The 72,089-nt window shown below is 39.6% G+C and overlaps 3 protein-coding genes across 3 annotated transcripts; 2 read left to right on the plus strand and 1 right to left on the minus strand.

Moving 5' to 3' along the window:
- Positions 1-30,341: 30,341 nt before the first annotated feature.
- On the minus strand, positions 30,342-34,590 carry LOC138878992 (uncharacterized). The gene is made up of 2 exons (XM_070158564.1): positions 34,230-34,590; positions 30,342-30,385 (listed from the first exon to the last, which is right to left on the minus strand). The coding sequence occupies exons 1-2, from the start codon at positions 34,588-34,590 to the stop codon at positions 30,342-30,344; spliced, it is 405 nt and encodes a 134-aa protein (XP_070014665.1).
- Positions 34,591-63,947: 29,357 nt separating this feature from the next.
- On the plus strand, positions 63,948-65,636 carry LOC104242831 (uncharacterized). The gene is made up of 4 exons (XM_009797934.2): positions 63,948-64,133; positions 64,243-64,326; positions 64,403-64,465; positions 64,546-65,636. Exons 3-4 carry the CDS (start codon positions 64,438-64,440, stop codon positions 65,634-65,636), a joined length of 1,119 nt encoding a protein of 372 aa, XP_009796236.1. The 5' UTR covers positions 63,948-64,133; positions 64,243-64,326; positions 64,403-64,437.
- A 423-nt stretch (positions 65,637-66,059) lies between these two features.
- LOC104242832 (uncharacterized) lies at positions 66,060-66,881 on the plus strand. The gene has a single exon (XM_009797935.2). It carries the CDS (start codon positions 66,060-66,062, stop codon positions 66,879-66,881), a length of 822 nt encoding a protein of 273 aa, XP_009796237.2.
- The last annotated feature ends 5,208 nt before the right edge of the window (positions 66,882-72,089 follow it).

Below are 72,089 nucleotides of genomic sequence, written 5' to 3' on the forward strand. Positions count from 1 at the left end.
GTTAAATGCACAAAACCCTAGTTTTAACACTGTTCTACCTCGTTTCTTGTGACAAAAGATCTCAAAATTCACTTTTAATATCTCCAATGGATTCCTTGTAAAATTCTAGTCAAGTAAGGCTCTTGAATCACTCCATTTGACCTTATATTGAAGGAGATATGTTGGTTTCAATATTTAAAAATAGTGCAGATTTTTAAATATGCAGCCAGTGGCAATTTCGTAATTAACCTGAAAAGTCTGACAACCCAATTCTTAGTAAAATGACCATAAAATCCTTATACGATGTACAAATTTGACGATTCTTTTTGCTGTGACTCCGTAATTACGATACAGATCTAATGTTTCAATCAAAACAGAAATCAGAGCTCATTTGTTCAATGTGGTACCATTTATTCTTGAAGAAACGACGTCGAAACATAAGGAAAACGAGCGCAACACAACCCAAACCTATCCGAAACTCACTTGAGCCCCTCGGGACCCCGTAGAAATGTGCCAACAAGTTCCATATCATAATACGGACCTACTCGAGGCCTCAAAACACACATAACAATATCAAAATGACGAAACACACCTCAAATCAAACTTAATAAACTTTCAAACTTTGGACTTCCAAAAACTCAAACCGAAACATATCAAATCAACTCGGAATGAACTCAAATTTTGCACACAAGTCCTAATACATCATAAGGAGCTACTCGTGCCTCCAAACTACCAAGCGAAGTGCAAATGCTCAAAACGACCGATCGGGTCGTTACATTCTCCCCCACTTAAACGTATGTTCATCCTCGAACGTGCCCATAGTTGTTCCAAAAGCCATCTAATCGCAGTGTAACCTCACTATGCACATACCCGGAGGTGATCCCACATCATCCTATTCCATAAAGGTCTGATAACACAACATGATTGAAATTTCTTAATCCATCCTAGCCCATAAGACTTAGAATCCAATTTCCATATCCGAAATTTTTTATAAGATCAGAATCTCGCATCTACACACTATATAAGTCTGAACAAGCTGTATCAAGCCATAATCATAACCCAAGATGAAATCACATGATATACCACATAACTCAAACACTCATAGCGATAATTTCTAATCACAGTAGCTGCTCAAAACAATCCAATGCCGGTACTGAACCTCTTATCAAACAATGCCTCGTTCTAACACCTTCATATACTGCCAATGATGAAAGAAATATGCAGAAACTCATAACCATTTGTTAGATCAATAAGTCATGGAGCTCCCTCTACTTCGACAAGGACTATAGCAATTTTCTAAGCCGACTTCCTATATTATTCTCCCAACCATGCTGTGATCAATTTTCGATAGTATTCATTCTAGGTCCAATGACCCCATCTCGTCCAACACGACCAGTCTAGTAATATGACACCTCAATACAATATAAAGCCGCAACTCGTGCAATCCGTGCACCCACAAGCAATATTCCAAATGTACTCAATCATGGAAAATGACTCAGACGAGAGCACTATCTCACAAGCTCAACAGGTACCGCCACAACGCAATGCAAGAACTTATCACACACCGTATAACCAAAACACACGAATATAACACAAAGGATCATCTCTCACCATAACTCCGCTATAATGCGTGACCCATCCAAACGTTGGTCCATATTATATACCTTAAGCCACCCTGTTCAAAGTCAATAACCTCGCAAAATTCGATATCAAGCACCCAAAGTGCATTACCATAACCACAGAGAGATAATAACACAATGCCACCATCCGGAAAGAACATAGCCAACGCACAATCATTCATGCAATACCTAAATACTCAGATTGCTCAAATTTTCACTATAAAGCCCAAAAAGAACCGCACCATGTGTGCATATAACCAACGAATCACAACTCCTCAGAGTATAGTAGAGTAACTCATAGATCATTGCAGAACACGAATAAGCTTAACAATAATTGAATGGCACATCCCTCAACAATAGCAGTTCGAAGTCAACAAATCCGACTCGGTGCAGAACACACATCCATATTGGGTATACCAATGAACCCCAAATCAACTCTTTTCATCCACAATAGATAAATAACCCTTCGAAAGTCCACAATGACTGAATCACAATGCATACTATCTTCTGACTAACCCTGGCTACATTTTCACAGTCCAGAATCACGAAATAAACTACTCATGGAAACTCCCAGTCTCCAAATCCATAAAACACACGAATCACCATATCTGATCTCATCTCACTACCTGAATGTCTAATAATTCTCCAATACATGATCATTCCACGAGGAATACTTCTATAACTCTTCTGTACCACAAAGAAAAACTTGAGCATCAGCAGTTGATCAAACAAGAGAGTGCCACAATACCAATAAAGTATCCATAAACCAAAACACATTGTCCCTTATGAAATGTATACTCTCATCAAGTCATACCAAATAGTAATGTCATTTACCTATCATCTGAAACTGTCTATGCTGCCTAAGGACTCATAACCTTCCATTCAAAATTGAACCGTGACCTTACACATGCAAATATCAATCCTATACAACACACCGCACATACCATGCTATCATACAAAAAATACGAGAGCTTCGTAATCCACTCTGAGTCACAAGCAACTGCATACTTAATTAGCCAAGAACTTTCCATTTGATCCCATCTAGGAGAAAATCACTTTACATCACATTCTCCTCACGCCAGTAGAAAATATACATCTCTATCCGTGGTAGAAACTATCAAGAACTCTCCGAATACCATTTGCACAAAACCAAACCGCCAGGAATGAACCCCTCTAACTCAACCAGGATACGCAGGCCGTCAAAACTCAAGAGTATCGCCACAAAACACATGTAGAAACTCGCCACATCATAAGCAATGTGAATACATAATTTTTGCTAGCTTCTAATTCTCCTGCAAGTACTAATATTTGGATGATTTTTAGTTATTTATGCATTTTTATTTGCATTCCTTTATTAGAAATACCAAAAATATTTTTTACCTTTTATTTGTATATTTTAGTTTGCATCTTTAAATTATATATACCAAAAAGATTTTTGTTCTACTTGTATGTTTTCTTTAGGACTAAAAAAGATAATTAGGGGGTTAAGGGATTGGGCTAGTGTAATTTAATTGAAATTGAGCCAACTTGGCCCAAAATTAGAAGCCCAAATAGCTCACAAATTCGGTCCACATGGGGCTGCCAGGGGCGGGTCCAAACGACTTAGTTTTGGATCAAAACTACGTCGTTTTGGTTAAGTGACTTCAACAATCAATCTCATCCGTTCAATTTCCTTGATCCAATAGCCCTTATTTGATTTCCCATATCAAATAAAACACCTTAAGAAATCAGATTTTTGTCATTCTCCTAACCCTAATCTTCCCTATCTCTCTCTCCCTTCTCTCACTTGCCATCTCTCCTCTCTCTTTAACCCCTCTCTTAAGTCGCCACCTCCTCAACTGCCACCACCGTGTGTCACCGCCAATGGTGCTCCAAATACCACCCCAACTTACACCATTCCCTTCATCTCACTACCCTATCTCCAAATCCAAGCCCTAAACCTTTGAAACCTTCCTTTAATTCCATGAAATCGAAACCCTAGTCCCTAGGTAGCTTCCCCTTTATTCCTCTCTTCGATTTCACAAAATCCAAACCACCCACCCCCACAAACTTCACATAGATGTGTAAATATTTAGGAGAATCTCCACTTTTCCTTTAATTTCACCTTCGAAACCCGACCACCGCACTGCCGCGACCGCCGCTATCGCTACCTCATCGTCGCTGAAACTCTGTTCCAGCATGAGCACGACCCTGTTGCCTCTTTTTCTCTTTGACAGAATGCTGGACTCAACTCTGGCTCGTCAAAGTTTGTGTGTTTTTCGGCATTTGTCATCGAGAAAAAGAGGCGTGGAGGTCAATTCGCCGTCTAGTTGTGTCGTACTACTGGTTTGAAGCTGAGTGTTTAGGTAAAATCCTAATCCCTTGTTCATCGGTTTTAGTTCCTCCTTTATGGACTGATTTTTAGATTTTTAGTTTAGTTTAAGTTTTATTGTTTCTTAATTAGTAATTAGTCGTCTTTTATTGATTTTAGAAATTCTGTTGTTGTTTATTCGTTTAGGCTATTGTTTCAATCCTTTCCCTCTTTTTATAACTTCTGTTTTCCCCCATTTGTGTTTAGGTTTAGTTTAACTTCCTGTTTCCAATTATTTGTTAATCCGTAATTGTTAGTTCGTGTTAGCTTCATTAACGATCATCGATATTAGTCATCACTCAATACTTTCGAATCATGTATTAGTTAGTCGTTTACTCTATCATTATGTTTTGTTTAGTCAATCAATTTTGTTAATCACTTGTGAAATCCGATTATTGCAATTGATTTTGGTATCTTGCTTTAGTTCGAAATCTGTTAGTAATCATTACTTCGTGTTTAGTCTCGTTTTTGATTTCGTGTTTCAGTCAACTCGATAGTTGTTTCATTATCAACATGTATTCTGTGTTTCCTTAGTTGTTAAGTTTCAATTTCATGTTTATTATTTTCAGTTTTGTCTATGTTTTTAAGGCCTTAACTGCATGTTTTGTTTGTTTGTAGTCATTAGGTTCTTTTATTAGTTTTATGGTTCAAGTCTAGTTATCTGATTTTGCACCTTCTAGTTTGAAGCAATAGTTTAGTTTGATATTGGTTTGTTAGGGTAGTAGAAGGTACTTGAGTGTATGGCCTTTGTTTGGTTGTCTTTACTGTTCAGGGACTGTTTGAAGTATAATACTCCAAAATCTGTCCCAGTTGGTAAAAGGAAGACTGTTTCTTAGACAAATTTTTGGTTTTGGACATATTTTCTATCAAGAAAGTTATCATTTGGGATAGATTTCTGGTAAAAAAAATTTGTCCCAAAGTCCTTTCTCCTACTATGTAAAGAGGAGTTCTTTCTTCATCTAGGAGGCCTTCTACACATTCTGGACACATCTTTACACACTTTATACAATTCTAAGAAAATTTCTTTAGCTAAAATATCAAAAGAAGTAAGCTGAAATTTGAGAGCTTTGTTTTTTTTTAACTTTGAAAGCCGCTGAGTTTCTGGGTCAATTTTCTGGATCGTTTCAGGTTTCTTGTTGCTGGTTTGTTGTTGCTTGGAGCTGCTGGTTCGAAAGTTTGTCTTGTTCATTTCTCTGTTGCTTCTTGGCACTTTCTGCACACTAGGTAACCTTCTAAACATTTGTAAGGCAGGTTCCTTTTCTTTAATAATAGATGATGAAAATTTGAGCATGTTTAGATTATATGAGCATTTTCAATATGGATGGATGTCGAAGCTTAACCTTGAAATCGAATCTGGTGGTTGAAGTATTAAATCCATGACTTTGTTTAATTCCTTTGTTTATTTTTCTTTAGCTTAAGAATTTTCCCCTATGTTAGTTTTCAAGTAGTGTTTCCTGGGTAACGGTAGTATTTCACTTAAGAATGCAAAAGTTATATAAAGACCTTGGAGTAGGCTAATTGACAAAAAAATTTGTTTGGTTTAAGTTTTTGTCGTTCTTCTCACTATAAAGTTTAGAAGATTGCATAAAGGTTTATGTGACGATCCGACCCGTCGTCTCGTGAGTTACTGTCCCGTTTTCCCTATTTCCTATTTCTTTATGCTTCATTATCAGTGTTGGGTGTGAACGAGTTGATTTGGATTGGTTTTAGTAGGAAATGAGACACTTAGTCTCTTTAAGGAAGGTTTGTTTTGGAAAAGTCAACCGGATGTTAACTTATGTGTTAGAGGGCTCGGATTTGAATCCTGATGATTCGGTTAGCTTCGGGTGATGATTTGTGACTTTGGAGTGTGATCGGAAGTAAATTTGGAGGTCCAGTGTAGAATTAGGCTTGAATTGGCGAAGTAGTATTTTGGCGAATTCCGGTTGATAGGTGAGATTTTGAACCGAGAGTCGGAATGGAATTTCGAGAGTTGTTGTAGCTTCGTTAGGTGATTTGGGATATGTGTGCAAAATTTCAGGTCATTCGGACGTGGTTTGGTCGGGTTTTTGATCGAAAGTGTATTTCGGAAGTTGTTAGAAAATTAGGCATAAATTCGATGAGTTTTGGGTAATTTAATATTGTTTGAGGTGTTTTTATTATTGGAATAGGTTTGAATAATGTTATAAATTATGTTGGCATGTTTGGTCGGGATCCCATGAGGCTCAGATAAGTTTTGGAAGAGTTTTTGGAAGATTTTTGCCGTTTGAGCATAAGCATGTAATGATCCAAAGGTCCATTTTTAGTTCTAGAGATCAAAATTTTATTTCGAGATTTTCAGAATTTAAATAATGAATTATAGGAGTGATCTGGAAAGTTTGGTCTAAATTCATCAAGTCGCGATTGGGTTTTTGACACGAAATATGAGTTAATTGTTTAACGAGCGAAATGGATATTGTACTGAGCAAACGAGCTCCGAATTAAGTTTCGATTGAAGGACTATGTTCGTATAATTATTTGTGACTCATAGGAATAAGAATCATCGAATTCGGAGTTCGTATGATGGAGTTAGAGCCATTTTTAGCGAAAAGCAAAGTGCTGCAATTTTTTTAGAAGCGTGAACAGTAACCGTGCGTGAATAGTAACCGCACGGGTGAACAGTACTTCCGAAATAAATCTGGGCAGTGAATTTATAAAACACTTCATCCGCGATTTTGGGTCATTTTTCCTCCATGGTTGGTCATTTTGAGAGCTTCTTGGTGGAGATTAAAGAGGGATTCAAGGGGGAACGACTTGAGGTAAGTTTCTTGGACTTAGAACTCATTTTTATTGTGAATTCCACCTAGAGATTCATAAAATATAAGCCTACAAATCAAGAACTAGGGCATGAATTTTGAAACCAAACAATTAGGATTTGATGGGTCATTTGAACTCGGATTTGAGAGTTCTTGGTATGTATAGACTCGTGGCGAGACAAGGAATCCGGTGATGTTAATTTTCTGATTTTTCGAGACGTGGGTCCGGGGCTCGGGGTTTGTCAAATTCGTGAATTTTGATATTTTTTGATTGCTTTCGATTGGGTATTATCTCTTTAGCATAATGCGACATATTCGTTGTGATTTTGGCCAGATTCGTCGCATTAGGAGGGTAATTTGAGAGGCAAGGGCATAGCGAGCTAGACTTTGACCGTCTTGAGGTGAGTAATTGATGTAAATGATGTCCTGGGGGTTTGAAACCCCGGAATTTCATATCGTAACGCTTTATTGAGGTAACTTGCACGCCGGATAACGGGCTTGGGGTAGAGCACCATTGGGGATTGTGACTTGGTCCGTCCCGAGAGATGTTTTTACCGTGTTTTCTATTTGAACTAAATTGAGAATCATCCTTACTTGGATTTAATTATTACATTTGGGCTTCTTGCCAATTATTTGAATCCTTTAGGGATTGACATCACTATTTTCGCATACATGCATATCATTTGATCTCAGTCCAAGGTTTTAAATACTGTTTTGCAAACTCAGCCATCTTTCTAAGATTTGAAAACTTAAATGATATTTCTAAATGATATTTCGGGTTGAGAACTACTATTTTACAAATGCCCAAGGGGCTTATCATGATTTCTGGACTGAGCATGGATCAGGCTGCGCGCCGCAGCAATGTTATATTGATATTGAGGCTGAGAGCCTGGTTGATTATATTGATATTGAGGCTGAGGGCCTGGTTGATTACATTGATATTGAGGCCGAGAGCCTGGGTGATTATACTGATATTGATATGAGGCTGAGGGCCTAGATTTGATGCCACGAGATGGTTTTATATTGCGCTTGGACTGTAGAAGCCCCTCCGGAGTCTGTACACACCCCTAATGAGTGTCGTCGATGATAAATAAAATGGATGGCTCGGGCTGCACGCTGCAGTGGGTACTAGAGAGTACCATCATATGCATTGCATTGCACTCATGCATAAAGTGTACCATCATATGCATTGCATTGCACTCATGCATTTGTTTTTATCTGTTATATCTGTCTCAGTAATTGGTACTCTGATTTAATTGACTTGTTGCTTCACTAATTGTTGTTCTAAACTGCCCAGTCATAGTTTACTTTGTATTTTTCCACGATTTCTTATTCTAAGCCTTTATTTATGTTTATTACTTACTGGGTCAGAGTACTCACATTACTCCCTATACCTTACGTGCAGATCTAGGTACACCACAGGCTGAGTGAGGATTTGTTAGCTGAGCAGTAGTATCCGGGAGTATTGAGGTAGCTGCATGGCGTTCGCAGCCTTGATATCTCCCCTCTATCTCTATCTTTTATTCCGCATTTTACCTAGACGGACTTGTAATAGGTGGATATTCTGTATTAGAGGCTCATATTCGTGACACAGGATTCTATTGGGCTATGGTGTGGTATTTTAATTGACTTTCCGCAGATTTTATTATTAATTATACACTTGAATGTAATGACTTAGTAAATTCTTTGTGATATTTATCTATAATCTGAATAAGAATTTGAGATAATGTTGCTGAATGGTCGAGCTTGCCTAGCAGTGTGTTGGGCGCCATCATGACCAGGGTTGGGGTCGTGACAGTTTATTTCTCATTACTTTAATTTTTAGTCATAAAGTTTCTGTTTTGGTTGGGTTTTTTCCGTTATTTGAATGTTTGTTGTTCCTAATTCTAGTATTTCTTTACTTAATTACTCTTTAAATGTTGTTCTTGATTTTAGTATTTTTTTTAGTTTAGTTTAGTTTTGTTTTATGGAAAAGTAAAAATTCTCTCATAAGTTATGTGACAACAGTGTGTGATGCATAATGGGCTTTTTAGTTTTTTTATTAATTTGTCGCGACCCAAAAATCGATCCGGTTGTGATGGCGCCTATCGTGAAATTAGGCCAGCCGACACAATTCCCGAATCAACCATTATTCAATAACATTTATTTTATACATTTTATAAATCAATAATCTCGATGTAAGTTTAAATAAAAGTGCAGAATAAATAAACAAGTCCGACATCGGGGTGTCGCTAATCACGAGCATCTACTAAGGTCTGAATACAACAAGAGTCTAAAAATGTACTAAATACAGTCTAATAAAAACAAGAGGAAGGAAAGTAGTGCTGCGAACGTCGTGCAGTCACCTTGCTAACTCCGATGACTTTGCCTCTGAGCAATCAACATCCGCTATCGGGTTTCGGAATACCTGAATCTGCACACAAGGTGTAGGGAGTAATGTGATACTCCAACTCAGTAAGTAATAAAAGTAAATAAAGTCTGAGCAGTAATAAATCACGTAAACCACATCATGGCATCAGGAGGATACCGCATGTTTCCAAAACAGGATACAAACCAAATCATCTCGTTCAACTCCCATTTCAGGAAAATCCTTTGAAAATGCCTTTCTAACAGTTTTCTCTAGAAGTTCAGTGAAATTTATAGTGAAAGTGATGAAAATTATAATCGGCCCCTCGGGCAAAATATAGTTCGTATACAACCCCTCGGCAAAACAGAAATTCATAACCATTTCATAACTTAAAATCTTCAATTTAAATGAAAGTGGTTTAAAGCATTTGTTCAACATTTTCAATAGAGGCTCGGTTTAAAGATGAGTGAAAGCAGTAATTAAATCAATATATTCAATAGAAACTCACTTTAAAGAGAAACCAGAAAGTTCATAAATAGGCCCCTCAAGCAAAGCATCACTCGTATACATGTATATATAGCCCCTCGGGAAAGCCTCTCAGTCACTCATGACTCAACTCTTATTTCAGCACTCACGCTCAATAGATACCATATAATAACCGATGCGGCGTGCAGCCCGATCCATATATCGCTGCGGCGTGCAACCCGATCCATATATAAAGTCGACTGCGCTCACTGGGGGTGTGCAGACTCCGGAGGGCCTCCTACAACCCAAGCACTATATTGCTGCGGTGCGCATACCGATCCAACATATCGCTGCGGCGTGCAGCCCGATCCACATATATATATATATGTATGTATATGCGTGTGTGTGTGTGTGTATTTGGGCCCTTATGGGACTTTTACTACTATTCCTTATTGTTTTGACTTAATAATTGTACTCAGTCATGCTGCATTTTTGAAATTTCCTAACTCAAACTTATTTACTAAATTTTGGCACTATAAATGATATTTGGGCAGAACGCCCTGTTTTTCTGATAATCCGAGTGACTTGTGAGGTTGATGGCTGAGAGAGGCCTAAGGCCTGATTGTGAGATTAATGAGTGAGATAGACCAAGAGTCTGATTGTGAGATAAATGACCGAGAGAGGCCAAGGGCCTGGTTTTAAGGATTATATATATATTGTTGCGGCGTGCAGCCCGATCCATAAATATATAATCCTTACAACCAGGCCCTCGACCTCTCTCAGTCATTTATCTCACAATCAGACCCTTGGTCTATCTCACTCATTAATCTCACAATCAGGCCTTAGGCCTCTCTCAGCCATCAACCTCACAAGTCACTCGGACTATCAGAAAAACAGGGCGTTCAGCTCAAATATCATTTATAGTGCCAAAATTTAGTAAATAAGGTTGAGTTAGGAAATTTCAAAAAATGCAGCATGACTGAGTACAATTATTAAGTCAAAACGGTAAGGAATAGTAGTAAAAGTCCCATAAGGGTCCAAAACAGTCGGCACGAGGCCTAAAAATAGCATTTAGCCCGAGACATGATAATAACAAACAGTTTTCAACCAAATACGCAGTTAAACAGTCATACGGGACGGACTAAGTCACAATCCTCAACGGTGCACGACCCCACGCTCATCATCTAGTGTGTGCGTCACCTCAAAATAGCACAACGATGTGAAATCCGGGATTTCAAACCCTTAGGACAGCATTTACAATCATCACTTACCTCTATCCGGTCCAAACTCTAGCCCGCGATGCCTTTGTCTCTCAAATTAATCTCCAATTGCTTCGAATCTCCAAGTGTTCCCCCTTTGATTCCCTCTTTAATCTATCTCAAAAGCTTCAAATCCATCCAAAAATGGTGGAAAAAGGGCTAAAAGTCGTGAAGGTGGCTTTTTAAACTTTCTGCTCAGGTGCCCGTTAACCTCAGTGCGTTCGCGTGAAGCACCACGCATTCGCAAAGCACTGACCAAACTCCCTCTACGCGATCGCATCTTTGCCCCACGCGTTCGCATAGAACCACCACGCAGCCCTCTCACGCGCCTCATACACCTACGCAATCGCGACCACTCTAAGGCGATCGCAAGAACAAAATTATGCTGCCCCCAAATAGCCCTATGCGATCGCATTCATACCCACGTGACGTCATAGAAGGACACCAGAACTGAACACCAACAGCAATTTCTGCAATCTTTCCAAGTCCGAAAAGATTTGTTTACCTCGCGAAACTCACTCGAGGCCCTCGAGACCTCAACCAAACATGCCAACATATCCCATATCATCATTCAAACTTGTTCCAACCTTCGGAATGCTCAAAACAACATCAAAACACCAAATCATCACCTAATTCAAGCCTAAGAATTCCAAAAACTTTCAAATTTTGCTTTCGATCAAAAAGTCTATCAAACCTCGTCCGAATGACCTGAAATTTTGCACGCACGTCACAAATGACACAGTGGACCTATGTAAACTTCCGGAATTCCATTCCGACACCTATATCAAAATCTCACCTATAAACCGAAAAACGCCAAAATTCCAATTTCGCCAATTCAAGCCTAAACCTTCCATGGACCTCCAAAATACATTCTGATCACGCTCCTAAGTTCCAAATCACCTAACCGAACTAACCAAATCATAAAAATTCCAATCCGAGATCATATACTAACAAGTCAAAACTTGGTCAAACCTTTCAGATTTTAAGATTCAAACTGAGAATTGTTCTTCCAAATTCATTCCGATTGCCCTAAAAACCAAAACCAACAATTTACATAAGTCATAATACACTACACGGGGCTCGTCATGCCCGAGAACTGGCGAACGAAGTGCAAAAACTCAAAACAATCGGTCAGGTCGTTACATTAAGCTATTGAGTCACAGTGTTAATTGAAATTAATAGGATTGGGCTAAATGGGTTAACTTGCTAGTCTATTCTTGTTCTGAAAACAAGCTGGTCCATTTTTCTTTAACAACAAAGCTGTCCATTTTCTTTATATAGTTAATTGGGCCAAATGGATTCCTTTCTGCCGGCCCATTTGGTATACTAAATTGCAGCAGCCCAATACCAATAAAATTCAAGAGTTTGCCCATTTTCTTTTAGGGATTTTTTCATTCCTATACACTATTGGAAACTTTATTACCCTAAATGTTCATGTTTAGTAAATTACCCTACCTACACAAGTTTTATTTACAAAATATATACATTCCACCATAAAAGGCAATTCATTATTAGTGCCTTCAATTAAGGGATTTAGTTACACCATTTTCCTTTTTTTTCTCCACTTCTCCTTCCATATGTTTCCTCTGCCTTAAAATACAGTAATCTTTCTATATGACCCAGTTATATACATTACTTATTAGCTCACAGTTTACTCATTTCTTCGAAAATGGATGAGGATCATGTTTTTTACTCATCAGAAATCTGATTATTCAATAATTTGGCATTTATTTAAGATGAGATATACTAGTGGGGTCTTCAAACTTAGTTTCCTGGGATGCTTCTTTTCCAGGCCGTTAAAGTAGTTCTGTTCTGTCTGCACTTTCTTTATTCACTCATTTCGAAAGAACTCAATACTTAATCCAATATTTGTTGTGTGAAGCTACAGTTTAATATTCACGTTCAATCATTAGCACTTTCTGTTTTGGTGGTGGTAGTTGGGTGGGGATCGTGCTACGATGTAGCTGAATCATTTTAAGCAAACGGCGTCATGCTTCTATTTTCTTTTCAAAATGCTGAAGATAAGGTGTTTCCTTTTTTTAGTTTATCCTGATAAATATAATTTTTATACAAATTTTATACAATATATCTTTTGTATATTTTGTATCTAATTTATACATAGTAAAGATAAATTTTATACAACTAATTATATATTATACAATTTATATACAACTTATCTATAACTTTCATATATTATTTTTACTCAGTTATAAACAACTATAATATCATACAACTTAAATATAATTTTTATACAATGTTGTTCAACTTTCATACAATAGTTAAATAAATAAAAGAAAAATATATAAACAACAAGATACAATTTTTCTATAATTTTACTACAATTTCTGCAGTATAATGTATGTCATGTCTTCTTCTTCTTCTTCTTCTTCGAATTTCAATATGAAATCCAGCCAAAATCAAGTCTAATCTTCACCAAAACCTCTCAAAATTGAGATATAAACTCCAAACCATATTCCCAATTATTTGCAACAACACCTAATCCAAACAAATAATAATTTTTAAAACCCAAATTCGAATTCAAAAGCTTTAAAGCTTTTTAATGGCTGTCAATGGTGGAATTGATGCTCTCTTTTCCTTTGCTTAACATTACTGAAATTTGGGATTGAGAGATAGAGAGAGACGTAGAGAGAATTTTCAATTCTTTGCAACAACATCCAATCCAAACAAAAAATATTTTTTGAAAACCAAAATTCGAATTCAAAGTTTCAAAGCTTTTTAATAGTTGTCAATGGTGGAATTATTGCTCTCTTGTGCAAGATACATAGGGAGGGGGATAGGATGTGGAGAGAGAAACATGGGGGAGTGGAAAATATGTTAGAGTAATTTTAAGACACTAATAATTATCATTAATTCCCTTAAAATGTACATAAATGATAATTGGGTATATAAAATATAATTACAGTAAATCTTGAGTAGGGAGGGTAATATAGTTTCATATAATGTATAGAAATATAAAAATTCCTTTCTTTTAATAACAAAGCTGGCTTATTTTCTTCAACCAGTCATTAAAGTGGTCCAACACCATGAAATAACAGTAGACACGAGTTTGTCCAAGTTTGATATCCTATTTAGTTACATAATCATAATATCATATCCTTGCCTCTTGAATAGATAATTTAGTAACTCAATCGCTTCTAATAAAATTAATCAAACGCTAGGCAATTTTAGGCGCAATCCAAAGATTGACCATGTGCTCATATATGATCCTCGATCCATGTTAATTAATAAAAATGGTCATGTGTGCATCACCGCTCCTTGACTTTAGAATAATAATTCATGTTTTCTAATTAAATGTATTTGATCATGTGTTCATACCCGTTCCTTAGTTAAATATTTGCACATAAACAAATAAAGACCTTGTGTGCTTACACACTCCGAGGCCAAAGATAATAAAATTTAGTTCATTATTAAGCAATACTAGACAATAGTAATTTAAGGTAAATAAACTTCAGTTTGTCTAAAATAATTCAAGCCAAGTTTAATTCAATAAAGTGATCGCGCTAGAACCACGGATTTCGGGGAATGCCTTACACCTTCTCTCCGGTCAACAAAATTTCTTACCCGAACTTTGTTTTCGCGGACCAATAATAATAGAGTCAAACCTTCCTTTGACTAGGGATTCAAACAAAAGGTGACTTGGAACACCCAAAACTCAATTCCAAGTGGCGACTCTGAACAATAAAATAATCCCTACTCAAGTTTGTCACTTTAATTGGAAAAACTTTTTAACCCACAACAATCCATAATACACATATCTTTTGTGGGGGCAGAAAAAAGGTGTGACAAGCACCAAAAGAGCCAATCGCATCTGTTACCATGCAGATCTAACCCGTTACCAAACTGTCCTAACTCTCCGAGTTCCTTCTGAATTACCTTCAAATTGATACTTCTTCTTGCCATAATACCATAATCCTCAACAAAGACTCACCACACGAGACCCTAGTATAAAACCACGCTGACCTAAGGCTCATAAGCGGTTGAATGCTCTCTTAAGCACCCCACAAGTATCACAATCGAGATACCCGCTCTGAAGAGACATTCTGTGAATTTAAAGCTGTTCATTTTTACCTTCCTGATACATGTAGAATCCACAATGATATAAAAATACTATGAGTCTTGATTCCATCCAATGTAACCCTCCAATTCTAGCCATGTACGAATCCACAAAATTCTCAATTGCGACATTTAAATCTTGCATCCATTAGAACCATTCTTCAGAGTCTTTCGCTTTACTCAGATCTCAATAAACTGATAAAATGAACCGAACGACATGTGCCCCCTTAGCACAACAACACCCAATGAAGTAATCCATTCACGCTACATCCTCCATAACACGCTACATCCTTTAGAACCGAGTGAATCTCTACTCCATGCACGCTACATCCTTTACAAATAACAAATAAATCATCCAATATTTCTAATATACCCATAACACATAACACAACCCTTATCCAAAATTTTCTTTACTCGAGTCATCCTCGATCTCAACCTCTGTAAGCCATAACTGATTCACCAATGTATCTCAAAACTAATACAACACATAACCGTGCAATCAACCTGTCGATAGCAGACTCCCCCACTTGGCTCAAAGCCAAGGAATAAAGCATCTGATAACTTACAATAGCCACCCCCATACTAGCATAACACCGTAATAGGATTAAACTAAATCCTTCTTAAGCTCATGTAACACAAACCATATAATACCTCAAATCATTTGCAAATCTCGCATTCATCCTCGTAACAGTTAAGCCAACTTCCACCAGCGATCCAAACTCAAATTGCATTACATAAATTCACTAGTAAAAGAGTAACTCTCAACAAAACAACATAGGGATCACACAACCTCAGGACATTCCGCAGGAGATAACCCACTTTATTAACCTCAAACTAACATCTTTCTATACCCTTCCACAGCACAACTAATACGCAATTACTTAATCTTCTTGAGTCTAAACTCATATCACGACATGAAATCTACTCCACTCCTCAACTGAATAACATGAAAAGATCCTTCCGCACACCCATAACTCGGTGCTATACATCAAATCAAGATGGAAATGGAGCACTAAATAGTTCTTCCTACACCTCAAGCAGACCCTTCTCGTCACATTCAAATCATATGAACACATCTCACAGTCACATCATACTCATCACGTAGCCATCTGGCCACAAATTCTACTAATAGGGACACTACCGAATATATAAATCCAAAAGCACATGCTCACATAATCAACACCTCAGTGCTCAAGCTACAGTCAAAACTCGGCCTCAAGTCCTCCAGACTGGCCCATCATCAGCATACCGAAATCATATCTCGCACCTCTTCCATGGAATCACAAACCGTTGATGCACAGCTAATAACGAGTGCTCACATGCGCATATAAATGCGTGGAAGGAATTCAAAGAGTTACGCTTCAAGCTGAATCAATATCGCACGATAAGGAAAGAAAGATGGGATGTATATCCTAAATGTCATGTAGCCCCTCGAAGATAGGTATGGACGTCATCATACCGATCTGCAAGACTCTACTAGACACTTTCTCATGACTTGTAGAACCTATGAACCTAGAGCTCTGATACCAATCTGTCACGACCCAAAATCCACCAGTCGTGATGGCACATAACCCAACCCGATAGGTAAGCCAACTAATAACTAACCAATTCCAACAATATTAAATAAACAATTTAAACATAGGAGTTATCTGAATCTTATACAATTCTCAAGGACTGGTAGTACAAATCACGAGCTTCTAAGAATAGAGTTTACAAAGTTGACATTAAAAGGATACATCTTCTGTTTGAATAGTACATAAATAGAGTTTTATAATCTAAGGCTACCGTGAACAAGAGGTAGCTACAGCAGGAGCGCAGCTAAGCCTTCAAATCTAGTAACCATCGAATGCAGCAATATCAGCATCCGGGATCTGCACACACTGTGCAAGAAGTGCGTATGAGTATAACCGATTCCATGTACTCAAAAAGTAACAAGCATAAACTTAGGTTGAAAGCAGTGACAAGCTGGAACATAGGTCGGGTCTAATACCTATAACCAATAACAGTTCATAACATTATAAAACAAATAAATAAGGAAGTAACTCAAAGATAAAGTGTTCAGTTGTTTCAAAATTTTCCCAAAATAGTTCTGCTTTTCAAGAGTATCGGTGAAAACCCAAATTCCTTTATCAAATCATCGAAATATCATGAGATAGTTTGAAAACAGTAATTTTTCCTAAAAATCCTTTCCACAATAGGTAAACATGTTTCCTTTCCTTTTTCAAATAATAAGTGTGAAATACCACTCTATGCTCGCCTACTAATGTGCAAAAGTCATGAATGACGTGATACCATACAACATGAGAAAAATGTGTCTCTATGCATGTATGTCATACATGCATGCCAATATCATGTACTTCAGAGATAAATCATGTACTCACACTCTCAGAATACTCAACCTCACTGTATCACACCGTCCACTCATCATAATCAACCATTTGGTATTGTATATGTCCCATACAGCCCAGGGAGATCTATCCCGGAATATATACATCATTGACTATAAGTCACCTAGTACTGAGGAAACAGGCCAATCTAGCGTCATGGAGAAGATCCATCTCCATACCAAGGGAAGATCCATCCCTGAATATAAGCAACCACCCATACCGTATATGGACCATGCAGCCTAGGGAAATCCATCCCGGAACATACTCAACAATGACTAGACGTCACTCCGTACCGAAGAAAAAGGGAAATCTATCTTTGTGGAGAAACCCATCTTCATATATCAATACTTCGGACAAATCCATATCCAGGGAAATCCATCCCTTAATAATATCCTTTGCGCTCGGGGTGTGTAGACTCCGGAGGGGCTCCTTCAGCCCAAGCGCTATAACAAGCCAATGAAGGCATAATTAATAATCTGCTGCGGCGTGCAACCCGTTGCCATAAATATCACTCATAATCAGGCTATCGGCCTCACTCAGTCATCACTCTCTAGTCTCACCCACGGGCTCACAATGTCATGAAAATTGACCCGGAAAAATGATATGATGTATCGATAAACAACAACTGAGACTGAGATATGAATGCATGAATGCGACTGAGTACGATATATCAATGAAATCAATCAGATGACAGCAAGAAACGACCACTATGGGTCCCAACAATATCAACATAAAGTCTAAATATGACATTTAGCATGATATACAGCTCATTTATCTTATCACATGGTGAAAACATAGATATCAATAAAATAGGGCCACTATTCAGTGCATTGGAAACAACAGAGTCACAACTCACAGGGTGCACGCCCACATGCCTGTCATATAGCATGTGTGGAACCTCAACACCAATCACATAACACATAAATTTGGGATTTCATACCCTCAGCACTAAGTTTAAAAGAGTTGCTTATCTTAAACAAGCCAATTCCGACACTGAGCAAGCCAAGTGATGCTCCAAGAATTCCATTATGCGCGTTCCGACCTCCGAATAGCCCAAAACTAATCAAAAATAACTCAAATACATCAAACAATGCTAAAAGAACCAATTCCAATCGAAAAAGGTCGAATCTTTAATCAAAAGCCCAAAATTCGCTAAAAAGCCCAACTCGGGCCAGCACCTCGGAACCCGATAAAACTTACAAAATCCGTCAACCCATTCAATTACGAGTTCAACCATACTAGTTTCACTCGAATCCGACTTCGAATCGGTGTTCAAAACTCAAAAATTCATATTATATACCTTTAGGCCAAAACCCCCAATTTCTTTTTTAAAATTCATCAACCAAAAGCTAAAATCGAAGATAGATTCACGAAATATAATCAAAACCTAGTAGAGAACACTTAACCCAATTCATATGCTGAAAATTGCCTCGAAAATTGCCCAATTCCGAGCTCCCCCACTAAAAATATATTAAATGCACAAAACCCTCGTTTTAACACTGTTCTGCCTCGTTTCTTGTGCCAAAAGAACTCGAAACCCACTTTTGATACCTCCAATAGATTCCTTGTAAAATTCTAGTCAAATTAGGCTCTTGAATCACTCCATTTGACCTTATATTGAAGGAGATATGTTGGTTTCAATATTTGGAAATAGTGCAGATTTTTAAATACACGGTCAGTGGCAATTTCGTAATTAACCTGAAAAATCTGACAACCCAATTCTTAGTAAAATGACCATAAAATCCTTATACGATGTCAAAATTTGATGATTCTTTTTGCTATGGCTCCGTAATTACGATGCAGATCTAATGCTTCAATCAAAACAGAAATCAGAGTTCATTTGTTTAATATGGTACCATTTATTCTTGAAGTAACAACGTCGAAACATAAGAAAAACAAGCGTAACACAAACCCAAACCTATTAGAAACTCACCTGAGCCCCTCGGGACCCTGTCGAAACATACCAACAAGTTCCATATCATAATAGGGACCTATTTAAGGCTTCAAAACACACATTATTATATTGAAATGACGAAACACACCTCAAATCAAACTTAAGAACTTTCGAACTTTGGGCTTCCAAAAATTCACGCCGAAACATATCAAATCAACTCGAAATGAACTCAAATTTTTCACACAAGTCCTAATACATCATACGGAGCTACTCGTGTCCCCAAACTACCGAGCGAAGTGTAAATGCTCAAAACGACCAGTCGAGTCGTTACAATTTGCTTCCAACAAAAAGGAATTAATTAGGTTTTGCATTTTCAAGAAGGGTAAGCTACTCAATTCATAATATGTGAGTGTGAATTTCCTCATAACAGTGAATTGATATAGTCATACTACATATAATGATGAGAAATTAATTTATCAAGCTAAAACTAAGTACATATATTAACCATTTACTGAATAAAGAAAGAACTAGCCTAAAAAGCAACTGCAAATTCTGCATAAAACAGATCAGCTTTGAAACGACCGGAACAAAACATTCCAAGATTGACATAAGCAATTGGAAGAGACAAAAGGTTATCATTCACTTTTGTGATACTCTTGAACATATTCCAGAAATCAAAGGGTTATATTGCCAGTTGCTCGCTCTCCCTCCATGCATCCATCATACTGCTAATATTTTATGGTCGTTCTTACATGTATGTTAGAAATTTTTCTTCTTGCCGGCTTTAGTTTAAGAAGAAGGCATGATGATGAGATGACTGAGATGATTCTTATGAAATTAAATGCTTGTTAAAAAGAAATCGAAGAGCTAGAGCAGAAGTTTAAGGTTATTAAAATTCTATCTCTAATCATATTTAGTTTTATTGTTTCGATATTCATATTGCCCTTCTATTTGATGTCTTATAAACCTTTTTTTGTTTATATTGGTATTACGAAGTGTATGTATTGCTGCTTCCAAGAAACCCTCTCGATTTAAGAAATATTATGCTTGGTGATATATAAGTGGAAAATTCAGCTCTGCATCTTAGTTTCTGTGATGACCCGACCAGTCGTCTCATGGGTTACCGCTCTGTTTTCCTCATTTTTGCTTCTTTATGCTTCGTTATCCGTATTTGTGGTATCGGGTTAGTTGGATCGAGTCCGAAATAAGTTTGGCGAAGTTTGAGACACTTAGTCTCTTTTAAGGGAGTTTAAGTTGGAATACTCAACCGAATGTTGGCTTATGTGTTAGAGGGCTCGTATATGAGTTCTGATGGTTCGGTTAGCTTCGGGAGGTAATTTATGACTTAGGAGTGCGATCGGAATGGGTTTTGAAGGTCCGAAGTAGATTTAGGCTTGAATTGACGAAGTTGATATTTTGGCGATTTCCAGTTGGTAGGAGAGATTTTAATATAGGGGTCGGAATGGAATTCCGAGAGTTGCAGTAGTTCCATTGTGTCATTTAGGATGTGTGTGCAAAATTTTAGATCATTCAGATGTGGTTTGGTTGGGTTTTTGATCAAAAGCGGAATTTGGAAGATTTTAGAAACTTAGGCTTGAATCCGAGGTGGTTTGGTTGTTTTGGTGTTGTTTGAAGTATTTGATGATTGGAACAAGTTTAAATATCGTATAGAGTTATGTTTGTACTTTTGGTTGAGGTCCGGGGGGCGTCGGGGTTATTTCAAATGGTTGACGGAGGAGTTGATATGTTATTGCAGTTGCTAAAGTTTTGCTGCTTCTGGTGTTTTAGCACCTGCGGTTTGGGGACTGCAGGTGCAGCGCCGCATATGCGATGGAGTGGCCGCAGAAGTGGATTATGAGGATTTGTCAGTGACTGCAGAAGTGGTAAGGATGGCCGCTCTTAAGTGAATTCCGTAGAAGCGGAGGATTTACCGCAAAGGCGGTACCGCAAAAGCGGCGATGGGGCCACAGATGCAATACAACTAGGCAGAAGAATTAAAAAGAGTCTTTCGCGAATCTTGGGTTATTTCACCATTTTTGGACTTCGATTTGGAGCTTTTTGGGCGATTTGAAAGAGGGATTTCAAGGGAACTTCGCTAAGGTAAGGATTTTGGACCTAAAATATATTTTTATGGTAGTATTTCATGGATTAAGGCTGTAATTAAAGGAATTAAAGAGCTAAAAATGGAGGATTAGGGTTTGAGTTTAAGAAACCTTTAAAGGAGGATTTGAGGGGTCATTTGGACTCCGATTTTAGTGTTCTTGATATGAATAGACTCGTGGGGAGATGAGGAATCTATTGATATAAAAATTTCTGAATTTTGAGACATGGGCCCGGGGGTCGATTTTTGGTAATTTCGGGATTTATGTCGTATTTTGATTATTTTCGCTTGAGCTTTGTTCTCTTAGTATATTTTGACGTCCTCGTTCTGATTTTGGATAGATTTGACGCGAGTGGAGGCCGAATCGAGGGGCAAAAGCGTCGCGAGTTAGAGATTTGACCGATTCGAGGTGAGTAATGATTGTAAATGATGTTCTGTGAGTGAAAAACCCCAGATTGCACATCATAATGCTATATTGAGGTGAGGCACGCGCTTGATGACGAGCGTGGGGTCGTGCACTATTGGGGATTGTGACTTGGTCCATCCCGATTGATGATTTTACCGCGTATTGATTGAAAACTATTTGCTATCATCATTATTTGGGCTGAATGCCATATTTGAGCCTAGTACCAACTATTTGAACCCTTCGGGAATTTTTATTGATATTTCCTCATTGTTTTGACTTTATACTTGAACTCAGTCATGTTATTTTCCGTTGTTTTACTACTCAGGTATTTTTATTCAGTTTTAATACTTAAATGACATTTTAAATGATCTTTGGGTTGAGAAACACTGTTTTACTATTGCCCGAGGGGCTTGTGAGAATTTTTGACTGAGTAAGGGCGAGGACCTATGTTGCGAGGAAACACTGATACTGATTTGAGACCGAGGGCCTGAGATATGTACGCCACGAGGTGGCATGATAGATATGAGGTCGAGGGCCTAGTTTGATGCCACGAGATAGCTTGTTATTGCGCTTGGACCGTAAGGGGCCCCTCCAAGAGTCTACACACCCCCAGTGAGCGCGGGTACCCATTGTGATGTGAGATTGAGCCCGAGGGGCTGGTATTGTTCTATGTGATTGCTGGAGGAGCTGGTATTGTTCTATGTGATTGCCGGAGGGGCTGGTACTGTTCTGAGATGTTGCCCGATGGGCGGATTTGTTGATACTGTGTTTAGGGTTTAGGGTCGTGACAAGTTTCAGATTCATCAACTGTGAATAACAGATAATGATATGTTGGCTTCATGAGATCTGTGATCCAGATGATAAGAAGGTGGAATATATTTAGGGAACTATAACTAAAAGAGTATATGTAAAGAATTCATAAGCTTTTCTTGAATATTGAGAAGGACCAAAAACTAACTAGGGGATTGGAGAGTTTCTATTGATGGTGTATGCACTTTTTGAACACAAAGATAAGGTTACAAGTTTTTTCATAATTTAGATTCTAGAAAATTGGACCCGTTTGACCATGAGTTTTGCCAAAATAAATTTGTAATTTATTTTCAAAACTCATGTTTGGTCATAAATTTTGTTCGCATTTTGGTAAAATCTCAAATCCCAAAATCACCCCAATTGCTGATTTTGGGCCAAATCCCAAAACTTGAGAATTATATACATGTTTTTTCCAAAATAAAATTGGGAAATATATTTTGAAAATGTATGTCCAAATACATTTTCATCTTTAAACCAAACTTCACCCAAATCAGATTTTTTAAAACAAATTTGGGATCTATTGCTAAACGCCAGCTTAGTATCATCAAATATTGAAATTAAAGGGTTAAATGGTATTTAAAATACTTGTGGAGTATACACTGTTAGTTTTGATTTCGTTCACTCTTAATTGCTGAGTTAATCTATGTTTTCTCAAAAAGCTTTGCTTTATAGTACAAAAGCTCAACTCTTTTTCTCTCCGTCAGCGGGGCAGGCTCAGTAAACATTAGAATATTGGATTGTCCTACTGTATATAATGCATGCTACCTTGGAAAAATATCAATTGTGTTTTATTTTACTAGATGTCAAATTTTATGTAACAGTGCTTTTAGAAATGGTGGAAGTTAGAATGTTTTTTCCCAAATGTAAAGTGTATGTTCGACTATCTATTTAGAGCATTTATTACGGTCTTTTATGAACAACAAAAAAAAAGTGGTAACTTTTATTTTTTGTAAAGATCCTTCATTTAAATGCTCAAGATGAGTAACACTAATTGAAAAAGAAAGACCTTGAGTGATCAAATAAGGTCCATATAGCAAATAATAAACCAATATAGACAGGTGTACATGATGAAGGGAGGCTATGAAGCTCAGGCCCTAGGGTAAAATTTCCTTGGCTCATTGTTAAATTCAAGAGCAGCTTATTAATTTAGAGGGACAATGGAGGGAACCATCCATGAATTGCCTCGATTTAGTTACAAACTTGAAAGTAGATAGACGATAGCAAGTTCATCATTGTGTTAATCGGGTTGTTGTTAAATGTTCTTAAGATTTGCTTGAAGGCAATCATCCTTACTTTTTATTGGTCGCAGTGATAAGTTCTATGTGTAATCTGTAACTTTATATTGGTTTCCTAAAATTATAGGGTACATAATTAGATGTTCTAGAGAACTAAATATTTTTCTGATAGATCTCTTTTCCTTTTGCTTCGTGCCGCTCGGAAAAAATAGGAGATTGAAAATGACATATTTTGCTTTGGTCTCCCTTTCCCCCTCAATTATGCTTTGTCAATTCAACTTTACACATAATGTAATGTAAGGACTTCTGGATGGTGCAAGATTAGGACATATTTGTTTGTTAAGCTTAAAGATGCTTTGCTAGCACTTTGGCATGAGAGAAATAATGACTCTCTTATCTCTTTATTTCATTTCAATGCCGAAGCCATGGTGGAAACAAAATCCCTATTAATAAAATCACAAGAGCTCTAATCGAAGCATTAGCTATAGTCATATGTACTTTATGTGGAAGCAGAGATTTCTTTTATTTCTTTCTTCTTATTATCTAAGAGTCCATTTCGACATCTATCATAGCTTACAGTCATTTAATTCACCCTATAGTTTCATAATGAACATTTAAGTTTCAGAAGCTCCCATCAGGCCATTCACAGCGTAAATAAATAAGTTGTGTGTAATCTAGATGTGTCAAAAGTGCATAGTTTAGCATATACAAATTATTTTTTATTCTAATTACTCAAGGAAAACTTGAAAGCTTGCCTCTCCTCTGCATATGTCCATCAGGTGGTATATGCAATTGTCTTTCTATGAGTTCACTGTGTAAAATTTACTTTAAAGCTAATGTATTGTCTTGTTTGCCTATCTAAAAGTCTTGCTTTATGTATGATGCAAACAATTGAGTCAATGTTATTTTTTTTATATGAAGCAATGTTTTTTTCCTTTTTTCTTTTCTAATAAAGCAAATGTATACGAAGCAATGCTAAATATTCACAAAGCCACCGAAAGGTAGCATGCAATTGTTAGCCTTATATTTTAGCTAAGTAGGGCTGAGATTTTACTTTATTTTCTGCAGCCAAACGCCAACATTAGTGGAAGAGAAGTGACTTGAAGGTGATTTAAAGAGATCTAGATATAACTTGGGCAAGATTTTGTCACGACCCAAAATCTAATCCAAATCGTGATGGCGCCTATCGTGTTACCAGGCAAGCCCATTTCCCAAAATATTACTACTAAATCGATTATAAGAAATTAATAAAACATTTCAACATTTAAATTTTCATAAACTAAATCAACTCTAAATATAATATAGAAAAATATGGAAAACGAGCCCCAAACATCGGGGTGTCACTAAGTCATGAGCGTCTAAAACTATAAACTAAGATATATAAAGTGTCCAACTGTCCAAAAGAAGAAATGACAAGTGGAGTAACATGGTCCTGTGGACACTAGCAGCTACCTTGCAATCTCCATAGATAGTCGGCCTGAACTCAACGATCACCTCGCTCTAACTCACCTGGATCTGAACATAAAGTGCAGGGTGTAGTATGAGTACAACCGACTCAGTAGTAACAGAAATAACTAAGGAACTGAGTAGTAGTGACGAGCTAATACCTGGATCCGCATGGTCAACTCACGTGCTACGCGAACAACTCACGCGCTATGGTATCAATACATGGACCCGCATGGTCAGCTCACGTGCTACGCAGACAGCTCACACTCTATGGTATTAATATCCTCACAACCAGGCCATCGGCCTCACTCAGTCATGTACCTCACTAGCATCACCATCCAACCCACATCAAGTATCACAAGATATTAGCAAATAATAGAGACTGAGGTAAACATGTACAAAAATTTCTATGACTGAGTACAAATAATGTGAGCATGAATAAAGCCTAAGCATGATCTCTAACATGAAGGCAGACAATTTCAACAACAAGTAACTACGTAAACATAGATGATGGCCGTGAGGCCCCACGGGACGGACCAAGTCTCAATTTCTCGAGGTATATACCCACACGCCTGTCACCTAGCTTAGGTATCACCTCCAAACAATCACATGATATCAAATTCTCCGGGTTTATACCCTCAAAGACGGAGTTAAAACTGTTACTTACCTCAATAACGTAAAATCCTACTCCGGGATGTCCTCGTTCCTCGACTCAGTCTCCAAAAGCTCCGAATATAACCATAAAATAATATTATCAACATGGCTAGAGAATTGAATTCCACAATAAAAATTACAAAAATAGGCAAAAAATTCGAAATCGGCCAAAACCCGGCCACCAGGCCCACGTCTTGAAACCAGTCAAAATTTACAGAATAATAATTCTCGTCCTCTCCCAAGTCTAACCACATAAAATTTGTCAAAATCGGACTCCGTTTGGTCCCTCAAATTCTCACTTAAAACTCTCCAAAACTCAAACCCTAACTCTCTCAATTTCACTTTGAAATCATCAATCAAGACCCCAAAACGAAGATGGATTCATGAGATACAACTAAAACCGAGTAGAGAACACTTACCCCAATCCATATGTTGAAAATTGCCTCTAAAATCACCCAAATCCGAGCTTCCCAACTCAAAATATGACCAAATGAACAAACCCTTAGTTTATATATTTTTTTGCCAGCTATTATGACCGGACTCCATTTGGTCCCTCAAATCCTCACTTAAAACTCTGCCTAAACTCAAACCCTAACTCCCTCAATTTCACTTTGAAATCATCAATCAAGACCCCAAAACGAAGATGGATTCATGAGATACAACCAAAACCGAGTAGAAAACACTTACCCCAATCCATATGTTGAAAATCGTCTCTAAAATCACCCAAATTCGAGCTTCCCAACTCAAAATATGACCAAATGAACAAACCCTTATTTTATATATTTTTTTGCCAGCTATTATGCCTCGTTTCTTGTGCCAACTGATCCTGAAACTCGCTTTTTATGCCTCCAATGAACTCCTTGTGAAATTCTAGTCAAGTTAGGCTTTTAAATCACTCAATTTGACCTTATAATGAATGACATATGTTGGTTTCAATATTTGCAAATAGTGCAGATTTTTAAATACGACGTCAGTGGCAATTTCATAATTACTCTGAAAAGTTTGGCAACCTAATTCTTAGCAAAATGACCATAAAATGCTCAAACGATGTCCCAATTAGACGATTATTTTTGCTACGGCTCCATAATTACGATACGGATCTAATGGTTCAATCAAAAAAGAAATCGGAGCTCATTTGTTCAATATGATATCATTTATGCTTGAAAAAATGGCGTTGAAACATAAGAAAACGAGCGCAACACAACCCAAACCTATCCAAAACTCACCCTAGGCCCTCGGGACCTCAACCAAAAATTCCAACAAGTCATATATCACTACCCGAACTTAGTCGAACCTTCGGAACACCCAAAACAATACCAAAACACCAAATCAACCTCAGATTCAAGCCTAAGAACTTCTAAACTTCCAAAAATCGCCAACGATGTCGAAACCTATCAAACTACGTCCGAATGACCTTAAATTTTTCACATACATCACAAATGACACTACGAACCTACTCCAACTTTTGGAATTCCATTCCGACCCCGATACCTAATTTTCCGCTGCCGACCAAAATCGCTAAATTTCTAACTTTCGCCAATTCAAACCTAATTCTACCACGGACCTTCAAATTACATTCCGGACACACTTCTGATTCTAAAATCACCCAACGAAGCTAATCGAATTATAAAAATCCAAATCCGAATTCGATTACTCATAAGTCAACTTCTGGTTGACCTTTCTAACTTAGCTTTCTAACTAAGAGACTAAGTGTTCATTTCACTCCAAAACTACTCCGAACCTAAACTTATTACTAACTCGATACAACTCAACACAGTTGGACAACACATAAATAAGTATATGTGGGGAAAATTAGACTATAACTCTAAGAACGAACGAGCGGATCATTACAGATCTCCTGTTCTTTTCTCCCCTTTCTCCCGATACGGTGAATTCCTTGAAATTTGTTATTAGCATTCAAGGGGAGCAAATTTAGCTTTTCTCTTTAATCTTGTGTATTATTTCTTTAGGCTTAAACGTTATTTTAAGCTAAACTATGTACAATCAGAATCTGGATTCTTCTGCTTCACAGATTTTTTCTCCTAATAGCTTAAAGTTTTGACCTTTTTATTGTTAGCTTCCATGGGAGTAAGCTCAAGCTTCGCTCTTTATTCCTTTTTTTCTTTCTTTAGTCATCATTGTAAAATAAATATAATAATTATGGTAAATTTTTATGGCAGTTTGTTGTTGATGATCATAAGAAAGGGAGATAGATATTAGAGCACTGCAGGTATGTCAGGACAAATTGATTTTTTCTTTTGTTTTTTTTGGGGGAGGGGTAGTGGTGGGGGGTTGCAGTATGTAGGGATACAAAGGAAACCGATAAATTGCACCAATTCGATAATTCGAGTCAAACCGAGAAAAAAAAATCCGACTATGGTTTAGTTTGATTTGGTTTAGTATTGAAAAAAAACTCGACCATAATTGGTTTGGTTTGGTTTTAATTAAAGAAGGTCAAACCGAAACCAAACCAACCCGATAATATATATATATATATATATATTTAATATATAAATATACTTATTGTGATGTAATTTATAAATATTTTTAAAAAAAATTCATAATTTTATCTTTTAAGGTATTATTTCAAGGTTGGACTTAGAACTTTTGAATGTTCCAATAAGTTTTATAGCCATTAACATTAGTAAATTAAATAATGCTAACAAAAGTCCAAACCAAAATCAACTCAATATTAATCCTAACAAAAGACATTCAATTCAATATTACGAACATAAATGTATTGAATATCTATTTTTTGTTTTGCAATAATTTAGATAAAAATGCATAACCTATTTTTATTTTTTCTTTAGCGTTTAGTCATGTAATTAATACTCTCTTATTAGTCTAATTATTTTAGCATGACTTAGTACTTTTAGATTATGTTTATTTTTGTTATGGCTTTTTAATTAGCTATATTTATATTACATAATTTTATTATCTTTATTGTTGAATATTTTAGGGTAATGTCATGACACATTTCATATTTTGTATTATTTTCTTGTAAAATACTTTATATAGTTGTATCTTACTAGGATTAAAGAAATATTTTGAGTGCAATTTATATATTTTGTTATACGAAGATTTTATCGGAAAAAAACCCGAATAACCCGAAAATCCGAAAAAAACCCGAGAAAAATCGAGAGCGAAAAACCCGAGTTTTATTGGTTTGGTTTGGTCTTTAAATTTAATAACCCGACACAATTTATTTGATTTGGTAATTGTAAAATTCGAACTAGCCCGACCTATGCACACCCCTAACAGTCTGCCATGGAGTCAGTTACAGGAGCTTCACCAGAATGATCTAGACTGGGAGAAAATTTAAGTTATTCGATGATGCCTTGCATCTTACTGTGTACATGTTTCTGTTGTAAAGATCTTATTGAGACATACTCTTGCAAATATGTAGATACTATGTCCATTTGTTGTGAAATGGACCGTGAACATTAACTCCATGCTGAGGTAGTCTATTACATGTAAACTTCCTCAAGGTTTATTGAATTAACATGGCGTAAAACTATTTCCTTCATGTAGTCTCCAAATGAAGTCCTCTTTGTGTGTAATTTTTTTAATATGTTTGGCTGTTTTCAAGGCTCCTGGAGAATTAAGGTGCAACATATTTAGGATAATTATGTCATAACGAGTGAAACTTCATACACGGGGACTAATCTCTTGTTTATGTTATTTGAAATATGTGATTATAAATTTCTAAATGAGTTTGTCAGCATTGTATTGATCTTATCTTAATATTGGCATTCTCCTGCTTCACAAGGAATTACCATAAGGTAGGTCGGCTATTATTTGTTGATATCATCTGTATCCATTTTTATTTATTACAGGACTCCTTTGAGTTGATATTCCTCTCATTGTAAACAATTCAAACGGTGGTATCGATTTTCTCTTGCATATCATTTATCATACTTATTGAGTTAGATGACAATAATGCATTTTTTATTGCGCTTGCGGCTCAACTGGTTGAAAGGAGAGGTGAGCTAAGAAGAAAGTCCTAAATAAACAGAGAGCTTGGAAATGTGGATGAAGAGAGGAGATTGCTGGATGACGCATTGAGGCGCTTCCCCTCATTTTTCAAGCTTTGGTTGATGTTGGGACAGTTAGAAGAGAGACTTGGTAATTCTGACAAGACAAAGGATGCCTATGAGTCTGGCATTAAGAATTGTCCCAATTGTATACCCCCTTGGCTGTCCCTTGCCTCACTAGAGGAGAAGATGAATGGGCTGAGCAAAGCTCGAGCAGTTCTTACTATGGCCAGGAAGAAGAATCCTCAGAGCCCTAAGCTATGGCTCGCAGCTGTGCGGGCTGAAGCTAGGTGTCACGACCCCGGTTCGACCTCCGTAAACTATCGTGACGGCACCTAGTTTTTACGACTATGTAAGCCTATTTTGCGGAAGAAAACCAAAATTTGCGGAAGTAAAACAATTTAAAATGGAAATAAAATAGTAACAGTGTTTAAATGTGTCGCTCGGCTTACACCATGTTTAACTCTTAATACCAATACATAAATCCAAGACCCGGAAACCCACAAATCACAAGCTAAGATCAATACTACATAGCTCTAACTCTGGAATGTCTAATAAGAACAGAAAAATACAGAAGAGCAGAAAAATACAGAAGAGTTAAACACTAAAAGCAGGAATAGAAAGAGACTTCTCGGTCTGCGGACGCGGCAGATGTACCTCGAAGTCTCTAGAGCAGGCGCCTCCTCAAGGATGATAGGCCTGAGTTGCGATACCTGGATATGCACATGAAAAACATGCGCAGAAGGGGCATGAGTACACCACAGTGGTACTCAGTAAGTGTCAAGCCTAACCTCGGTTGGGTAGTGACGAGGAAGGTTAGGGACCTACTAAGATTAGATAAATATAAAAAATGATAGTATAAGAATCTATACAGGATAATAAGAGTACAATAACGGAAAAAAAGATGAAGGCAAACCACAAGGAAGTACCACTCATCACAAGACTGATAACCGGGGATCTCTGGGTATCCCGAGGATCTCTTGGAATCCTCCATGTATACAAGGGATCTCTTGGTATCCCGAGGATCTCTTGGTATCCTCAATATACGCTAGGGATCTCTTGGTATCCCGAGGATCTCTTGGTATCCTTAATATACGTGTCAGGAATCTCTTGGTATCCCGAGGATCTCTTGGTATCCTCAATATATACTAGGGATCTCTTGGTATCCCGGGGATCTCTTGGTATCCTCAATATTCGTGCCAGAGTTCTCTTGGTATCCCACAACTCAGTCCAGATCATAAATACATACAGGGGATAGGTATCCCGAGGATCTCTTGGTATCCTCAATATATACTAGGGATCTCTTGGTATCCCGGGGATCTCTTGGTATCCTCAATATCCGTGCCAGAGTTCTCTTGGTATCCCACAACTCAGTCCAGATCATAAATACGTACAGGGGATCTCCCGGGATGCCGTCCCATAGTCCCAAATTAAAAACACACAGAAGCAGCACAAGAAAACTCAATTAAAGGCTAATTTATGTACCAAGTAAATAGTTAATTCTAGCCTAACATGCTTCACGTAATGCAATTAAAGTAGTTTAAGCAAGTAGGCAATTAAGTCAACTAAACATGCTTTTCTAAACTGCAACAGGCTAAATTCGCAAGTAGAATAAAACAGTAAAAAGGAACTCAATTGAAATACTTAAAGTAAAACTGAATTTTCAACAATCAGCTCAAGTACGCACTCATCACCTCACGTACAAGTCATTTCTATTATCAAATATATCATATCCTAAGGGGAAGGTTCCCCACATAAGGTCAGACAAGTCAGTTACCTCGAACCGGCTCAAAGTCAACCTGAAACCACGCTCTTGCCACGAGTACTCAACTCCAAATGACCCAAATATATTCAATTCAATCGCATAATGTAAACAACACTTCAAGTAACTGATTCTGCAATTAAATTCTAAGCTAATACGCAAAATTAGGTAAAATGACCAAAATGCCCCTTGTCCCACGTCTCAAAATCGGGAAAAATTTATAGTTTCAAAATTCTCAAACTCTCACGAGTCTAACCATACCAAAATTATCCAAATCCGATGTCCAACCCCCAATTAAAACTCAATTTCTTGGTTTAAGAACTTTTCCCCAATTTTCATACAAATTTCAAAATTAAAGGATGAGTTCATGTTTAGATTAATGGGTTACAAGCAAAAAGGAGTCTAGAATCGTTACCCAATCGATATCTCTGAAAATCCCTCAAAATCTCGCTCAAATCCGAGCTCCCAACCTTAAGTTTTGATAAAAATGGCTAAATCCTCAATTTTGAAATCTTATATCTGCCCAGGTAATTCCTTCTTCGCGAACGCGGTCAAACCCTCACGTTCGTTAAGCACAAAATGATTTTGACCATTTTTGCTCTTACGCGATCGTGGCAAATGCCTCGCGAACGCGATGCTTTGCACAGACAAGCCTTCGCGATCGCGTTCCACCTATCGCGAATGCGATGCATTAAATCTACTGAAACTCAGCCGCTCATTTTCTTCTATGCGAACGCGACACCACCCACGCGAACGCGATGTACAAACACTTAGCCCTTCGCGAACGCGGTGCCTTCCTCGTGAACGCGAAGGCTTAATTTTCACCTTCCTCAACTGACTCTTCGCGAACGCGAAGAGTAAAATTCCTCTGCAACAGTTGAACAAAATCTGCAACTTTTTTTACATCTTAAAATGAGACGCTGAGTATCCGAAACACACGCGAGGCCCCCGAGACCTCAACCAAACCTGCCAACCAACCCTAAAACATCATTAAAACTTGTTCCAACCTTTGGAACGCTCAAAACAACATCAAAACACCTATTTTTCATCGGATTCAAGCCTAAGAATTCCAAAAACTCTAAAAATACGCTTTTGATAAAAAAGTCTATCGAACCTCGTCCGAATGACCTAAAATTTTGCACACACGTCACATTCAACACTACGGAGCTACTCCAACTTTTGGAATTCCTTTCTGACCTTCTAATCAAAATTTCACTATCGGACTGAAAACTTCAAAAATTCAACTTTTGGGATTTCAAGCCTAAATTAGCTACGGACCTCCAAAATACAATCCGAACATGCTCTTAACCCCGAAATCACCCAACGGAGCTAACAGAATAATTAGATTTCCATTTCGAGGCCATCTTCACACTGTTCCGACTATTGACAACTTTCCAACACTTGAGCTCTTATTTAGGGACTAAGTGTCCCAAAACTTTCCGAAACTCAAAACCGAACATCCCGGCAAATCAAAATAGCAGAAATAAACTTGGGAAAAATAGTTAATAGGGGATTGGGGCGTAAATTCTTAAGACGACCGGCCGGGTCATCACATCCTCCTACACTTAAACATTCGTTCGTCCTCAAACGAGCATAAACACATACCTGAAGTAGTGAAAAGATGAGGGTAACGACTGCGCATATCCTGCTCGGTCTCCCAGGTCGCCTCCTCGACCAGCTGACCCCGCCACTAAACCTTCACGGATGCAATGTTCTTTGACCTCAGCTTTCTAACATACTTGTCCAATATTGCCACTAGCTCCTCAACATAGGTTAGATCCTTGTCCAACTGGACTGAACTGAAATCCAACACGTGTGACGAGTCACCGTGATACCTCCGGAGCATCGAAACATGAAATACTGGATGAACACCTGCCAAGCTGGGAGGTAAGGCAAGCTCATAAGCAACCTCCCCAACACGCCTCAATATCTCAAAATGGCCCATAAATCTCGGACTCAACTTTTCTCTCTTCCCGAATCTCATAACGCCCTTCACAAGCGAGACCCGAAGCGCTCTCCAACCATATAGGAAACATCACAAACCTTTCGATCCGCGTAACTCTTCTGTCTGGACTAGGCTGTGCGGAGTCTATCCTGAATCACCATAACCTTCTCCAACGCATCCTGAACTAAGACTTTGCCAATAATCTGGCCTCACCAGGCTCAAACCAACCCACCGGGAATCTACACCGTCTCCCATATAAAGCCTCATACAGTGCCTTCTGAATGTTGGACTGATGGCTGTTGTTATAAGCAAACTCCGCCAATGGCAAGAACTGATCCCAAGACCCTCCAAACTCAATCACACACACACGGAGCATATCCTCAAGAATCTGAATAGTGCGCTCGGACTGTCCGTCCATCTAAGGGTGAAATGCTGTACTCAACTCCACCTGAGTACCCAACTCATGCTGAACGGCCCTCCAGAACCATGATGTGAACTGAGTACCTCTATCGGAAATGATGGACACTAGAATACCATGCAGTCGAACAATCTCCCAAATATAAATCTCCAACAACCGCTCCGAGGAGTAAGTAGTACACACAGGAATAAAGTGAGCGAACTTGGTCAGCCGATCGACAATCACCCAAATAACATCAAACTTTCTCAAAGTCTGTGGGAGCCCAACTACAAAGTCTATGGTGATCCGCTCCCACTTCCACTCCGGAATCTCTATCTGCTGAAGTAACATACTTCATCTGCTGACAGTTAAGGCACCGAGCTACGAATCCAACTATATCTTTCTTCATCCCTTTCCACCAATAGTGTTGTCTCAAATCCTTATACATCTTTGCATTACTCGGATGAATGGAATACTGCGAGCTATGGGCCTCCTCCAGAATCAACTCCCGAAGCCCATCAACATTGGGTACACAAATTTGGCCCTGCATCCACAATACCCCATCATCACCAATAGTCACATCTCTCGCATCACCGTGATGAACCTTGTCCTTGAGGACAAGCAAATGAGGGTCATCATACTGTCGCTCCATGATACGATCAAATAAGAAAAACCGAGAAACCACACAAGCTAGAACCTGACTAGGCTCTGAAAGATCCAATCTCACAAACTGGTTGGCTAAGGCCTGAATATGCATCACCGTAGGCCTCTCAGATGCTGGTAAATAAGCCAAACTCCCCAAACTCTCTGCCCGACGATTCAAAGCATCAACCACCACATTGGACTTGCCCGAGTGATATAAAAAAGTGATGTCATAGTCCTTCAGCAACTCTAACCACCTCCTCTTGCACAAATTTAGATCTTTTTGCTTAAACATGTGTTGCAAGCTCCGATGGTCAGTATAAATCTCACAAGGCACACCGTATAAGTAATGGCGCCAAATCTTCAGGGCATGAACAATGGCAGCTAACTCAAGGTCGTGAACATGGTAATTCTTCTCATGTATCTTCAATTGTCTGGGCGCGTAGGCAATCACCCTACCGTCCTGCATCAACACCGCTCTGAGGCCAACCCTCGAGGTATCACAATAGACCGTATAAGACCCCAAACCTATAAGCAATATCAAAATTGGGGTTGTGGTCAAAGCTGTCTTGAGCTTCTGAAAGCTTGCCTCACACTTTTCCGTCCACTAGAACGGAGCACCCTTCTAGGTAAACCTGGTCATGGGGGATGCAATTGATGAAAACCCCTCCACAAAACGATGGTAGTAACCTGCCAAACCAAGGAAATTACGGATCTCTGTAGCTGAGGATGGTCTGGGCCAACTCTGCACGACCTCTATTTTCTTCGGATCCACCTGAACGCCCTCACTCGATACCACGTGGCCTAGGAATGCCACTGAATCCAACCAAAACTCACATTTCGAGAACTTAGCATATAACTTCTTTTCCCTCAAAGTCTGGAGCACTGTCGTCAGGTGCTGCTCATGATCTTCCCGACTCCGGGAATACACCAGAATATCATCAATAAATACAATGACAAATGAGTTAAGATACGGCCAGAACACACTGTGCATCAAATGCATAAAGACTGATGGGGCATTGGTCAGCCCAAATGACATAATAAGGAACTCGTAATTACCATACCGAGTCCTAAAAGCAGTCTTCGGGATATCTGGCTCCCGAATCTTCAACTGATGGTAACCTGAGCACAAATCAATCTTAGAAAACACCTGTGCGCCCTGAAGCTGGTCAAATTAGATGATTCTTAACTGTCACTTTTTTCAACTGGCGATAATCAATACACATACGCATAGAACCATCATTTTTCTTCATATACAAGACAGGAGCACCCCAAGGTGATACACTGGGCCGAATAAAACCCTTATCAAGCAATTCCTGTAACTGATCCTTCAACTCCTTCAACTTAGGAAGAGCCATACGATATAGAGGAATAGAAATGGGCGGAGTGCTCGGTAATAGATCGACGCCAAAATCAATATCTCTATTAAGCGGCATGCATGGAAGATCAGCTGGAAACACATCCGGAAAATCCCGTACTACTAGGACTGAATCAACTGAAAGGGTATCAATACTGACATCTCTCACATAAGCTAAGTACGCCTCACACCCCTTCTCAACCATATGCTGAGCTTTAAGAAAAAAAATAACTCTACTAGGAGTGTGATCTAAAGTACCCCTCCACTCAACATGTGATATACCTAGCATAGCCAACGTCACTGTTTTGGCGTGACAATCAAGAATAGCATAATGGGGAAACAACTAGTCCCTACCCAAGATAATATCAAAATCTACCATGCTGAGCAATAATAAATCGACTTTAGTCTCAAAACCACTAAGAGCAACTAAACACGACCGATAGACACGGTCCACAACAAGAGAATCTCCCACAAGAGTAGAAACATAAATAGAGGAACTCAAAGAATCCTAAGATACACCCAAATGCAGAGCAAAATAAGAAGATACATAAGAGTAAGTAGAGCTTGGATCGAATAGAACCGATGCATCTCTGTGGCAAACCAATATAATACCTATGATGACAAAATCGGAGGCAACAACCTCAGTACGGGCAGGAAGGGCATAGTATCTGGCCTGGCCTCCCCCTCTAAGGCGAACTCTACCTCCCCGACCTCCACCTCTAGCTGGCTGAGCAGGTGGGGTAGTAACTGGAGCTGTAATCATAGCCTGTGAACTCTGCAGGGCACACTGTGGCTGAGAAGTCTATAGAGGTGCACTCCTCCCAAGTCTAGGGAAATCTCTCACCATGTGGTGTGTGCCACCATACTCAAAACAAGCTTTGGGAGGAAGTGGTGGCTGTGACTGGCTTGGACCAGGTCTGCTGGACTAACCTCTAAAAGCACCCCACGTAAGAGGCACGCTAGAAATCGGAGGTGCATAATAAGGTTCCTAAGGCCTAGGAGGAGATGGAGCATTACTGGCTGCTAGAAGAGTTGAATGAACAGGACGACTCATATAACCCCTACCATGACGACCTGCAGCTGGGGTACGGGCACCAGAATAATGGCTCGACTCTCGAGACCTCTTGGCCTCCCTCTCCTCTCTCTCCCTAGAATGCATACCCTTAATCCTCCTAGCAATTCTCACCATCTGCTGATAAGAAATATTCATCTCAAACTCACGAGCCATGATAGACCTGATGCTGGGAATAAGGCCCTCAATAAACCGGCGAACTCTCTCGCGAACAGTAGAAACAAAGGCTGGTGCATGCCTAGCCAAACTAGTGTAACTGACAGCATACTCTGAGACAGTCATAGCACCTGGCGCAAATGCTCAAACTCTGCGCGCCATACATCCCTGAGGCTTTGAGGAACATATTTTCTCAAGAACAGATCTGAAAACTGAGTCCAAGTCAGTGAAGCAGCCTCATACGGACTGTCTAACTCATAGGTGCGCCACCATTCATAGGCAGCTCCTCGAAGCTGGAAAGTAGTGAAGGAAACCGCGCTCGATCCTGATATACCCATGGTACGGAGAATGCAGTAACTCTCATCTAGAAATCCCAGGGAATCCTCCGATGCTAGACCACTGAATACATGAGGCTTGTACCTCTTGAACCTCTCAAACCTCAGCTGCTCCTCCTCGAAAGCCGCTGCCCTATCCTCGGGCTGAACTGGCACTACAGGCGGTACAGAAATAATCCCAAGGACCTGCTCGACATGCACTCACTACTCAGGAGTGCGGGCAGTGGGAGTCTGTGCTCCTCCCCTGGCCTGAGACGTGGCTGCAACAAGGGGAAGCAACCCTGCCTAAGCCAAGGTGGTGTACATGCTCATGAACTGCGTCAAGCTGAAGGGTTGGAATAGTAGTAGCAGTAGGCGTATCAGGTGCCTGTACTCCGGTTGGAACTGCGGGTGGTACCTCAGAGGTAGCTCGCGCAGGTGCTCTGGCTACACCACGTGCGCGTCCTCGGCCTCTACATCGGCCCCGGCCTCTAACAGCTGCAGTAAGGGGTGCAGGTGCTTGATAATCACGGCTAGTACATGTCCTCACCATCTGTAAGAGAATAGAAGACAGGAGTTTAGAATTGTGAAGTTAAAATATCACACGACAAGGAAATCAAATGAAATGGAAATTTTCCTAACAGTTACATAGCCTCTCGTAGATAAGTACAGAGTCTCTGAACCGATCAGCGAGACTCTAATAAACTGGCTTGTGATCCATGACTCCTATGAACCTAGAGCTTTGATACCAACTTTTCACGACCCCGGTTCGCCCTCCGTGAACCATCGTGAAGGGACCTAGTCTCTACAACTAGGTAAGCCTATTTTGCGGAAGAAAACCAAAATTTGCGGAAGTAAAACAATTTAAAATGGAAATAAAGTAGTTACAGTGTTTAAATGTGCCACTCGACTTACACCATGTTTAACTCTTAATACCAATACATAAATCCAAGACCCGAAAACCCACGAATCACAAGCTAAGATCAATACTACATAACTCTAACTCCGGAATGTCTAATAAGAACAGAAAAATACAGAAAGACTAAATCCTAAAAGTAGGAATAGAAAGGGACTTCTCGGTCTGTGGACACGGTAGATGTACCTCGAAATCTCTAGAGCAGTCGCCTCCTCAAGGATGATAGGCCCTAGCAGCGATACCTGGATATGCACATGAAAAATATGAGTGGAAGGGGCATGAGTACACCACAGTGGTACTCAGTAAGTGCCAAGCCTAACCTCGGTTGGGTAGTGACGAGGAAGGTTAGGCCCTACTAAGATTAGATAAATATAAAAAATGATAGTATACAAATCTATACAAGATAATAAGAGTACAATAACGAAAACAAAGATGAAGGCAAACCACAAGGAAGTACCACTCATCACAAGGCTGATAACCGGGGATCTTTGGGTATCCCGAGGATCTCTTGGTATACTCCATGTATGCAAGGGATCTCTTGATATCCCGAGGATCTCTTGGTATCCTTAATATATACTAGGGATCTCTTGGTATCCTAAATATACGTGTCAGGGATCTCTTGGTATCCCGCACCTTAGTCCAGATCATAAATACATACAGGGGATCCCCCGAGATGCCGTCCCGTAGTCCCAAATTAAAAACACATGGAAGCAACACAAGAATATTCAATTAAAGGCTAATTTTGTACCAAGTAAACAGTTAATTCTAGTCTAACATGCTTCACGTAATGCAACTAAAGCAGTTTAAGCAAATAGGCAATTAAGTTAACTAAACATGCTTTTCTAAACTACAACAGGCTAAATTCGCAAGTAGAATAAAACAGTAAAAAGGAACTCCATTGAAATACTTAAAGTGAAATCGGATTTTCAACAATCAGCTCAAGTACGCACTCGTCACCTCATGTACAAGGCATTTCAATTATCAAATATATCATATCCTAAGGGGAAGGTCCCCCACACAAGGTTAGACAAGCCACTTACCTTGAACCGGCTCAAAGTCAACCCGAAACCACGCTCTTGCTACGAGTACTCGACTCCAAATGGCCTAAATCTATTCAATTCAATCGCATAATGTAAATAACACTTCAAGTAACTGACTCTACAATTAAATTCTAAGTTAATACGCAAAATTAGGTAAAATGACCAAAATGCCCCTCGGGGCCACGTCTCGGAATCGGGTAAAATTTATAGTTTCAGAATCCTCAAACTCTCACGAGTCTAACCATACCAAAATTATCCAAATCCGTTGTCAAACCCCCAATCAAAATATTATTTCTTGGTCTAAGAACTTTTTCCCAAATTTCATACAAATTTCAAAATTAAAGGATGAATTCACGTTTAGATTAATGGGTTACAAGCAAAAAGGAGTCTAGAATTGTTACCCAATCGATATCTCTGAAAATCCCTCAAAATCTCGCTCAAATCCAAGCTCCCAATCTTAAGTTTTGATAAAAATGGCTAAACCCTCGATTTTGAAATCTTATATCTGCCCAAGTAAGTCCTTCTTCGCGAACGCGGTCAAACCCTCAAGTTCGCGAAGCACAAAATGATTTTGACCATTTTTCCTCTTACACGATTGCGGCTAATACCTCGCGAACGTGATGCTTTGCATAGACAGGCCTTCATGATCGCATTCCACCTATCGCGAACACGATGCATTAAATCTACTGAAACTCAGCTGCTCATTTTCTTCTATGCGAACGCGACACCACCCACGCGAACGCGATGTACAAATACTTAGCCCTTCACGAACGCGGTGCCTTCCTCGCAAACGCGAAGGCTTAATTTTCAACTTCCTTAACTGACTCTTCGCGAACATAAGGGCCCACACGCGAACACGAAGAGTAAAATTCCTCTGCAACAGCTAAACAAAATCTGCAACGATTTTTACAACTTAAAATGAGACGTTGAGCATCCGAAACACACTCGAGGCCCCCGAGACCTCAACCAAACCTGCTAACCAACCCTAAAACATCATTCAAACTTGTTCCAACCGTCAGAACGCTAAAAAACATCAAAATACCGATTTTTCATCGGATTCAAGCCTAAGAATTCGAAAAACTCTAAACAATATGCTTTTGATCAAAAAGTCTATCGAACCTTGTCCGAATGACCTAAAATTTTGCACACATGTCACATTTAACACTACGGACCTACTCCAACTTTCGGAATTCCATTCCGACCCTCAGATCAAAATCTCACTATCGGACCAAAAACTTCAAAAATTGAACTTTCAGCATTTCAAGCCTAAATTAGCTACGGACCTCCAAAATACAATCCGAACATGCTCCTAACCTAGAAATCACCCAACGGAGCTAATGGAACTATCGGATTTCCATTACGAGGTCGTCTTCATACTATTCCAACTACGTCCAACGTTTCAACACTTAAGCTCTCATTTAGGGACTAAGTGTCCCAAAACTCTCCGAAACTTAAATCTGTACATCCCGGTAAATCAAAATTTCTTAAGAGCTTCAAAAAAATTTCAATTTTCTCAAATACGATCTGATTCACATCATGTCAAATCCGTTTATTACCAAATTTTACAAACGAAAGCAAAAATACGGGCTCGATACCATCAAGTTATAAACACGTATCATTTCCAAAAAACTCAATAATATTCCAGAAAACAATTTTCTATAAAAATTCATTTCTCGGGCTTGGGACCTCGGAATTCGATTCCGGGCATACGCCTAAGTCCCATATTTTCCTATGGACACTCCGAGATCGTCAAATCACGGGTCCTAGTTCGTTTACCTAAAATGTTGAACAAAGTCAAATTAATTCATTTTAAAGTCAAAATTCATCAATTTTCACAGATTTTCACGTATTGGCTTTCCGGTTACGCGCCCGACCTGTGAACGCAAATCAAGGTGATGTTGAAAGAGGTTTTTAAGGCCTCAGAAAGCAGAATTCATTTCTAAAACAAGTGAGGTCATCATATTCTCTACCTCTAAAACAATCGTTCGTCCTCGAACGGACATAAGAAGGAAGTACCTAAGTCGGGGAAAAAATGGGGATAACGGCTCCGCATATCAGACTCGGACTCCCAGGTCAATGCCTCTGCGGGCTGACCTCTCCATTGAACACGAACAAAAGGAATACTCTTAGATCTCAAATGACAAACCTGCCAGTCTAGAATAGCTACCGGATCCTCTTCATAAGACAAGTCCTTGTCCAACTGGACAGTGCTGAAATCTAACACGTGGGATGGATCGTCGTGATATTTCCAAAACATGGACACATGAAATACTGGGTGCACGGCTGATAAGCTCGGCGGCAACGCAAGTCTATAAGCCACCTCTCCCACTCGATCAAGAATCTCAAACGGGCCAATGAACCTAAATCTAAGCTTTCCCTTCTTCCCAAATCTCATCACGCCCTTCATAGGCGACACTCGAAGCAATACCCGCTCACCAACCATGAATGCCAAATCTCGAACCTTACGGTCGGCATAACTGTTTTGCCTAGACTGAGCTATACAAAGTCTATCTTGAATAATCCTGACTTTGTCCAAGGCATCTTGAACCAGATCCGTACCCAACAACTGAGCCTCCCCGGCTCAAACCATCCAACCAGTGACCAACACCTCCTACCATACAAAGCCTCATACGGAGCCATCTAGATACTCGACTAGTAGCTGTTATTGTAGGCAAACTCTGCTAAAGGAAAAAACTAATCCCACGAGCCTCCAAAGTCAATGAGACAAGCTTGGAGCATATCCTCCAAAATCTGAATGGTCTACTCGGACTGTCCATCCGTCTGAGGATGAAACGCTGTGCTCAACTCAACCGATGTGCCCAACTCTCGCTGAACTGCTCTCCAGAAATGGGAGCTAAACTACGTACCTCAATCCGAAATGATAGACTTGGGCACACCATGAAGACGAACAATCTCCCGGATATATATCTCAGCTAATCTCTCGGAAGAATAGGAGACTGCCATAGGAATGAAATGTGTTGACTTGTTCAGCCTATCAACAATAACCCACACAGCGTCGAACTTCCTCTGAGTCTGTGGGAGCCCAACAATAAAGTCCATAGTGATACGCTCCCACTTCCACTCAGGAATCTCAATCTTCTGGAACAAACCATCGGGCCTCTGATGCTCGTACTTATCCTGCTGACAGTTCAAACACCGAGCCACATATGCAACAATGTCCTTCTTCATCCTCTGCCACCAATAATGTTGTCGCAAATCTTGATACATCTTCGCGACGCCTGGATGAATAGAGTACTGGGAACTATGGGCCTCCTCTAAAATCAACTCTCGAAGTCCATCCACATTAGGCACACAAACTCGACCCTGCAATCTCAAAACTCCATCATCACCTAAGGTAACCTACTTGGTACCTCCGTGATACACCGTGTCTCTAAGGACACACAAATGGGGATTATCATACTGCCAATCTCGGATACACTCCAATAAAGAAGAACGAGCGACTGTGCAATCTAACACACGGTTGGGCTCCGAAACATCCAACCTCACGAACTGATTAGCCAAAGCCTGAACATCCAAAGCAAGCGGTCTCTCACCGACCGGAATATAAGCAAGACTGTCCATACTGACTGACTTCCTACTCAAAGCATCGGCCACTATATTGGCCTTTCTCGGATGATATAAGATGGTGATATCATAATCCTTTAATAGCTCCAACCACCTTCTCTGCCTCAAATTTAGCTCCTTCTACTTGAACAAATACTGCAGACTCTTGTGATCCGTGAATACCTCACATGCCACGCCATAAAAATAATGCCTCCAAATCTTCAACGCGTGAACAATGGCTGGTAAGTCCAAATCATGAATGGGATAGTTCTTCTCATGAATCTTCAACTACCGTGAAGCATAGGTAATGACCTTGCCATCCTGCATCAACACTGCACCAAGTCCAATACGAGATGTATCACAATAAATCGTATAAGTCCCTGAACCTGTGGGCAAAACCAAAAGTGGTATTGTAGTCAGAGCTGTCTTGAGCTTCTGAGCTTGCCTCACACTCGTCCGACCATCTAAACTGGGCACCCTTCTGGGTCAACCTGGTTATCGGGGCTGCAATAGATGAAAACCCCTCCACAAACCGACGATAATAGCCTGCCAATCCCAAGAAACTTTGGAACTCTGTAGTTGATACTGGTCTAGGCCAGTTCTTGACTACCTCAATCTTCTTCGGATCAACCTGAATACCTTCTACTAATACAACATGACCCAAGAATGCCACTAAACTCAACCAGAACTCGTACTTCGTAAACTTGGCATATAACTAACTATCCCTTAGAGTCTAAAGAATCACTCTAAGATGCTACTCGTGCTCCTTCCGGCTATAGGAATAGATCAAAATATCATCAATGAAGACTATCACAAATGAATCCAAGTAAGGCCTGAACACTCGGTTCATCAAATCCATAAAAGTTGTTGGGGCATTTGTCAACCCGAATGACATCACCAAGAACTCATAATGCTCGTACCGAGTGCGAAAAGCTGTCTTAGGGACATCAGATGCCCTAATCCTCAACTGATGGTAGCCATATCTCAAGTCAATCTTCGAGAATACCTCGGCACCCTAAAACTGATCAAACAAATCATCAATCCTCGGCAACAAATACTTATTCTTGATTGTAACCTTGTTCAACTGCCGATAATCAATACACATTCTCATTGATCCGTCTTTCTTCTTAACAAACAACACCAGCGCACCCCAAGGCTAAACACTAGGTCTAATGAAACCTTTTTCAAGCAAGTCTTGCAACTACTTCTTCAGCATTTTTAACTCAGGCGGGGCCATATGATACAGCGGGATAGAAATGGGCTGAGTGCCCGAAGCCAAATCAATGTAAAAGTCAATATCCCTGTCGGGTGGCATATCCGGCAGGTCTGAAAGGAATACCTCAGAAAACTCACGAACAACGGGCACAAAATCAATTGAAGGGACATCAGCACTAGAGTCACGAACATAGGCCAAATAGGCCAAACACCCCTTCTCGACCATACGTCGAGCCTTAATATAAGAGATAACACTGCGGGTAGACCAGGAGTCCCTCTCCACTCTAAACGAGGTAAACCCAGCAAAGCTAAGGTCATAGTCTTGGCATGACAGTCCAATATAGCGTGGTAAGGTGATAACCAGTCCATCCCCAATATGACATCGAAATCAACCATGTCCAGAAGAAGCAAATCTACACAAGTCTCAAGACACCCAATCACAACTATACATGAACGATGAACTCGATTTACCACAATAGCATCACCCACCGCTGTAGACACATAAACAGGAGCATTCAAAGAATCAGTAGGCATGACCAGATACGGTGCAAAACAAGATGACACATAGGAGTATGTAGATCTCGGATCAAATAAAACGGAAGCATCTTTGCTACAAACCAGAACAGTACCTGTGATAACTATATCGGAAGCCTCAGCCTCGAGCCTAGCTGGAAGAGCATAACATCGGGGTTGGTCCCTACCACCCTGAACTACATATTTGGGACGGCATGCTACTGGCTGGCCTCCACCTCTAGTGTCCTGAGTTCCACCTCTAATACCTCTACCTCCACCTCTAGCACCTCTACCCCCACCTCTAGCTGGCTGGGAAGGCTGTAGAACACTCGGTGCCTGAACCATGGCACATGAACCCTGATGTTGAGAGCTACTCGGTGCTCGAGGGTAATACCTAGCAATGTTCCTCGTGTCACCACAAGTAAAACAAGCCCTTGGCTATTGCGATGACGACCTTGGAAACCCTGAAGCGGCGGTGCACTGACAGGAGCTGGTGGTGCACTATAGGACTGCTGATCTGAATACTGCATATAGGAACCACGACCACCTGAAGCATATGAATCTCTTCCTCCAGACGAGGTACCACTGAATCGACCGGAATGAAGAGGACTCTTGTCAGACCCCTGACCACCTCCCTATGATAGAACCATCTCAACTCTCCTGGCCACATTGGCCGCCTCTTAGAAAGAAATCTCACTCCTTGTCTCCTTGTCCATCTGAAGTCGAATAGGCTGGATAAGTCCCTCAATGAACCTCCTCACCCTCTCTCTCTCTCGGTGGGAAGTATTATAAGAGCATAATGAGCCAAGTTAATGAATATGGTCTCATACTGAGTAACAGTCATAGAACTTTGGTGGAGATGCTCAAACTACATCTGATAGGCCTCTCTCTGAGTGATGGGGAGAAACTTCTCCAGAAATAGCTGAGTAAACTGCTCCCAAGTCAAGGCTAGCGATTTGGCTAGTCTAGCCAAGCAATAATCTCTCCACCAAGTCTTGCCAGATTCCGACAAGCAAAAAGTAGCAAAATCGACCCCATTGGTCTCCACTATCCCCATGTTCCTGAGAACCTTATGATAGTTGTCTAGATAATCTTGGGGATCCTTAGAAGATGCACCGCTGAAAGTAGGAGCGAAGAGCTTGGTGAACCTGTCCAATCTCCACAAAGCATCGGCAGACATAGCTGCTCCATCACCGGTCTGAGCTACCACACCCGACTGAACTACTCCAACTGGTTGAGCTCTGCCCCTACCTCAGTCTCTTGCACGACCTCGCCTTCTGCCCCTCGTGGGAGCTGCTGTTAGGGACTCGGGATACTGGTTAGTGGATGAGGAAGCGCGTGTTGTCGCAACTACAAAAGAACAGAGTAGAAATTTGATTAGCTTTGAGAAACCAAACCACACGATAGGAAAGAATAAATGGGAGGTTTTTCCTAACTCTGTAGCCTATGGGGGATAAATACAGACATCTCCATATCGATCCCTCAGAATATATTAAGCTTGTTTGTGAACTGTGAAACCCATGTAACCTAGAGCTCAGATACCAACTTGTCACGACCCGAATTTTCCACCTTCGAGAGTCGTGATGGCGCCTACTAGTGAAAGCTAGACAAGCCAAATTATTCTAATTACTTAACCTTTTCCAATTTTAAACCATTATCAGTGATGAGTAGATATCATGCAAATAGCAAAAATAATTAGCGGAAGACAAAATCTGATAATTAATCTTAATACAAATTGCAGAAGTCTAAATACAACTCTACCCAAATTATGGTGTCACAACTTCACAGACAGTCTATGAATACTACATACAAAGTCTGAAAGATAAAATACACACTGTTACTGAAATGAGTAAAGGAAATAGAATAAAGAAAAGATAAGAGATGATGCCAAGGCCCACGAACGCCTGTAGGACTACTTCGGATCGCCTGTTGGACTAAAGGCAGCAACCTTACTGCGGTCCGAAGTCTACAAAACTAGGATCTGCACAAAAGAGTGCAGAGTGTAGTATCAGCACAACTGACCCTATGTGCTGGTAAGTGTCTAGCCTAACCTTGGCGAAGTAAGTGACAAGGCTAGGACCAGCTTACCAAATAAACATGTGTAGTTATATTATAAACAACGGAAATAGAAGCAGATAATTGCAATTACAAATTGGACAATAGAAACATGCTTCGGGGACTAACAGATAACAACAGAATATCAAGAGAATATAAAGAAACCAAAATCCAATTACTAACATGGATAGGGAAAACAAATGCAGAGTTCACTTTCAGTTCACATCTCGTAGCAAACATGCAACCCGATCCCATTTCATGTATCTCGTTGCAGGCGTGCAACCCGATCCCATTTTACATATCTCGTTGCAGGCGTGCAACCCGATCCCATTTCACATATCTCGTTGCAGGCGTGCAACCCGCTCCCATTTCATATATCTTGTTGCAGGCGTTCAACCCGCTCCCTTTTCATATATTTTGTTGCAGGCATGCAACCCGCTCCCATTTCATATATCTTATTGCAGGCATGCAACCCGCTCCCATTTCATATATTTTCGTGGCAGCGTGCCACCCAATCCCATTTGCAAATCAACAACAATTACAAAAGAATCCCAGCAATGAAATAATTATATTTCAACAACATCCCGGCAAGGGAACAATAATATCAAGACAACATCCCGACAAGGGAACAATAATGATGATAACATCCCGGAATGCAGAGTTCACTTTCAGTTCATATCTCATAGCAGGAGTGCAACCCGATCCCATTTCATGTATCTCGTTGCAAGCGTGCAACCCGATCCCATTTTACATATCTCATTGCAGGCGTGGAACCCGATCCTATTTCATATATCTCGTTGCAAGCGTGCAACCCGATCCCATTTCACATATCTCGTTTCAGGCGTGCAACCCGCTCCCATTTCATATATCTTGTTGCAGGCGTTCAACCCGCTCCCATTTCATATATTTTGTTGCAAGCATGCAACCCACTCCCATTTCATATATCTTATTGCAGGCATGTAACCCGCTCTCATTTCATATATTTTCGTGGCGGCGTGCCACCCAATCCCATTTGCAAATCAACAACAATCACAAAAGAATCCCGGCAAGGGAATAATTATATTTCAACAACATCCCGGCAAGGGAACAATAATATCAAGACAACATCTCGGAAAGGGAACAATAATGATGATAACATCCCGGAATACAGAGTTCACGTTCAATTCACATCTCGTAGCAGGCGTGCAACCCGATCCCATTTTATGTATCTCGTTGCAGGCGTGCAACCCGACAACCCGATCCCATTTCACATATCCCGTTGCAGGCGTGCAACCCGATCCCATTTCACATATCTCGTTGCAGGCGTGCAACCCGCTCCCATTTCATATATCTTGTCGCAGACGTTCAACCCGCTCCCATTTCATATATTTTGTTGCAGGCATGCAACCCGCTCCCATTTCATATATCTTATTGCAGGCATGCAACCCGCTCCCATTTCATATATTTTCGTGGCGGCGTGCCACCCAATCCCATTTGCAAATCAACAACAATCACAAAAGAATCACGGCAAGGGAATAATTATATTTCAACAACATCCCGGCAAGGGAACAATAATGATGATAACATCCCGGCAAGGGAACTATAATGATAATAACATCCCGGCAATGGAACAATAATGATAATAACATGTGAAGCGCAAATAACCACAACAGAGTCATAAAAATTACAATACAAGACTCACGAGTATGCTTGACACCGACGTATAAATACTCGTCACCATGCCTATACGTCGTACTCCACAATTAACACGTAGCAAATAAGACACGACTCCTAATCCCTCAAGCTAAGGTTAGACCAAACACTTACCTCGATTCCACGAACAAAATTCAAGTCTCTACTATCGCTTTACCTCTTGATTCCATCACCAATTCGCTCGTATCTAGCCACAAGTTACTTAATTACATCAATAAATGCTAAATGAATCAATTCTAATGCATGAAAATAAGTTTTCTAAAGTTTTACCCAAAAAGGTCAAAAATTGCCCCTGGGCCCACATGGTCAAAACCTGAGGTTCGAACCAAAATCCGATTACCCATTTCCCCACGAACCCAAATATATAATTTGTTTTGAAATCGGACCTCAAAACGAGGTCCAAATCCTCAATTTTTGAAAAACCTAGGTTCTACCCAAAACACCCAATTTTCCCCATGAAATTATTGATTTAGAGTTGAAATCAAGTGAAAAGATATTAAATATTAAAGAGAATTAGTTAGAAATCACTTACGAACGATTTGGAAGAGAAGCTGCCTTTGAAAAATTGCCCTAGAGAGTATGTTTTGAGAAGATGTGAAAAATGGTTAAAAATGCGTCTAAGTTATGAACTTGTAGGTTGCAGGTATCACAATTGCGATCAGAGTTTGCAATTGCGAACCCAGGCTCTGCTAAGCTCGCATTTGCGAAGGGACTTTCGCATTTGCAGAATCGCTTTTGTGATAAAGTCGTCGCATTTGCGACCCAAGGCAGCCCGAGCTACTTCTCGCATCTACGACTCATTGCTCGCATTTGCGAGCCAAGTTCGCAATTGCGAAGCCTGCAAGCCTGAAGCATACCAGATAAAATCTACAACATCCCAAGTCCAAATTCCAATCTGTGGCCTATCCAAAACTCACCTGAGCCCTCGGGGATCCAAACCAAACATGCACACCAACCTAAAAACATCATACGGACTAGCTCGTGCATTTAAATCACCAAAATAACATCAACAGCTATGAATTTAGCATCAAAATCATGAAATTTCTTAAGAACTTCAAATTTTTTCCAATTTTCTCAAATACGATCCGATTCACGTCATCTCAAATCCATTTATTACCAAATTTCACAGACTTATCTTAAATCACATATAAGACCAGTACCGGGCACCGGAATAAAAAATACAGGCCTGATACCATCAAGTTATAATCACGTATCATTTCCAAAAACTCAATAATAGTCCAGAAAATAATTTTCTTTAAAAATTCATTTCTCGAGCTTTGGACCTCGGAATTCGATTCTGGGCATATGCCGAAGTCCCATATTTTCCTACGGACTCTCCGGAACTATCAAATTACGGGTCCGGATCCGTTTACCTAAAATGTTGACCAAAGTTAAATTAATTCATTTTAAAGTCAAAATTCATCATTTTTCACACATTTTCATGTATTGGCTTTCCGGCTACGGGCCTGGACTGCACACGCAAATTGAGGTGATGTTAAAAGAGGTATTTAAGGCCTTGGAACGCATAATTCATTTCTTAAACAAGTGATGACCTTTTGGGTCATCACAATAAGCTTATTGTACCATGTATTGATAATCTTCTATCGGGGTAATGTTTATCCATAATGGAGTACCGAAGTGATAAGCTTGTTCAGGAGGCTTATTTCAAATAGAGTACTAAATAAATAAGCATATTTACGGCGGAGTTTCATATGGATAAGCTTCTTCGTAATATAATATATTTATAACACGTTTAACTTTGTCCATGTGAGTATTTGTCCTTTAAATTCTTTTTGATACAAACATAATTTTAACGAATTTTAAACATATCAATTTTCCCTTGTTTCTATTTTCATAAATAAACTGCCTTTTCCTGTGATCCAAATCAAAAATCCATTTTCAACAGAATATAGCTACAAATCTTTGTCCTAAATACTGTGTTTTCTAGGTAACGATTTTGCCCATCAACAACCATGGTTTTTATCAATCTTCCTGATAACAAAACCCTATCCCTAGACATTAATCCTTGTATAAGTTCGCTCCAAACCCTAACCCTCAAAATCCATGAAAATTTCCACATCCCAATCATCCAACAACGTCTTTTTATTTCCTGTCCGCGATTAACCCTACACGTCCCTCTTCTCGGAGGCAATGGCTATAAAATTTGTGGCCTAAAGCAAAATTTAATAAGAGACCATATACTTTTTTATTAGTATATATACACACACATATACGGAAAAAAAAGACAGTGTTGCCATTTTTTCATACTTGTTATTTATAGCATAACATGCTTAAATGATGAAAACTTTAAATTCACATAGTAATATTATTATTTATATTAGTAAGAAGTAACTTAAATAAATTGGAAGTAAGACATGTATTTTCAATATGTTACCTTTGATTTTGTTGTAAAAAATATATTTACTAATATGAAGATCTAAGTAATTTAATTCAAAGTACTAAAATATTTTTAGTGTTAAAAGAGTAGATAGTCTTTCTTTCTTTCTTTCTTTTGTCCAAGGTTTATTGTTTTTTTTTTTTTGCAAACTTTAATATTGTCTAACTTGAAATAAAATCATAAAATTTATATTAAAAAATTTGGGGACCTAAATTAATGCTTTACTAGTCTCCTAATCGAGCCACATGCCCATCCCCATGCTATTCTCAATCAAATTTTATAGAGTCTCAATTAAGATAAGACAATAATCAATGAATGTATTATTTAGTTACCAAATATGAATGAAACTTGTATACGGCGAAATCGAGGGGCCAATTTCTCGTTGTTAAGGCATCTCGAAAGATCACCTAGAAGGCTCGAGACCACGGACCGAGTGCCCTCCCTCGAGGGTACTCGGCATTCAAACTCGGGATAGCGACGACTTCGGTAATGGTAAAAATGGAAGCGCCCCCTAGGCACACAGCTAGGACTGATAGAAGTTCAGTGGACTACCTTAGCCCTGAATCAAGGTGTCGTGTTGCTGTCCCATCCCCTCACCTTTGTAATTAATACATTTTCGTACTATGTTGGGATTCCCCTCCTATATAAAGGGGATCCTTGCCATTTTGTAGAGGGTTGTTGTTGCTTTAATTACTCTGCATGCAATGTACAAGAACATTCTATTTGCTCTCTAACATATTCTCTTGATATTATTGCTTTCATTTATCATCTTCATATTTGTTCATCATTTATTGCTTATCATTAGCCATAAAGAGCCTCCATTAATTTTATTATAACTGTTAGTCACATAATAACTGCCTTCGATAGCTCGTAGTCGAGCTCCAGATCAACCTCGAGGCCCCGATAATTGGCCTAACAGTTTGATTTTCACCCTACCCTTAACTCTTGTTTTGTTTCTAAGTCTCACATACATAGCATCAACTGCTTAACAAACTAGCATAAAAATAGGTCATGTATTTTTAGAGTCTCATCAACAAATTTAATTATTATTACCATTTTTACGGTAAACAGTTTGGCGCCCACCGTAGGGCTAAAAATAATAGTGATTATTTTCTTGTTGGTTTCGTCCTATAATGCAAGTTATCTTTTACGGTTTTTCTTGTCCAAGATCTTTGATTTCAGATCGAAATGTCTAACTCGATAAACGGAGGTGAAAACAACAATCTTGAGGACCACAGAGAAAACGGTGTGGACGTTCCAAGTGTTGGTATGCCACCACAAAACCTTGGGAATGCACCAAAACCAATCCCCGTAGATGCGGTCTCACGTGACGCCTAACGGGTCGTTATAAGCTCGCATACCGATAGGTGCGTGCATCAAGGAGATCCACAAGAAGCTCAGAAAACTCCAACTAGGGAAGAACGTGAGGTTAGCCTTCATGTTGTTTTTGAAATGTTGCAGGCACAACAGCTAGTTATTGCTCAGCTACAAAGTCACCAGAAAACTCCTTGCACAGTAGCACCGGGGACAGCTCCCCCAGCCGAACAGGTAACGGAGAGATCGAGCAATAACGGGTCGATATCTGACCTTGTCATCATAAAAATGCTCGAGGACCTCACCAAATAGAAGAATTTCATACAAAGGTCATTCCCCGAGGAAGCGGCCCCGAAACCCATTCCAAAGAAGTTTAGAATGCCAGAACTCCCAAAATACAATGGGACCTCAGACCCAAACGAGCACATTACTACTTAAACCTGTGTAGTAAAGGGCAATGACATAAAGGACGACGAGATCGAGTACGTCTTGTTAAAGAAGTTTGGGGAAACACTATCGAAGGGGGCCATGATGTGGTACCACAACCTAGCTCCCAACTCCATAAACTCATTTGCCATGCTAGCAGACTGCTTCATAAAGGCACATGCCAGTGCCATCAAAGTAGCAACAAGGAAATCTGACGTGTTCAAGATCAAGCAGAGGGAGAACGAAATGCTACAAGAGTTCGTGTCTCGCTTCCAAACAGAACTAACGGAACTACCGCCGGTCTCTGACGACTTGGCGGTGTAGGCCTTCACTCAAGGCCTGAATGAACGAAGCTCGGTGGCTTCGAAGTAGCTGAAAGAGAATCTGGTCGAATATCCCGCCGTTACTTGGTCGGACGTCCATAATCGATACCAGTCAAAAATCAGGGTCGAGGATGACCAGTTGGGAGCCCCCTCGGGCTTAGTATATCCAAGAAGGCTATTGGTAAAGGAGCCAAAGCCAAACCAAGAAAGATATCAACCATACATCGAAGACAAAAGGAACTCTCTGAGGTGCAACCACCTCATAATGATTGAAGGATAGACCGAGGACAGAATCCTCGGGGACTCATGAACAGAGCCGGATTCGATAGGAACGCGGGGCAAATAGAGGCACCTCGCTTATCGAAATACAACTTCAATGTCGATGTATCAAACATTGTGTTCACCATCAGCAAAATCAGAGACGCCAGATGGCCTAGACCAGTACAATCAGATCCTTCACAAAGAAACTACAATTTAGTATGCGAATTTCACAACACGTACGAACACAGGGCCGAAGATTGACGGCAACTCCGGGAGGAAGTGGCTTGGTTACTCGATATTGGACATCTTTGGGAATTCCTCAGCGACCAAGCCAAAAATCGGCCTCGAGAAAAGGAAACAGCCAAAATAAACAAAGCAAATGAGCCACAACACGTCATCCACATGATCTTGGGAGGCATCAATGCCCTGCAGGAATCCGTGATGAGAAGGACAAAAATATCCATCACTAGAGAAAAGTGAACCTGGGGGTATATACCCGAGGATGTCCTCACATTCAGTGAAGAGGACACTGAGATCTTGTCTCAACCTCACAATGATGCACTGGTAATCTCTTTCCTTGTAAATTTTTTTCAAATAAAACGTGTACACGTGGATCCAGGTAGCTCGACCAACATTATCAAGTCGAGGGTAATAGAGCAGCTCGGGCTGCTTAACCGAATCATTCCCACCACTCGAGTTCTCAACGGATTCAACATGGCAAGTGAAACAATGAAAAGAGAAATCACTCTCCCAGTTACCGTGGCCGGCACAACCCAAAATGCTAAATTCCATGTCATCGAAGGAGACATGAGGTACAAAGCCTTGTTCGGACAGTCGTGGATACACTGCATGAGAGTAGTACCGTCCACTATCCACCAAATGATGAAATTCCCGACAAAGGATGGGATTAAAACCGTCTACGGGGAACAGTATGCGGCAAGGGAAATGTTCGTAGTGCACGACGTCGCACCGGCACCAATACCTCCACCCGCAAAAGAGTCGAAGGTTAATCAAACTTTGATTAAGCCCGATTATACAAAGTAAATGACCGTAATGCGACCCCATCTCGAGTAACTAGGACATATCGGTCCTCGAAACATCGTTGGTATATCCCACACTAAGGTATAACCATCTCCCTCTTTATTTCATGTTTCATACTAACCCTTATGCAGGTGCCCGACCGAAGCAGTCAAAACGCTAACCCAGCTCGAAGACCTTAAGGTTTTAAAGCATCTGTTGTACTCTTTTCATTCGACCAGGTTTCATCCCGAGAAGAGTTTTACCAGCAAGGTTTTTAACGAGGCAACATACGCATGCTACCTAAGGGAAACTCAACAAGTATTCGAGGCTTCTTTTACAATCAACCTCGAATAATGGGGGCATTCCCCCGGAAGGTCATCCGCTCAAAAAATCCAAGAAACGCCAAATGGGGTCCAAATAGGAAAATGATGTACCGGGCAAAACAGTCGAACGAATCGTGTCCATATAGTCGGGCCCCCGACGGCAAAAATGTACACTTGTACTACATAATTGAAGAATATCTTTTATCAAAGCATCCCACACTCTAAAAGAAGCTCAGCACCTTCTCAAAAATGACTCCTCCGCCGAAAACGTCCCGAACACTCATGGACTGGCGCCAACAATTCAACACCTGAACAACCTCCGGGTCAGGACTCCAAAATCATAAGCCCTTAGATGAGGCAACATGAAGATCGACATATCCAATGCTGAAAGTACCCTGAATACTCGGGGACTGTTATCAGAATCTCAAAAAATGCACGACCTCAGGGTCGGGATCTCCAATATCGTAAGACCTCGATGAGGCAATACAAAGTTTGCAGATAATGGCTCCCGAGTCAAGAAACCCTCAATGACTTGAGGACTACCATCAAGCGCCACCTCCATCGACTTGTCAAAACCCGAGGCCATAAGACCCCGAGCGGGCAGACTCGGTCTCGTAAGACCTACATAAGGCAGCAACTAAACCTGTAAGACCTCAAGCAAGGCATGAACAATACTTATACCAAGTATCTAAAAATGTAAGACCTCAATGGCATGTAAAACCTATAAGACCTCAAACAAGGCATGAATAATAGTTGTACCAAGTATCCAAAACTGTAAGACCTCAACGACATGTAAAACATGTAAGACCTCAAGCAAGACATGAACAATACTTGTACCAAGTATCCAAAACTGTAAGACCTCAACGGCATGTAAAACCTGTAAGACCTTACTAAAGGCATGAACCCAATCCTAAAGTTTTGGCTATATATCGAACTTGTAAGACCCCTAAAAAGGCATACCCTTGATATAGATGCCAAAATTACTTCACTCGGGACTCAAAGGCTCCGGCCAAACACAAGTATTCTGGTCACACGGCTATACCAGCCAAACTAACGTGACTCAGGGACGCCCAACTGTTGCTACAAAATTACAGGCCTTCAATTACTCTGAATCTACTTCGGAAAGAACCGATTAAATAGGCTACCATTGATACAGGGAAAAAAGCTTCGACCACGTCAGCTCCTAAACATCAGCTTCGAGATACTCAGCCTCCAAGCCAAACCTCCCGAGGTGCTCGATCATCACCATATAATGACTCACAATCGAGGTTTTTTATTAAGCCATCGAAGAGTCAGGCAAACACTATCTATCCTTATCGAGGGAAAAATAAAGCCCACATAAATGGTCGCATCGACCAAGTGCGTAAGAGCTATTATCGCTAACCTAATAAGCCTTAGGGCCACACACATAAAAGGTCATACTGACCAAAAGCGTAAGAGCCACTGTCGCCAACTTGAAATCTGAAAACTTGAGGGTTAAAATGAGCTCGAGTCGTAACCGTTCGGATTCTAGACTCAAAACAGTTAACCAAATATGCCTAAGGGCAAAGGCGTAAGAGCCATTGTCGCCAGCCCACAAAAATACAAAACTTGAGGGTCAAATGAGCTCGAGTCGTAACCCGATTCGGAGACTGAACCAAAATAGTTAACTAAAAGGTCGCATCGATCAAAGGCGTAAGAGCCATTATTGCCAACCCACATACAGGTCGCATCGACCAAAAGCTTAAGAGCCATTGTCGCCAACCCACATACAGGTTGCATCGACCAACAGCATAAGAGTCATTGTCGCCAACCCACATACACCAAAAGGTTGCATTGACCAAAAGCGTAAGAGCCATTGTCGCCAGCCTAAATTTCGGCCACTCGAAGGTCAAATAAGCTCGAGTCGATGCCCGACTAGGGGACTGAGCCCAAAACGGGTGGCCTAAATATGCCTAAGAGCAAAAGTACGTAAGAGCCTACAATCTAGACTAACGAGCCCCAGGGCCGTATCACAAATCTAAGGATTCCTACCAACACAAAAACTAGCTCGCCTGGCCAAATTCAAGACAGAAAAAGATAGGAAAGAGATAAAGCCACAAGGTTTTCTTTCATACACATATGCAAAAAATGCAATCTCCATCTACAAACATGATACAAAAGTGCTACATACAGAAGACAAAATCTATGCCCTCCTCCCCCGGGGGATACGGCATGCCGACCTCATCTTTGCTATTTTGGCATCGGGCAAAAGCAACCGAGCATCACAATCATCCGGCCTTGCTAGCGCCAATTCCTCCGAGAGGGAGAAGCCCCTAGCACAGATCTCCTCGAGGGTCTTTCTTCGAGACTTGCAACAATTATATTCTTCAATCCTCCCTTCGCGGTCGAGGATCCTTCTCAGCTCAACTTGAGCATTGGCAGCATCCTTTGAATAGATCGCCATCTCCTGGTCAGCCTTAATCCAGCTCATTGCAGCTTCTGCCTGGGCATCAACGATATCAGCCCTTACTTTTGAAAGCTCGGACTCGAGCTTCGCAATCATTTCTGTCTGAACCGAAGCATTATCACGAGCTAAGCAAAGTTGAGCTTCAAAAGTAGGAACTTTAGCTAGGGCGTCCTTCCCCTCTAAAGCCTGAGCCTCCGCCTGAGCTTTTAGCTCATCATGCTCACGACTGGCCCGGCCAACTTCATCTCGAAGGTGCTCCAGGGCCTCTGTCTTTTTCTGCAACTGAAATAAACTAAGCTTTAGCCTCAGGAACCAGGAGGCGGAATACACGCTCACCCAGAATAGAAATTTACATGCTCTTTCAGGTGGTTCTCGTAATTCAAGCTCCAGCCCACCTCATACTGCAAGTGTACCAGCTCGACTTCCTTTTCATCACAAAGGAGCCTAAGGGATCTCTTTTCATCAAGATCTTTCCGTAGTCTAGCTTCACAACAAAGCAGCCCGGACTTAAGCTTGTCGAATGCCTGTAAAAGAAAACCCAATAAGTAAGGGAAGGCGCGAAGCTCGAAAGACCTATGCCGAAACTCACCACAAAGTGAAGCAGCTGGGCTTCCTCGAAGGCCGAGCGCACACCTGCCAATCTAGTTCATTTCGCTCTGAAAGAGACGACTCCGATCGAAGCACGGTCGCTCAGTGTATGCGACCCCAATTTTCTAGCATTTCCCGAAGTATTGTCGACAGAAAAAGAGGGCGACAGCAACGCAAAAACCTTCTTTCTAGAACCAGGAATCACGGATGTGGCAGGCTCGGACGATGCTTCCGCTCCAAAGCCCCGGTCCCCTTTTGCCTTGCTCTAAGCGTCATCGCCCTGTGAAAGCATCTCTCGCTTACTGTTATCATTCTTTAGCCCAGGGACTAGAAACCTTTCCCCCTCTCCAGAGGAGCGCGGCATAGCCTCAGAAGGCTCTCCAATGCCTACAACAACAAGCTTAATACGCACAAAGCGAAAACGCCTCTCCAAATGAAGGAAGGGAAGGGAAAATATAACACAACACTCACCATGATGTTTTGCTTCCCATCTGCCCCCGGGACATAGCTCGCCACTTGTGCTCATCATAGGTCGAGTGGGTCGCCAACTTTCGGACCTAATCCGACAAATCAAGAAAGTCACCCGGCGCCCATGAAACTGCTGTAGGAAAAGAAAAGAAGGCACGGTTATGAAACCAGGCTTTTGCCATAGACAAAACTGAGAAGGCACGAAATGCACCACTTACGTGTATAGTTCCATTCCTCAGGAATGCCATAAGCTCCACGGGGATAATATCAGCGGTCTGCACTTGGACAAAGCGACTCATCCATCCCCGGTCTCCATCTTCCTCATCATCAACAACGAAGGACGTGGTCGATCGGCATCACAAGGTCAGCAGACCTTGATGGTGGAAGGGTCGGTACAACTTGATAAGATGACTAAGAATAAAATCAAGCCCTGCCTTCTCCGCAAAAAAATCTCACCATCAATACTATTTGCCAAAATGACGGATGGATCTACGCCAAGGTGACCTGATACTCTAAGAAGAAGTCAAGCAGAACCCTATCAAGGGGCCCCAGTGTGAAAGAGTATGTATACACATTCAAGAATCTATCGGCACGATCCGTGATTCCCTCACCCGGGGGAAGTATCTGTAACACTACCTTTTTCCCCCATCCGCAGTCTTTTCTTACTAACCAAAGATGTTCTTCTCTAATCGAAGAAGCGACCTTCAAGGCATACTCTTGTTGGTCCCGAATGCTGGAGGCGGAGCCCTCCCTTCTATGTTGGGCAGACCCCGATGCAGCAGTCATGATTACGACAAAATTGGAGAAATAAAGCGGGAATCTGTGCAAGTACTTTAGTACTGAAATAACGAAAGGTTTGACGCGGAAAGAAAAGGGCAACTGCTTAAAATGGTGGGATCTCCAAAAAAGCAAAAACATCCTTGTATATATACTCATGAAAAAAACGGCGATAATCCGCCTGCATCAAAGCCGATTAAAAGAACCATCGCTAGTCCCGAGGTGGTATCCTACCTCGAGGACCTCCATCAAAACAAGGCTAGGCTCCAGGAAGACAATAACTCCTTCGCCAGTCCCGAGGTGGTACCCGACCTCGAGGACCTCCATCAGAACAAGGCTAGGCTCCAGGAAGCCAATAATGCCTTCGCTAGTCCTGAGGTGGTACCCAACCTCGAGGATCTCCATCAAAGAAAGGTTAGACTCCAGGAAGCCAACAACATCACCAATCCCGAGGTGGTACCCGACCTCGAGGACCTCTGTCAAAAGGAAGTCAGGCTTGGCCAAAAACACCTTCGCTAGTCCCGAGATGGTACCCGACCTCGAGGACATTCATCACGGAAAATTTAGGCTCCAAGAAGCCAAAAATACCTTCACTAGTCCCGAGGTGGTACTTGACCTTGAGGACCTTTATCAGTGAAACGTCAGGCTCCAAGAATCCAAAAGCACATTCGCCAGTCCCGGGGTGGTACCTGACCTCGAGGACCTCCATCAAAAAGAAGTTAGGCTCCAAGGAAATAAGCACTTAGGCTTCACCCATAGTGGCTTAGCCCCGGGAAACCATCTGAGATCAGACAAACTCTCTTTCAGAATCTATCTACAACACCTTAAGGCTATTTATAATGAGTTCAAAGCGAGTTTCCAGGTGGTCCGGATTTGAACGAACCCCCACTCAGGGACTGCTCAGAGGCAGTCCCTGTCCGTGAGCCTCCGATCAACTTTGTTCTCGAAGGTTACCACGGACCTTAAGTAATAAATCATGGTTTCAAGGCCCAAAACGTTACTTTCATCCTACTCGAAATAAAGGTCCGGTGACCCGAGTTCATCGGCCCGATCTAGGCACGATCCAAGGGATCACAAAAGGTTCCGCGCGAAGTCATATTAATCAATCAGAGGACAAAAAAACACTCGCATCTGGGTTGTACATTGATAGTAGCCGATAGAATCATGCATTCAGAGCCTCCATAAACGTGAATAAAAGGAAATACAGCAGACGTCAAAGACAAAACTGAGGAAACATTTTCATACTCATGAAAGTTCGGTTACAAAATCCCACAAGGGGTCATTACATACAGTTACAAAAGCCCACGAGGGGTCCTTACACAGAAACAAAGAAGCAAGAAGGTGTACATATAGTAAATGCCTAAGAGCCTAGCCTATTCTCTAAGGTACATCCTCGGCAGCAACATTTCCGGGCATCATCTCCTCGGGCATGCGTCCTCAAAGACAATATCTTCCAAGCACAATCCCCTCGGGAGTCTTATCTCGGTCCTCCAGAATTGCATCTTCAAAAGGGGATATGACAAAGAGGAAAGCGATGGAGAAGAGCAAAGTGATGCGGAAGAGGCAAAAAGGAACGAAGAAGTGACTGAGTGAAAAATCTGGCTAGTACGGATCTCGCGAGGCTATTATTGTAAAGCCACTTCTTGAGATGTTGCCCCGATGCGGGATGCAATAGTTAGTAAATAGTACCACCTCACTCTATAGAGAGCAAAGGGAGAGAGGCATCGTACCAGGTTATCGGGGGGGTGAGCAGCGGTGTATAGTTCGAGCTCCCTCTTGAGCAGCGGTGTACAGTCCAAATATTTCCTCGGGTCGGAAGAAATCGGCCCTCTGCTTTATCGTCCCGAGCCAAAGACGACATCAACAACAACAACGTAATCTCGCTCGTCCAAAGAAGGTCCAGGAGATAGGTCATAGCATGACTGATAGAAGTACCACCATACAATCTTGAGGCCATGGGCCTCAAACATGGTGAATGACAAAGAATAAAGATAGCGAGAAGGGAAGAATGGATAGATACAGGAAGATACTTGGATAAAAAACTGATCCTGGGAATCCCCCATTTATAGAAAGGGAGGCAGCGTAACCGACGACGCCATTATTTCCCTTGAAAGATGTAACGGCAGGCGCATTTAATGCGTCCCTGGGGGCTGAATTGGTGGTGACATTATGGCTTGAAAGAATGAGAAACTGTAATGCTTTAAATCATCCTGGAGGAGCAAAATGATGGAACGTCTCGGTAATCATGGAGGCTTGCGTCATCAGTATGACGTCATCGCAGGAAGTCCGAAAAGTCTGATGTCAAAATCATTTCTTGTCGCTCCTCTCTAAGAAACGCGGGGATTATCTGTATATGACGAAATCGGATAGGCCAATTTCTCGTTGTTAAGGCATCTCAAAAGATCACCTCGAAGGCTCGAGACCACGGACCGAGTGCCCTCCCTCGAGGGTACTCGGCATTCGAACTCGGGATAGCGACGACTTCGATAATGGTAAAAATGGGAAGCCCCCTAGGCGTACAACTAGGACTGACAGAAGTTCAGTGGACTACCTTAGCACTAAATCAAGGTGTCATGTTGATGTCCCATCTCCTCACCTTTGTAATTAATATATTTTTTTACGTTGTTGGGATTCCCCTCCTATATAAAGGGGATCATTCCATTTTGTAGAGGGTTGTTGTTGCTTCAATTACTCCACATGCAATATACAAGAACATTCTATTTGCTCTCTAACATATTCTCTTGATATTATTGCTTTCATTATCATCTTCATATTTGTTTATCATTTATTGCTTATCATTGGCCATAAAGAGCCTCCGTTAATTTTATTATAACTGTTAGTCGCATAACAACTGACTTCGATAGCTTGTAGTCGAGCTCCGGGATCGACCTCGAGGCCCGAATTTACGAGCTCGAGGCCCAGATAATTGGCCTAATGGTTTGATTTTCGCCCTACCCTTAACTCTTGTTTCGTTTCTAAGTCTCACATACATAATATCAACTGCTTAACAAACTAGCATAAAAATAGATCATGTATTTTTAGAGTCCCATCAGCAAATTTAATTGTTATTACCATTTTTACGGTAAACAAAGCTGTTAATAACATGTTGATGAGCAGTGGTCTATAAATAATTGTTGATCATTAATGAGGGCGGCTCAACAGAACTGGTGGCTTAAAACTAAAATATATTAAAAGATCCTGAATTTCTTTCATAATATCCATATAATATGGAGACAAAAAAGTGGTGAGAGAACAACGTATAATATGTGGGTTAGGCGTAAGTCATATGGTATTGAACTCCCTATAAAAAATATAGCATTAAATGAAAATGGTAAACGGACTGAGCATATTATCGATCGTGTTTTGAACCTTACGATACTTGTCTCGGGGATTTCTTAGTTAAAAAATGAGACACAAAAGAACTTGATTACATATATCAGGATCTATGAAATGTGACAAAAGGAATAGCTAATTTAGAGAATTTAATTTGAAATTAGAAAGTAAAATAGTAAAAAAATATGAAAAAAAGAAAGAAAAATTAAAATTGATGAGAAGATTTATTTAATTAGTAAAGGAAAAGTTCTATCCTAGGAACTCATTCAATCCTACATCTACCAAATTTAAATAAATATCAGAATTTAAAATATTTTATATATATATATATTCCTATATTATAAATGGGGATAACCAGGCAGCTCATGGTCAACATGTCTGCCTGGCCCAAAATTATTTCATGGTTGTATTTGCAGCCCAACACGTGCAGCCCAATTTTAATAGCTATCAATTCACCGTTTGATTTCTCTTGCTATATCCAACACTTTCCAAGTTTATGTGCAAATCCCTCTTCTTCAAACGTCTCTTTGCTTCATATTTGTGCTCTCTTGCTCCTCCCCCTGATCTATTGCTATTTTTCTACTGGGTAATTTTCTTCTCAGCTTGTGTTTTTTGTATTGATTCTGTTTCAATCCTTGATAATATTGTAGGTATTTGTGTTTTCCCCTGAATAGCGAATAAATTCTGTTCTCAAGGTGTTTGACAAAATTCTTTAATCGGGATTTTTACTGGATTTGTTATACATGTTCCTGTCTGTTATTCTCTTTGGTTGCATTTTGAGTTAGGGATTTCATGTACTTCTTTAGTGCCTGAGATATACTAAGGGCCAATGGCTGAAGTTTATGCTAAATTGATCAAGAAAAGGGTTTCTTCTTGGTTTTTGTTCAGAGAAGAACAAATTTATTTTCGTATCTTTGTGTTTCCAAAACCCAAAAATTGATTTTGAAACCAAATAACTTCGTTTGGTTTTGATTTCTGAAAATGTCTTGTACTGCATAGAGCAAATGGGTCCCATGCAACTGCTTTGTACTTTCATTTTCTTGAGTAGGAGAACTTCTTCTTAAAAGAAAGTGAACGTTGTTTAGGAAAACTAAGAGTGCAGAGTAGTAATTTGAGATGGGGCGTATTAAAAGGTTTGTAATATTTATTTTCTTCAGTTTATGTGCTCTGCTAAGTTATGTCGCAAAAGTAGGACAGAAAATTGACTTGGAAGTTCTTGATTCAGCTTCTCTTGACAAGTATATTTCCAAGATATCAGGAATAAGTCAAAAATAATTTTGACTGAGTTAATATTTTAAATATTGTATAGTTGGTGACAACAATCTTATTACCAGTAAAATTGACATTGAAGATTCACTTTGTAGATGAATTGATTAATATAATTTCCCTCTTAAAGAAACATAGTGAATACTTTGTACAAGAATTGATTAATATCATTTTCCTTTTAAAGAAACATAGTGAATATACTCTTGCAATTGAGTTGTATAAGTTGCTCCATTTATAGCTATTGTAGTTCTCGTGATTGAGGAGTATCTACATGTTGAATTAAACAACCATTAGATGTTGTTACAATTTTTCTTGTATGTAGTGGTCAGAAAATAAAAGTCACATATATTTGAGTCTCAGTAGTACTTTTTATTAATCTGATGCTATTCGCTTCAGATGTTACCTCTGTCAGCAAACTATTTCTATTTACTTCGTGTGATTCAATTTCTATAATTATAGTTTTGTAGGAATAATGGGTTCTGAACAAAAAAAACAAACATGTTTGCTTCGCAAAATCAGAAGCTGAGATGAAACTTAGGCGACATGAAACGTACAAAGTAATATCTGCAGAAAAAAAGAAGAAGCATTGTTACTACAACGACGAACAAAAAGACAAGAGTTAAAAAGGAGTAGTCTTTCTGAGAAAGTTTCCTTTCCTGGCGCTACTCCAGCTACAACTGAGTTTCAGCAACAAAATGTTCCTCTTAGGAGCTCTTCTTCTGTTTTAAAAACAGGTTAGAATACATCCTTTGTTATTTTATTTTTTTAGAAATGTCCCTTCACGCTTTTTGCATGTGAGTATAATTGAATGACGGTAAATGTGTGTTGTGTTTCCCCTATTAGCCAACGAGCGTCACGTTGATGCTTTGGAAGTTACATTTGACAAGAAAAAGATTATAAATTATCCCTTCTACTCATTTGAAGTAGGTAAGTATCAAGGATGCAATGTTGACTTTTACATAATGTCTTTATTTATTCATAATTTATTACTTTTTGGTGTTAGAGTCAACGTCACATGCATCTAATGAAAGTAGTAGTATGAGCTCAACAATGGTTGGGAAAAAAGGTTTGCACCAATCTTTTATCATGATACTGTTGTATATTACTTAATTGGTAATTTTATGCTAATAATACTTAAATATACAGGTTATAACTCAAAAAAAAAGAGTTATACATACGTAGGTCAGTTACAATCTGATTATGTTCTCTTGAAGACTGTTCCTAACTTTAAATTTTGTGGTGCAAAAAAATTTGAATATGAACCACCTGGATTCTGCTGTAACAATGGTTCAATCAAGTTAGTTTCACATGAGATGCCTGCTGAACTACAAAATTTATATTTAGGGACTACTGAAGAATGTAAACATTTTCGAACATATATCAGAAAATACAATAATATGTTTGCATTTACATCACTAGGTGTAAATTATGATAATGAATTAGCAAAAAGAAATCGTGGTATTTATATATTTAGAGTTCAGGGAAAGATGTACCATTTTATAAATGATTTGCTGCCTCCGAGTGGAAGAGCAAAAAATCTACAACTATACTTCTATGACAACGATAACGAATTAGCTAACATAATGGCTTGCTCTGAGAAAATGCATGAATCAATAGTCAAAAAACTAATGAACATACTAAGAATTAATCCATACTCTATTTTCTTAAAATCCCTAATAGATGTTCCAAATATATCGAACTACAATATTGCACTTAAATATGACTCAGGTTTGGATCAACGTGTATACAATCTTCCTACTACATCAGAAGTTGCAGGGATATGGGTTGAAAAAGAAACCACCGAAGTTAGTTATGCACCTCATATTCGAATCTACACTCATAGCAATAGATCTCAAATAGTGAACTACTATTACGGATGTTATGATCCGCTACAATATCCACTATTGTTTCCATATGGTCAAAGTGGATGGAACTGTGACATTAAAAAAATTATACAACCAAAAGATACTTCTAAACGTCGAGCCTTTTGTGAACACGAAGAATTACTAAGTATTAGAAATATGTATTTTGTTGATGGATATCTTGACATGAAAGCTCAAAATCTTGAAAAAGGAAAACGAAAAAGAGATAATATCTCTGTTCGTGAATATTACTGTTATAAATTCCAAATGAGAGAAGATGAAACAAATGAAACTTTACATTCTCGAAGATTATTTCAGCAATATTCAGTAGATGAACACATAAAACTTGAAACACAGAGATTAGACTTTTTTTAATTCAACCCAGATCTCTTTAGGATAGAAATGCTACAAGGACTCATTGATATTTTAAGACTTGGAGAAAGAGACGCTTCAAATATAGGAAAACAAACATTCCTTCCTGTTACTTTTATAGGCGGACCAAGATACATGCATCGACGCTACATGGATGCTATTTCTTTGGTACAACAATTTGGAAAACCTGATCTATTCATAACGATGACTTGTAACCCATCTTGGCCGAGATAAAAGAGCACTTGCTACCAACTGACGAAGCACAAAACATACCTGATTTAATTAGTCGAGTTTTTAGTGCAAAGATAGAAGAACTAAAAACCGATATATTAAAAGAAATATCTTTGAAAAAGTTTCAGCTTTTATGTATACTATAGAATTTAAAAAACGACGTTTACCACATGTCTCAATGACATCTTACATTCGATGGGACATAACATTAATGAGTATAAACTTATCGCTGAAAATTTCAAGGCTTCAAAGGCTACCAAAGAAGGAAGAGAAATATTCTTCGAAAGAAACATAATCGTTACTGAAGAAGAGCTATTACTGCGACAAAAGTTGAACCATGAACAACAGATGGCATACAATGTGATTATAGACAGAATATCTTCGAACAGACCAGGAGCTTTTTTTGTTGACGGTCCTGGAGGAACAGGTAAAACTTTTTTATATCGTGCCTTATTAGCTACTGTGCGATCTAAAGGATTTATTGCTCTAGCAACAGCAACCTCTGGAGTTGCGGCTTCAATTCTTCCAGGTGGCCGTACAGCTCATTCCCGTTTTAAAATTTCCATTGACATTGATGAAAATTTTAGTTGCAATATTAGCAAACAAAGTTCACTTGCCTGTTTGATTCGAGATGCAAAATTAATTGTATGGGATGAAGTATCGACGGCAAAAAAGAAAATGATTGAAACTTTTGATCTACTTTTGAAAGATCTCTTGAATACTAATGTGCTTTTTGGTGGTAAAGTTGTTGTCTTTGGTGGTGATTTTAGACAAACTCTACTAGTAGTTCGAAATGGAAAAAGAGAGGATTTTATTCATGAGAGTTTATTATATTCTGACATTTGGCCCCGACTTGAAAAATTGCAACTGTCAGAAAACATGCGTGCAAAAACGGATCCAGCCTTTTGTGAATCTTTGATGAGAATAGGAAATGGAAAAGAACCTCTTACTTCTGAAAACAAAATTGAAATTCCAAAATCATTATTGTCCCTTATACTACTGAACGGGAATCTTTGAATGCATTATCTGAAACAACATTTCCTAACATGCATGCTTTCTTCTGTGATGCATCTTTTGTAACTTCCCGCATTATTTTGACGACGAAAAATAATTTTGTAAATGAAATAAATGATATGCTTATAGACAAATCTCCAAAAGAAGCTAAACATTCGTTGTAATTGATGAAACATGTGAATCGAATGATCAAAGTCAGTATAAAGATTTTTTACATTCTTTAAATCCTGCTGGTTTACCTCCTTATAAATTAACTTTGAAAGAAAATTGTCCAATTATATTAAATTTGAATCCTTGTGAAGGTTTGTGCAATGGCACAAGATTGACATGTGATTTTAAAACACATGTTATAAGCGCAAAAATTGCAACCGGTGACTTTAAAAATACACATGTGTTTATTTTGAGAATACCATTGATGTCATCAGAAGATGAAAAATCCCCAGTGCAGTTTAAAAGAACACAATTTATAGTAAGACTTTGTTTTGCTATGACTATAAATAAATCACAAGGTTAAACATTAGATTTTGTTGGTATATATTTACGAGAACCAGTATTTTCGCATGGCCAGCTTTACGTTGCATTGTCGAGAGCAAAAGCTTCCAATTGTCTCAAGATATTAATTCGGCCTCCAAACCCAGATAGTGATGACGATCATTTTACATACAATATAGTTTACGATGAAATTATTCAAAAGGCTTTTCTGTGAATCTTTTACATGTTATTGTATAGCGCCTATTGAACTAAAGAAAGTTGAACATACAGTTTAAACACAAGAACACACATCTTGTTTGTGGAACATGTACTTAAAAGGTTAGGTTGTTGTAATGACCCGGCCAGTCATTTTGAATAAGTACAACCTCGTTTTCCCCTATACTGCTAAATTCATGCTTCACGGTTCTTATGTAACTTGCCGGGGAAATTGGTTCAGGTTCGGTAAGGTTTTGAAAGGAATTGAGACAATTAGTCTCCAAGAAGAGAGCTTAAGTTGAAATAAATTGACCGGAAGGTGAAATAAGAGTAAACAAAATCCGAAATGGATTTTGGATGATTCCAATAGCTCCGTATGGTAATTTTGGAGTAGGAGCGTGCCCGAAAAATTCTTTTGGAAGTTCGTAGTTTAATTAGGCTTGAAATGGCGAAAATGAGAAGTCGAAACTTGGAAATTTGACCGAGGAGTTGACTTTTTGATATCGAGATCAAAATCCGACTCAAGAAGTTGTAATAGCTCCATTATGTCATTTTGACTTGTGTGCAAAATTTGGGGTCAATCGGACTTGATTTGATAGGTTTCGGCGTTGTTCGTGGAATTTGAAATTTCTAAGTTCTTAAGTTTGAATTCGAAGTTGATTTGGTGTTTTGATGTTGTTTTGGGTGATTTGAAAGCTCAACTAGGTGTTAATGATGTTATGGGAGGTGTTTGTAAGTTTGGGTTGAGGTCTGAGGGCCTCGGGTGTGTTTCGGGTGAGTTTTGAGCGAGTACATACATTCAGGACCTTAGAAAATGGATGGGGCAGAAATTTTAGTGTTGGGCGCGGTCATTTTTGCGCTGGGCGCGGGAAAGTGACCGCGGTCCGAGGTCATGAAGATCCGCAGGTCGTCGGTCCAACTTCGGAAGCTCGTATATTTTGATTTATAAGTAATTTGGGGATGATTCAAAAACGAAAGTTGTAGTCCTTGAATCTAGTTTTCAGAAACATATTATAATAGACATTTGGATACCTGTAGAGAAAGTTATGGCCAAAATACCAAAGACTGTCACTGCAATCAAATCCACCGCGAACAACATTCGTTTTTGCGCGAACCGCACTTGTTTTGCACGGACTGCATAGGTGGAATCCGTGGGGTACTCTATAAATACGAGGTTTTGGGTTTTATTTGATATTTTGACCTAGAGAGCTCGAATTTTGGGGATATTTCGAAGGTTTTTCAAGAAATTCATCAGGGTAAGTGATTCTAACTCGGATTTGACTAGAATACATGAATCTATCATAAAATTCATCATTTAATTCGTGATTTGGGATGGAATTTGGGAACAAAATTGTGAATTCTTTCCAAAATGTAAAATGATGATTTGAAGGACCAAATGGTATCAGAATTGGATAATTTTTGTATGGGTGAACTCATATCGGAATGGGTATTCAGTTTTGTAAATTTTTATCCGATTCCGAGATGTGGGCCCGAGGGGCATTTTAGTCATTTTACTTGATTTCACATATTAGCTTAGAACTTAATTGTAGAATGATTTACTTGAAGTGTTTTATACGTTATGCAATTTAATTGAATAGATTTGGATCATTTGGAGTCGGATACGCATGGCAAGAATGTGGTTTCGGATTTATTATTGAGCCGGATCGAGGTAAGTGTTTGGTCTAACCTTAGCTTGAGGAATTAGGAGTTGTGTGATAAATGTTATATGTTATTTGTCGAGTACGACGTATAGGCATGGTGACGAGTATCTAGATGTTGGTGTCAAGCATGCCCGTGAGTCTTTATACTTTGATTAATGTGACTCCTATTTGACTTAACTGAAGAGTTTTGCCTCCTATTGTGATGTTATATTTTCATAACTACTTGATTCGTGTTGATTTCCTTATTATTGATTTGTATATTGTGGGATTTTGCTACGTGTTAGTTTCCCGTTATTGAACCTTTCCTTTATGCCAGTATTCTTTTCTGTGCTTATTCGTTTGAGTTGGTTCTACCATTTTCTCATGATTTACAGCCCCAGAGTTGATTTACTTGTCGTACCTTGTGTTATTGTCATTGTTGTTGTTATATGTATTGCGGTGATGTTCGATCCTTCTGTTGTGATGTAACTGTTGATTTTGTTGGTTGCGTTGTGTATTTATTTTGGGACTACGGATGTGGGATTCCAGTAGTTCCCCCTTGTTTGTTTACTTTGGGACTACGGGTTAGATTCCCGAGAGATTCCCCCAGTACATTTACTTTGGGACTACGGGTTAGATTCTCGGGAGATTCCCCATGCACATTTACTTTGGGACTACGGGTTAGATTCCCGGGAGATCCCCCTACACATATAGTGAGGATACCAAGAGATCCTCGAGATACCAAGAGATCCCTGCACATATATTGAGGATACCAAGAGATCCTCGGGATACCAAGAGATCCCTAGCATATATATTGAGGATACCAAGAGATCCTCGGGATACCAAGAGATCCCTAGCATTCATATTGAGGATACTAAGAGATCCTCGGGATACCAAGAGATCCCTAGCTCATATACGGAGGATACTGAGAGATCCCCGAGTATTTACATTTGGGACTACAGGACGGTATCTTGGGAGATCCCCGGTTGTTATCTATATATTGAGGTGTACTCCTTCTGTGATTATTTTATCTCCGTTGTAATTGTTGTTATCAATTCAAGTGTTTTGATGGTTTAGATTTCCTTTACGGCTGTGATCCTTTGTGTAGGAATTCATAGTGTTGAGAATACCTCGCCTTATTGTTTTATATATATTGAATACTTTAAATTTCAACAATTGTTATATTTTTAACTCAAGTGATTTCTCAGCTAAATTTTTCTTAAACCGTTGAGGTTGTACTTTACTTAAAAAGGAATTTCTTCTATTTTTTGATTTATTTATTTCTCATATTAAAGGTAATAATTCATTCGATATTGTACTTCAATTTGAAAAAGGGTATTTTCTTTATCAAAAGATGTAACGACCCGACCGGTCGTTTTGAGATTTTGCACTTCGATGGCCAGTTCTTGCGCATTACTTGCCCCATATGGTGTATTATGGCTTATGTAAATCATTGGTGTTGGGTTTCAGGTTAATCAGAATGAATTTGGAAGAACAGTTCTCAGTTGAAGCTTGAAATTTGAAAGGTTTGACCAAAATTTGACTTATGTGTATTTGATCTCGGTTTGGAATTTTTATGATTTGATTAGCTCCGTTAGGTTATTTGTGACTTAGGAGTGTGATCGGAATTGGTTTTGGAGGTGCGGTGTAGAATTAGGCTTGAATTGGCGAAGTTAGTATTTCGACGAATTTCGGTTGATAGGCGAGATTTTTATATAGTAGTCAGAATGGAATTTTGAGAGTTGTTGTAGCTTCATTATGTCATTTGTGATGTGTGTGCAAAATTTCAGGTTATTCGGACATCGTTTGGTCGGGTTTTTGATAGAAAGAGTATTTTGGAAGTTTTTGGAAACGTGGGCTTGAATTCGATGAGTTTTGGGTAATTTGATGTTGTTTAAGGTGTTTTGATGATTGGAGCAGGTTTGAATTATATTATGAATTATGTTGCCATTTTTGGTCGGGGTCCCATGAGGCTCGGATAAGTTTTGGAAGAGTTTTTGGAAGATTTTGCTGTTTTGAGCATAAGCATGTAATGATCCAAAAGTCCATTTTTAGTTCTAGAGATTGAAATTTGATTTCGAGACTTCTGGAATTTTGATAATGAATTATAGGACTGATCTGGAAAGTATGGTCTAATTTCATCAAGTCGCGATTGGGTTTTTGGCACGAAACATGAGTTAATTGTTTAACGAGTGAAATGGGTATTGAACTGAGCAAATGAGCTCCGAATTGAGTTTCGAGTAAAGGGCTATGTTTGTATCATTATTTGTGACTCATAGGAACAAGAATCATCGAATTTCGAGGTCCCAGGCCCGAGAAATGAATTTTTGAGTAAAATTATTTTCGGAAAATATTTAAGGAAAATGGAAATGAAATTTGATTAGAAAGTGATTATATCGGGCCCGTATTTTAGTTTCGGTGCCCGGTACAGGTCTTATATATGGTTTAAGCACTTTCTGTAAAGTTTGGTTGAAAACGGACGTCGTTTGACGTGTTTCGGACTCAAAATGGAAAATTTGATGTTTTATGAAATTTGAAAGAATTCTTGGATTTTAAAGCTTAATTCGTGGTATATGACATTATTTTGGCAATTTGATCGCACGGTTAAGTTCGTAGGATGTTGTTGAGTTAGTATATATGTTTGGTTAGGAGCCCCGAGGGCTCGGGAGTGTTTCGGAAACGTATGAACAGTACCACCGAATATTCCCATTTTTGAGCTATGGAGCTCGGATTGAAGCGATTTTCGAAGCGATTTTCACCATATGGATTGGGGTAAGTGTTCTATATCTAAAAGTGATTATATTTAATGATTCCATGGTTATTTTCATCATGAATTAGTGAATCAAATGGAAGAAATTGGAGGAAATTGTAAACCTTTCAAAAA

Source organism: Nicotiana sylvestris, chromosome 10 (genome assembly GCF_000393655.2).
Source record: "Nicotiana sylvestris chromosome 10, ASM39365v2, whole genome shotgun sequence".
Classification (NCBI taxonomy): domain Eukaryota; kingdom Viridiplantae; phylum Streptophyta; class Magnoliopsida; order Solanales; family Solanaceae; genus Nicotiana; species Nicotiana sylvestris.

Excerpts from the sequence above, each read along its gene's own strand:
- LOC104242832 (XM_009797935.2), top strand. The coding sequence starts at position 66,060 with ATGGGACATAACATTAATGAGTATAAACTTATCGCTGAAAATTTCAAG.
- LOC138878992 (XM_070158564.1), bottom strand. The coding sequence starts at position 34,590 with ATGGAGCGACAGTATGATGACCCTCATTTGCTTGTCCTCAAGGACAAG. Across the intron at positions 30,386-34,229 it reads AGCGGATCACCATAGACTTT|ACATTCCAGAGTTAGAGCTA; the intron begins GTAGTTGGGCTC and ends TGTTCTTATTAG.
- LOC104242831 (XM_009797934.2), top strand. The coding sequence starts at position 64,438 with ATGAGCTCAACAATGGTTGGGAAAAAAG. Across the intron at positions 64,466-64,545 it reads AACAATGGTTGGGAAAAAAG|GTTATAACTCAAAAAAAAAG; the intron begins GTTTGCACCAAT and ends TTAAATATACAG.